The sequence below is a fragment of the Sarcophilus harrisii genome, chromosome 1 (assembly GCF_902635505.1).
Source record: "Sarcophilus harrisii chromosome 1, mSarHar1.11, whole genome shotgun sequence".
NCBI lineage: Eukaryota > Metazoa > Chordata > Mammalia > Dasyuromorphia > Dasyuridae > Sarcophilus > Sarcophilus harrisii.
The window spans coordinates 646,209,477-646,281,565 of NC_045426.1; the positions used below are offsets into that span (position 1 = coordinate 646,209,477).

At 36.1% G+C, this 72,089-nt stretch overlaps 1 protein-coding gene and 1 long non-coding RNA gene across 2 annotated transcripts; one reads left to right on the plus strand and one right to left on the minus strand.

Moving 5' to 3' along the window:
* Positions 1 to 22,823: 22,823 nt before the first annotated feature.
* Positions 22,824 to 25,336, minus strand: LOC116421385. Its single transcript, XR_004231730.1, has 3 exons — positions 25,261 to 25,336; positions 23,917 to 24,029; positions 22,824 to 23,088 (listed from the first exon to the last, which is right to left on the minus strand). It is a non-coding gene; the product is annotated as an uncharacterized LOC116421385 (long non-coding RNA).
* Positions 25,337 to 37,524: 12,188 nt separating this feature from the next.
* Positions 37,525 to 43,822, plus strand: LOC100916527 (zinc finger protein 501-like). Its single transcript, XM_031947469.1, has 2 exons — positions 37,525 to 37,779; positions 41,959 to 43,822. The coding sequence occupies exon 2, from the start codon at positions 42,018 to 42,020 to the stop codon at positions 43,374 to 43,376; it is 1,359 nt and encodes a 452-aa protein (XP_031803329.1). The 5' UTR covers positions 37,525 to 37,779; positions 41,959 to 42,017; the 3' UTR covers positions 43,377 to 43,822.
* The last annotated feature ends 28,267 nt before the right edge of the window (positions 43,823 to 72,089 follow it).

Below are 72,089 nucleotides of genomic sequence, written 5' to 3' on the forward strand. Positions count from 1 at the left end.
AACGAGTTGTGCTTTGCACAAAACACACCATTTTCTTAAATAACTTCCTTTTGGATATAAATTCTCATATGTTTGTGAAAAAAACATTGGCTTCATTGCCCTAAGAAGACAAGCATACCCATAAAAAAAAAAAAAAAAGGCTGATTAGACACCAAGGATAAGAGATGGACAGTTTAATTGGTACAGTGGTACTATTAAGATATTTTAAAATAAACAGAAAAAAAAGAAGAAAGACTTCAGCAAGATTATATTACTAATTATAAGTCTAATCATGTCATTTCTCATGGTCAAGAATCATCTGACTTCTTACTCCATTCTGAATAAAGTCCAAACTCCTCAGCTCAGTAATCAAAGCTCTCCTAGTTTTCCTGTTTAGGGCTAGGACCAAGCCTTAAAACCAAATCATTCTTTCATTGATTGCTAACAATAGTTACCTGACTAACTGCCACTTGGTCATTGTTTGGGACCTGACTGGCTCAGAATTAATGTAAATAGCAATTATTTCCGGTTTTTGCCAGAAATTCTGAGGGTCTATTCTCAGATTGATTTTGTTGACTAGATAAGAATCCTTTCTCTGCCTTTAATCACTGAGTGGACATTGCCTTCCTTAGTCAAGCTGAGACCTGTTAAAAACCTTAGTTTAAAAGGCCAAGATCTCCCACTGAATTCAAGGGGATGCTGTCATCCTGATCTATATCTTACCAGTGGACCTAGATGGCTCAAGAAGAACAAGTAAGGCTGGTAACTTTGCACAGCCCTCCCTCACTTAAATCCACCTTCTATATCATGGTATCATCTTCCTAACATCATGGTTCTCTTTGAGAATGAAGGACAAACAACAACACTATCTAATATTTTCCTCTACATATTAATTGTACCCCAGTCAAAGTAGATTACTTCAGTTCTCTCTAAACTTGTCCTGCCTTTTCTGTACATTTGCTCAAATTATTTTCCATACCTGAAATGCTATTCCAACATCTGTCTGATAAAAGTCTACTATGTACCTACTTCATTTATAGGCATCAGTGTCCACTGTGTTAGGCACTAGTGCCTAAAGATGGATTGTGGCTCTGATAATGAACAGCTTTATGGATATAGTAGGCAAGTCATTTAACTTCATTGAATCTTGGTGTCTTATTTTACCAAAAAGAGAATAATGCTACTTAATTTACTTATCCCATAGCTATAGAATAATACTACTTAATTTACTTATCCCATAGCTATAGAATAAGGAAAGTGCTTTTCAAATCTTCAAGCACTTTGTATATCCTAAAAAAGATGGTGGATGAGAGGAGAGGAATGCAGAGGAGAAAGAAAGCAAGCAAACTACAATAAAATCTTCAGCCTCAGAAATCTATACACAAATTCACTAAGTATGAATCATAAATAGGGCGAACTGGAGGTTCTATAATAGAAAGGAGGAAAATGTGACTTCAAAGATAGCATTAAGACTTAGAGGGATGGGATTTGTGATTGTAATGACTATGGGAGGGCTCTTTTCAAAAGAACAAAATAGATAAAAGTGGTGATGGAGTAGTTTTTGTATATTAAGAAGATATATTTACTTATAACTGATACAAAATGAAGTAAACAGAATTAGGAAAACAATTCCTAGAATGACAAAAATGTAAATGGAAAGACCTACACCTGATTTAATTCTTCCCAGTCTCCAAATCACCAGCTTTCTTACTGTTGACTCCTCCTCTAGGAAGTATGATGATTCTAGAGATGTTCAGACCCAGCTTAGGCCTGCCTGCCATGTCTTTTCTGGATTTTTGTCTTGAAGGTTATAGAACTGGAAGTGAGTCCAGAAAGTTCTATGAATCCACAGCAAATTAGACTTACTTATTCTCACAAGTATGTTTTACAGGGTCCAGACCTGAAGTTATCTGTTAACTGGAACAAGGAGAGGAGCTATGGATTCTGGACATGAGAACTGAAAAAAAGAGAGATACTGAAAAGTATCTGCCCATGAGAGAATGAGAACCTTTTTTTCATTAGTCATTAAGCATGTATTCATTGAACATCTCCTTGTTATATTTGTTGGGGTCAAGTTCAAAGAAAATAGTTTCTGTCCTGTAGTTTTGACTGTATGATCCATCTTTTCAGGATTCTCTCTTTAAGCAAAGAATTGGAAATGTGATGTGTGAGGCCATATTGTTCCTTTGGGCTCAGATTCAAAGGTTAGGGTTTCAGCAAATATCCCAATTTTCATTAAATACTTTATAATCTCTGCTACTTATAAAAGTATAATTTTTTTTATTTGTTGATATATTTTTAATGCAAAAATTACTCACATTTATTTGGGGCTTTAACAAAGCTCTGTCCACAAAGGCCCTATAACATAAGGAGTATAAGTATTATCCCCATTTTATAGATGAGGAAACTAAAGCTTTGAGAAGTAAAATGACTTGTCTATAGTAAGATGGCTAATAGTTGGAACCAAGGTTAAACCTAGATCTTCTAATTTCATGTCTAGTGATTTTTCTACTACATTATACTTTCACATATATACATATGCATACATATACATATACACACACATATATATACATTTATCTCCCCCACATATATAAACAAATACATATTCTCAAAGATAGAAGGAAACTCAGATTCTATTTCAACCCAACACGATCAAAAATATCTCTTGCCTTATGACCAACATATGATCAATTATACTTTTGTTTTAAAATTCAAAACAAGGGGGATCAACTACTTTCCAAGGTAGCTATTTCCATTTTGGGATAGCTAAAGTAATTAGGAACTTTTTCCTGACCACAAACCTAAATTTGCTTCCTGGCAAATTCATTACCACTAATTCTGCCTTCTAGACCATGTAGAATCATCTCTATTTCACACTTTGCACTCCAGATACTTTAAAAACTGCTATTACTTGCTAACTCTTCTTTTGTCCAAGGTAAGGTTCCCCAGTTCTTTCAACCATTTCACCTCTAACTATTCTGGTAATATTCCTCTGGATGTTTATCTAGTACCTTCTCTAAACCCTTTAATTTATCAATATCTTCCCTAAAATGTGGCACTCAGATCTTACCATAGTATTCCAAACACAATATGAAATATGGAGTCCATGGTGTTTTTTGGGCAGAAGAGGTATCATGGTTTTCAAGCAAGCTAATGGTTTTAAAATGATATTTTTTTGACTTGTTTTTCAGGATAGTTGTTAATGATAGGAAATATTTTATATTTTATTCCATCTTTTCGATCTAGGGATTTTGTTCTTGTATTTCTTATTATCTCATCGAACCTACTGATTTGTTTGGTCCATTCTCATTTTCAGAGACTTTGATATTTAGGTAGGGTTTAGCATCTTCTGTATGGAGCTATTTAGTCTCTTATGCATTCTTTCCTCTACAAGAATATATACCTCTAAAGGTATATAAATATAATCATATTTGTGTGTGTGTATATATATATGTATTTACATATATACATATGTGTGTGTGTGTGTGTGTGTGTGTGTGTTTGTATACATATACACACACAAAATCAGAGGGTCTATTTGTAGTCGTTGAATAGTTATTTTCTTCCAGGTTAGTGTCTTTGACTGGGTCTTGTAGTACAAAGAAAAAAGCCTTTAATCAGCTCTCTAGCCTTATTCTGCACCAGAAAATTGGTACTTAAGAGATATTGTGTTGCGATTGTCAGAAAGCTTTCAGCCAGAGTTCCAAATTGTTTAAACATCAAAGAATTCATGCTGCAGAGAAATTCTGTAACAAAGCAATCACTTCATGATTTTTTAAAAATTCAGTCTTCAAGATGGTGTGTTTGCTTTTCCTTTTTGATTATTATATTCCTGTCCTGGATGTCTCCCTAAATTGAGATGTAATATGAATTTTGCAATTTTTTATTGTTTAGATGATGAAACAAGGTTAAGAAACAAAGAACTTCCTCCAAATCAAGGAATTTATGAAAAAGTAGAATCTGAGTACACGACCTTAGAAATACTCAGAGGGGATATTCCTTGGTACCTCAAGTTCAGAGAAGTTTATAAATATGAGATCTTCTCCTTCAAGGATTTTTAGAGTTTCAGGGCCCCCTGTTATAATGAATGTTGGAAAACCTTCAGTGCTCATTCTTACCTTATTTGACATGAGAGAATTCATACTGGAGAGAAACCTTATGGAAGTACTGAATGTGGGAAAACTTTTAGTCAGAGGATAATCCTTACTGTACATGAGAAAATTCACACAAGAGCGCAACCTTATGAATCTGAAACCTGTAGAAAATCCTTAAGTGTGGAATTATCTTTTTTCAACATAATAAATTCATACTAGAGATAAACCTTATGAATGTAGCGAATGTGGCAAAATCTGACCAAGCTCTGAACTTATTATACATAAGAGAATTCACACTGGAGAGAAAGCTTATGAGTATAATGAATATGGAAAAGCTTTTAGTGCATGATTGTGTTGAGGGGTGAGAAATGAGGGTTGAGAGATCCCCTAACAGCAATGGGGTCCCCGTGGCCAGTTGCAGGCTTTGCGAAAGAATTCACAACCCCCATTGAATACAGGGACAAGGTTTGTGGCAAAAAGTGGGTTTATTACACTAAGAAAATAGCTTTCTTAGGCAAAATCTTGTTAGGATTATTTGCAAAGGTCTGGGCACACAGAATTTGATTTTATTGGGGGTTTTTTGCTGCCCTGAGCTAGGGACCTTTCAATAGAGGGTGGTGATTATGTCCCAGATCAAGATTTCCAATTGAATAGTAGGAGGAGATTACTTATCAGGGAGTTTCTCCCATAAACAGGACAGTTGGACCCCTCCCAAAAGCTGGGAGGGGTTTCGATGCCTTTCCAACTCTTCCCCTCCCAAAATCAGGGGGACAGTTTACATCAATTGTATGTTATTTAGCAATAAAGAATTCATACTAAAGGGAAATTCCATCAATATAAGATATGTGGAAAAGCCTGCTATATACACTCCTATATTATTTTACATTATAAAATATATACTGGAGAGAAACCCTATGAGTGTAATGAATTTGGTAAAGCCTTCAATATGTGTTAAGATCTGTTTCCACATCAGAGAATTCATACTGGAAAGAAATCCTATAAATGTAATGAATGTAGGAAAGCATTCAGTCAGCACTCTTATTCTCTATGTTCTCAGTGAGAGTGTGGGACAGCCTTTCACTAGCACTCTACCCTTATTCAGCATCAGAGAATGGTACTTGAGAGAAATTGTGTAGTGATTGTCAGAAAGCTTTCAGCCAGAGTTCCAACTTGCTTAAACATCAAAGAATTCATGCTGCAGAGAAATTCTGTAACAAAGCAATCATTTCATTTTTTAAAAATTCAGTCCTCAAGGTGATGTGTTTGTTTTTAAATGTCTTCCCTTACAATTTATTTACAGTAGATTGCCAGCATTTGGTTGTTGGGTGTCATGTCATGTTGATGAAGATCTCCTTCAGATGATTCAGATATTTCTCACCAATCATCATTCATATATATATATACACACGCATTTGTACGTATGTGTATCTACACACACACACACACACACACACACACACATATATTATATATAAACCTTCTTTGCTAGAACAGCAGAACCATATTTTAAAATGTGATGCTCTAGGACTAACAACAAACACTAAAATATAATCTGGCATCTTCATTCTCAAGTTTAAATCACAGGAAAGGCAAAATCATCAGTAATAATCACTTAGTGCAAAACTTTTTAAACTGTGGGTTGCAACGCCATATGGCCTTGCATAACTGAATATGAGGTCATGAAAAATTTGGTAACTGTAAGACTTCTGAACATGCAAATGCAAATTAAACATGTAATGAATCTGAAATGTTTCTGGCAGTGCTTATGTTGTATTGTATGACTTCACTGCGGCCTTGGTTCTGAACACACAACATATACACTTTACAGTATGCATGCATGAACATTGCTAGATTCTAGATGTGGTTACATAAAAATTTCTCAGGTAAAATGGAATCAAAAATGGAAAACGTTTAAGAAGCCATGACTTTGTGAGTTCTTGTTGTATACAAAACACTGAGTAGAAATAATCTTTGCCATTAAGCACCTACATGAAGACATGGCATACATATTAGAAAGTTGCATAAGAAAAATACAAATTGTTTCCCCTCTTAAACTGCTGGAACAAGATATTTACTTTTTTTAATCAAAGCTTTTTTATTTTTCAAAACATATTTATAGATAATTCTTCAACATTAACACTTGCAAAGCCTTGTGTTCCAATTCCCTCTCCCCACTTTCTCACTTCCTCCCCTAGATGACAAGTAGTCCAATACATGTTAAACATGGTAGAAATATATATATTAAATCCTATATATGCATACACATTTATACAATTATCTTGCTGCACAAGAAAAATCAAAGCAAACCAGGAAAAAAAAATGAGAAAGAAAATAAAATATAAGCAAACAGCAACAAAAAGAGTGAAAATGCTATGTTGTGACCCGAACTCAGTTCTCTCAGTCCTCTCTCTGGGTGTAGATGGCTCTCTTCATAACAAGACCATTGGAACAGGTCTGAATCATCTCATTGTTGAAAAGAACCACATCCATCAGAATTGATCATCATATAATCTTCTTGTTTCCATGTGCAATGATCTCCTTGTTGCTCATATCACTTAGTATCAATTCATGTCAGTCTCTCCAGGCCTCTCTGAAATCATCCTGCTGATTGTTTCTTATAGAAACCATACTAAGTCAGACCACTGTGGAAGGAAGAGAAAAGGAGAGTGTTTTACCAGATTCTCTCTAAGAGCCTCATTATTGCCCATTCCAAAAAAGAAGTAATAAAAAAAGTATGTAGCTGTGGGTTTTAAGGTTGAAAAAATATAAAAATCCTTCACCTTAGTTTTCTCAATTAAGATATATTTTAAGTTAGCTTTTTTTTTAAACATCTTACCTCCTTGATATATAGAGGTAACTTAAGATGCAGATAATGCAAGTTACTTCAACTTCATCTTTAAAAACTTTCAATTACCACTAATACTGGCTTATGTTATCAGCTAAAATTTGGGGGGATTGGATATACTGGGTTCATACTGGTTTCAGCCATTTAAGGAGTTTGACTGCATTATTCAGAAGTGTAATTTGGAGGCTGGAGCATGGAGAACTTGGAAGTAGAACTTCTGCCTCTTTCTATAGAGTATGAACAATCTCAGGAGTAAGTTTTTTGATTTGATATCATGAAATAAATGTTCCATGGAAAATCAGCATAGAGCTGCAAAATACCCAAGAGTAGATATGCATAAAGAAAGGATAAAACTTTACAAGCCCAGAATGCCCTTTAGTAAATAATGTAATGTTACAGTTATTCTCCCTCTAAGGCAGGGGCTATTAATCTTTTGAATCCCTCTAGTTGTCTAGTGAAAACTCTAGATACCTTCTCAGAATAACATTTCAAATGCACAAAACATATATAATTACAAAGAAAACCAAGTATAAATATTTTTATTAAAAGTCCCTAAGTTAAAATCTCCACATTTAGGGGAATAATTATTCTCATCAGACCCGTGGATGCTCATTTCTTTGATAAATCATTTTCTTTGCTATTTGTTGCTTCCATTGGTTCTGAGTCTGGCAGTTCAACCTAGTTTGGCTTGCTTTAGGCACTGAAGTTTTTAAACAGTCCTGTCCTTGCCTTCCTTACCTCATCTCCACCAACCTTGTCCAGGATGAGACAGTGGCAAGTTCCTTTATTAGTGGATTCCTGCATTTGTTATTCCAGGCTCATGATGGCCACATAAGCCAAGATCAAGGGCTATAAACAGCTTAGATACCTTTATCTGGAGAGTTGGACATGACTAAAATGATTCAACAACTTTGTAAAACATTGTATATTTCTGTTGAAATATAGACCTGTTGGTCTTTTCCATAGAGTTCTCTTGACTATTGATTTGTAGTATTACCTGGCATGTCACAGGCTTTCTGCTTTGTCCTATTGGCTTTCTTACCTATGAGAAAATTAGCTGTTTTCACAAAAGGCTATAGAAGAATAACTTCAGAATCTAGGTCTTATTGAGTAATGATAAAAATAAATAGCATGTATACAGCATGCAAAAGTTTACAAAGCAACTTATACATATTTGGTGTTCACAACATTCCTATGATATAGGAACTGTTATGCCTATTTTATATATATATATATATATATTTTTTTATTTAATAGCCTTTTATTTACAGGATATATACATGGGTAACTTTACAGCATTAACAATTGCCAAACCTCTTGTTCCAATTTTTCACCTCTTACCCCCCCACCCCCTCCCCTAAATGGCAGGATGACCAGTAGATGTTAAATATATTAAAATATAACTTAGATACACAATAAGTATACATGACCAAAACATTATTTTGCTGTACAAAAAGAATCAGACTCTGAATTATTGTACAATTAGCTTGTGAAGGAAATCAAAAATGCAGGTGTGCATAAATATAGGGATTGGGAATTCAATGTAATGGTTTTTAGTCATCTCCCAGAGTTCTTTTTCTGGGTATAGCTAGTTCAGTTCATTACTGCTCCATTAGAAATGATTTGGTTGATCTCATTGCTGAGGATGGCCTGATCCATCAGAACTGGTCATCATCTAGTATTGTTGTTGAAGTATATAATGATCTCCTGGTCCTGCTCATTTCACTCAGCATCAGTTCATGTAAGTCTCTCCAGGCCTTTCTGAAATCATCCTGTTGGTCATTTCTTACAGAACAGTAATATTCCATAATATTCATATACCACAATTTATTCAGCCATTCTCCAACTGATGGACATCCATTCAGTTTCCAGTTTCTAGCCACTACAAAAAGGGCTGCCACAAACATTCGTGCACATACAGGTCCCTTTCCCTTCTTTATAATTATGCCTATTTTATAGAGTAAAACTGAAACTGAGTGACTTTCTCAGGGTCACACGACTAATAAGTGTCTGAGGCAGAATTCTAGCTTGTATCTTCTTGACTCTAGATTAAGCATTCTATTCACTTCAATATTTCTTAATCAAGACAAAATAAATCTTATGGGGAAAAGTTAATATTTGTGAAATACTACCTAGCACTCAAAACACTATACCACATAACCTCTCAGGACATACTGAATTTTTGTTTGTCATATCTACAAAAAACTAAGTTTACATATTGCTGGGAACCACTCTTTAAATCCTTCACAAGATTCTGGGCAGAGTGTGTCCTGACATTTCTTGTTTGGGGTTATATCTTCATGCTGATATTTCCCTTTCTTTTGACAGACTCTGTTTTACCCATTTGTTGGATGACTTGCTATGTATCCTCTTTCTAATACCAGGCTACCTGATATCCATAGTTGAGTTTGTCAGAAATTAAGTTTCTGTGAAGAATAGGATGATTGGATTATAGAATATGTTAAGAAGAATAATATATAATAAGCCTAAAAAAGCAGGCTGGAACCAAACTTTGAAAGGCTTTAAATGCCAAACAAGGGAGTTTGTATTTGTTCCTAAAGCTAAAAGGGAACTACTGGAGTTTACTAAACAAGAAAGTAATATAGTTAGGCTTCAGTAATATCACTTTAGCAGCTATGTGGAAGATGAATTAGAAAGAGCAGAGAGACTATTAAAATAGTCTAGGGGAGACCAAAGGAGAACTGAAGATAATTATTGATCACAAAATAGATAATTTTGATTATATTAAGTTAAAAAGGTTTTGTAAAAACAAAACTAATGCAGACAAGATTAGAAGGGAAGCAATAAACTGGGAAAATATTTTTACATCCAAAGGATCTGATAAAGGCCACATTGTGAGCATATATAGTTAGACTGAGAGTATGGATGGAGTTTGCGCAGGTATCTGTAAGAAGGAGGTGGAGTGTACACACCTAATTGATAGAGGGTCAGGTGTGACAATGTATACATTCAACCTGAGAACTCAGGACCCCTGTACATTAGGATGTTTCTTTGGAGACAAAATGAGACCCTATCTCATGTGTCCTCAATTAAACTCTCATATGTTCTTTAAATTTTTTTCTTTTAAATATTATGAACTCGACTACCAAGAAAAAAGGGGTGTAGTAAATAAAATGATAAATATATACTATGTGCAGCTTTTCAAAAGTATATGTAAACATTTTCAGTTCCAAACTTGCCCTACTTGTCTCTGAATCCTGTTTCCAGCAAATATGTTGATGAGGAAATCCGCAATAATAGTCTTGAAATATCAGGTCTGGCCTCTTTCACTGGGCTGATTTGAAGAAAAGCACATTACAAATGGTGTAATGGAAAGAGAGATGAATTTAGAATCAAAGGACTTGGATATGAACCTTAGCTTTGTCACTATCTCTAAGATGAGTATATTGCTTGTCTTTCCCTGGTTAGATTATAAACTCCTTGAGGAGAAGTGTCCTTCCTTCCTTCCTTCCTTCCTTCCTTCCTTCCTTCCTTCCTTCCTTCCTTCCTTCCTTCCTTCCTTCCTCCCTTCCTTCCTCCCTTCCTTTCTTCTTTCCTCACTACTTTCTTTTCTTACTTCCTTCTTTTTCCCCTCTCTCCTTTCTTTCCTTCCTTTCTTTTTTAATTTGTATCCTTAATGTTTAGTACAATAGCCTGGCACACAGTAGTCACTTAATAAATTATTGACTATTTTTATATCAGTCTCATAACACTGAGATAGGTATTCTTATTGCCCCTCTTCTGTGGATGGGAAATGTCAAGTCAACAAGCATTTATTAAGTATCTTCTATGGAGCAGCTATGTGGCAAGTGGATAGAGCACTGCACTTGAAATAAGGAAAGTCTGAGTTCAATATTGTTGTTCATGTGATCTTGGACAAGTCACTTAATTTTTCAGCTTCAGTCTCCTCATTTGTAAAATGGGAATAGTAATATCATTTACCTCTTAGGTTGGTTGGGAATATAAAATTAAATAACATGTGGAAAGTGCTAGGGATGAAGGGCTAGGGACATCTATCACATGGGGGACAGGACTAGATGACCCCTAAAATTCAAATGCTAAAGAAAAAAGGACTGATGTAACTACCATTATTTTGGCTGGGGTTGTCACCAAACCTTTTTGTCCCTACGCAGACAGTAGAACCTAAGTCCCTTCTCCTGGGCTCGCAGGAGCCGGATAACAGCAAGCGCCATGTGGATTTCTATCCTTCAGGCGATAAAGAGCCAAAAGTCCCAGACCCTGGGTCGGGTACTTTCTCTAGTGCCTTTTGTCAGTGTCCGCTAGAGGGCGATGATTGAGCACAATCTACCGAGAACAAGAGGCAATGCGGTAATCTGGACCCAACTATCCTTCCAGACCCCTAACCTTCCTGGACTAGCTCACTTCAGGCCAAGCATCGGAACTGCCCCGAGACGGTTTTAAGGCATTGATGTTCCGCGAAGGGCAAGGATGAAGCTATGAGGCGGAAGGCAGGGAGGAGCCTGCTGCCCAGTAGGAGCCGGGGCCCAGGCTCTGTCCTCGGTCCTTCCCTTCTCCTCTAACCAACCCCTCCCTCCTTCTCCTCCCTGTGGCTGTGGCGGGGCTTCTGAAATACTGCTACAGAGCTCTTACTAAAACTGCGTGAAAGGACCTGCCCGGCGAACCACTACAGTAACGACACTGACAATTAGCATTTCAGTGTTCACAAAACATCTGCACGCCAGCCCAGTTTGTTGTTGCAAACTCTGTCTAGTAATTTCTTCCAAGGAGATTTGCTTCTTTGTGCTCAAGATTATTAAGGCTGGGAAGGCGGCCTTTCGCTGACGCAGCTGTCCTATGATTAAAACATAAGTGCCAAAGTCAACACAAAAGTCTCTAAGCACAAGAACTTCTAAAAAGCTGAAGAGGAACATAGGTGACTGTAAGAAATAAATTCTTCAAAGAGAAAAAGAAAAGAGCATAATGCTTTCAGAGGGGAGCTGTATGCATGAGAATTATCAAACAGTTCCCATGGGACTACGCTAAAATGTAAATCTTGTATAGACAAGCACTTTCCTATGGGTATTCATCTTGTGTGTTCATCACTTTCTAACGCTCATTGAGATGTTGATATCCAGTCAAATATGGTCTTTGAACTTTCTGTCATTTCACTCTATAAAACCAAGATGAAACCAAAATTGATTTCAAAGGAGGAAGTTTCTTTCTTTCTTTTTTCCCCCTAAGATTCCCAAAGTCTTTTATTATAGCTTTTTATTTACATAACATATGCATGAGTAAATTTTCAACACTGACTCTTGCAAAATCTTCTGTTCTAAATTTTCCCCTTCTTCCTCCCATCCCCTCCCCTAGAGTGCAGGTAGTCCAATTCATGTTAAATATGTTAAAGCATGTTAAATCCAATATATGTATACATATTTATATAGTTATCTTGCTGCACAAGAAAAATCGGATCTAGAAAGAAAGAAAAAACCTGAGAAGGAAAACAAAAATGCAAGCAAACAATAACAGAAAGAGTGAAAATGCTATATTGTGGTCCACACTCATTTCCTATAGTTCTCTCTCTGGGTATAGAAGACTCTCTTCATTACTGAACAATTGGAACTGGTTTGAATCATCTCATTGTTGAAGAGAGCCTCGTTGAAAGGAGGAAGTTTCTAAAGTTAAATCACAAGAAATCAATATACATTTATATAAAAAACCTGGGCAATCAGATTCAAAGAATGTGAAGATACATTGTAGAATCCAACAATACAAACTGAGGAAATTTATGCCCTAGGAAAAGTTTTTCCCGTCAAAATAATGCACAAGAAAGTGTCACAGGCCCTAGAGATTTAATTAAAAAACTATTAGAAATAATCCACAACTTTAGCAAAAGTACAGGATACAAAATAAATCCACATAAATCATCAGCATTTTTATATACCACTAAGAAAATCCAACAGCAAGAGATACAAAGAGAAATTCCACTTAAAATAACTGTTGATAGTATAAAATATTTGGGAATCTATCTGCCAAGGGAAAGTCAGAAACCATATAAGCAAAACTACAAAACACTTTTCACACAAATAAAGTCAGATCTAAACAATTGGAAAAATATCAAGGGCTTTTGGATAGGTCACGCTAATATAATAAAGATGACAATACTACCTAAACTAATGTATTTATTTAATGCTATACCAATCAAACTCCCAAGAAACTATTTTACCGAATAGAAAAAATAACAACAGAATTCATCTGGAAGAACAAAAGGTCAAAAATTTCAAGGGAATTAATTAAAAAAAAAAAAAAAAAGCAAATGAAGGTGCTTTAGCTGTACCAGATCTAAAACTATATTATAAAGCAGCAGTCATCAAAACCATTTGGTACTGAATAAGAAACAGAGTAGTTGATCAGTGGAATAGGTTAGGTTCACTGAACAAAATAATCAATGACTGTAGTAATCTAGTGTTTGACAAACCCAAAGACCTCAGCTTTTGGAATAAGAACTCACTATTTGACAAAAACTGCTGGGAAAATTGGAAACTAGCATGCCTGAAATAGCATTGACCTACACCTAACACAGTATACCAAGATAAGGTTGAAATGGATTCATGATCTAGACATAAAGAATGATATTATAAACAAATTAGAAGAACATAGGATAGTTTACTGTGATGACCACGTATTTTAAAATCAGCTGGAGTCAGGAATTCAGGTTAAGGGACAATCTTCAATCTTTATTCTCAGTAGAAGTGAAGAAGGTTTGGAGGTGAAGGGGGATCAGAGGTGAAGAGGGGTTCACATCACAATGTATGCAGCTGAGTCAAGAAGCCAGCCAGACCAGAAGCCAGCCAGCTTTCTTTTCCCGCCTCTCTTCCTGCCCCTCTGCCTCCACCCACCAAAATCATCATTTCCTATACAACACATCAGGACTTGCACAAAAAATGGGCGGGGGCCATTCTTTCTCCAAGCATATATATTAATAGAGTATGGTCCAATTACTATTTAGCCTCACGTGCTTGGGACCTCAGTGCATCAACTTGAGCTTCAGCCCATTACAGTTTACCTCTCAGATCTGAGGAGGAGGAAGGAATTTGTAACCAAAGAAGAATTAGAGATCATTATTGATCACAAAATAGATAATTTTTATTATATTAAGTTAAAAAGTTTTTGTACAAACAAAACTAATGCAGACAAGATTAGAAGGGAAGCAATAAATTGGGAAAACATTTTTACATCCAAAGATTCTGATAAAGGCCTCATTTCTAAAATGTATAGAGAATTCACTCAAATTTATAAGAATTCAAGCCATTCTTCAATTCATAAATGGTCAAAGGTTTATGAACAGACATCTTTTCAGATGAAGAAATTGAAACTATTTTTAGTCATATTTCTAGTCATGCTCCAAACCACTGTTGATCAGAGAAATGCAAATTAAGACAACTCTGAGATTCCACTATACCACTATACAACTATCAGATTGGTTAAGATGACAGGAAAAAGGAGAAAAAAAAGATGACAGGAAAAGATAATGATGAAAGAGGGGATGTGGAAAAACTGGGACACTAATACATTGTTGGTGGAACTGTGAATGGATCCAACTATTCTGGAGAGCAATTTGGAACTATGCTCAAAAAGTTATCAAATTGTGCATATCCTTTGACCCAAAAGTGTTTCTACTGGGATTATATCCCAAAGAAATCTTAAAAGGTGGGGAAAGGACTCACCTGTGCAAAATTATTTATGGCAGCCCTTTCTGTAATGGCTAGAAACTGGAAACTGAATGGATGTCCATCAATTGGAGAATGGCTGAATAAATTATGATATATGAATGTTAAGGAATTTTATTGTTCTGTAAGAAATGACCCACAGGATGATTTCAGAGAAGCTTGGAGAGACTTGAACTGATGCTGAGTGAAATGAGATCTCCAGAACTAGGAGATCATTATACACAACAAGGCTGTATGATGATCTATTCTGATGGACATGGTTCTTTTCAACAATGAGATGATTCAAACCAGTTCCAATTGTTCAGTGATGAAGAAAGCCATATACACCTAGAGAGGAACTGAGTGTGAACCACAACATAGCATTTTCACGCTTTCTGTTGATGTTTGCTTCCTTTTGTTTTCCTTCTCAGGTTTTTTTTTTCTTTCTAGATCCAATTTTTCTTGTGCAGCAAGATAACGGTATAAATATGTGTGTGTGTGTATATATATATATATTGGATTTAACACATATTTTAACATATTTAACATGTATTGGATTACTTGTCATCTAGAGGAAGGTGTGGGAGGAAGGAGGGAAAAATTTGGAAAAGAAAGTTTTGCAAGGATCAATGTTGAAAAATTACTCATGTAATGTGTTTTGTAAATAAAAATCTTAAATAAATAAATGAATGAATTAGGGCACACTAAAAAAAGTGTTACAAGGTTCAAAAAAAGAATTTCTTTTGGAGGCAGGGAGTTTCAATGTGAGCTTGAACCCTTTTAAACCCTTTTAAATATTAGAGAAAGAGACCACATCATTGTGACCCTTGTGGGCAGTGCTTATACCAATATTTACAACTGAGCAACCATCACAGAATTTCTTAAAAAATAATAATAATAACCATGTAATATTGCAGAAAAAGAAAAGGTCTTCAGTCAGAGTTTTAGTACTAAACTAATACCAGAAAATGACATTAGAAATATAACTCTGAAGTACATAGAAAGGCCTTCAACTAGATTGCAAACTTTACTTAACATTAGATGAATCATACTGGAGAGAAATTTGTATATGTTCTGGGCATGGCATGTGTGTGAAAGAGAGAGACAGAAACAAAAACAGAGACAGGGGTGAGGGGGAGAGAAAGAGACAGAGAGAGGGAAAGAAAGAGGGACAGAGAGGGAGAGACAGTCTGAGAGAGGGGTGGAGGAAAGGAGAGAGGGAAACAGAGAGACAGAGAGAGAAAGGGAGACAGAGAGTGTCATGGCAGGAGGATAATATAAGAAGATTGGAAAAGTATGTAGGGTAAGGTATGGAGAGCTTTGAATACTAAACAAAGGATTTTATATTTAATCCTGGAGGTGATAAGAGCCACTGGAGTTTATTGTATAGCAGAACCGCACTTTAAAAAGATCACTTTTAATAGTGAAGTGGAGATGGACTGGAGGAATAGTCAGAGCCATCAGTAGTCTATTGCATGGACCAGGCAGGAGGTGATGAGGGCCACCAGGGCAGTAGGTGTACAAGTGGGAAGAAAGGGATGAATTTGAGAGATACTGTGAGGGCAGAAGTGACAAAACTTAGTAGGAGATTGCATATGTGGAATGAATTTAAGAAAGGAATTGAATATGATACTAACATTGTATAGTAGAAAAAAGGGAATCATCATCATTTCACTACCTCTTGAGGGATTAACAATGTAGGAATTCCACCAATCATGTGGTAGCCTAATATCAGAAAGTCCCTAACCCCCATGGTAGATTGAATGGGCTCATCAATTGCTATGACAACTATTTCTTTTCTTGTATCAGAGACCCTACAGTTTTATATAAAAAAGACTGATTTCATAATCTTAAAAGTGTTTGGCTAATTCCTCTCTTTCCTCCTATTTGTGAAGTGCTTTGCTTTTTTATCCTAAGTTGCTACAGCATGCTGTTGTTTGGCTGTGTATTCTTAAGTGGGCCTGAAAAATTATAAAAGTAAAAATATTCCCCAGAAATCTGAATTTGCTATCAGTGAAATCATATTCCTTCATCATCAGAACCCACCTGATGGGTATATTTGTTATAAGATTTGGAGAAAATTCCTTGATAATTGCAAGTGTAATAACTGGGAAGATGGTGATGCCCTCAACAGTAATAGAGAATTTTGGAAGAAAGGAGGAGGGTTTTAGGGAAATGATGAGTTCTGTTTTGGACATATTAGTTTTGAGAGCCTACCAAGGCATTCAGCCTGAGATTCCCAAAAGGCAATTGGTGATATGAGAGTATAAGTTGAGAGAATGATTAGGGCTGGACAATTAAATCTGAGAATCATCAGCATAGACATGATAATTGCATCTATATAAACAAAGTAGTTTAGAGGAAGAAGAGAACAGGACTCAGGACTGATCCTTGGGGAAAACTCAGGATTAGTGAGTGTGACCTGGAGGATGGTCCAACAGAGAAATCTGAGATATAATAGTCAGACAAGTAGGTTGAAAACCAAGAGAGAGCAATCAGAAAAATCTAGGAGAGAATATTCAGCAGATCAATAGTGTCTAAAGCTATAGAAGATCAAAAAGCATGGGCACAGAGAAAAATGCCATTAAGATTTCACTGGTAACTCTAGAGATGGCAATTTATTTGAATAATAAGGTTGGAATACAGGTTGCAGTGTTTAGAAGAGAGGAAGAGAGGAAGAAATAGAGGCAAATAGATTTCTCAAGATTTTTAGCCACAAAGGAAAGATATAGGACTATAGCTAGTAGGAATTGTGGGACTGACAGGGTTTTTTTAAGGATGAAAAAGGGAGGGACATGCTTGTAGAGACATAGGGAAGGAACCAGTAGATAGGAAGAGATTGAAAATATGAGAATAAAGATATAGGATTAATTTCTGGAGAAAGATTGGAGGGGATGGGATCATGGATTCTGTAGAACGGTTTGCCTTGGCAAGAGGAAGGTGGGGAGGAAGGAACCGAATTGGGATGATTTTGTTTTTCTAGCAAAGACTGCCAAAGGCAGATGGGACCCAAAAGGAATGAACATTCCTTAATTGTTAGATGTGGGTGTGATCATCTGCACCAGAAAGCCAAACCATCTTTCCTAGCAGTTTGCCAATCATGACATTCTCCAGCCACCCAAAACTCCTTTCCTGCATCTCAATAAAGATGGATTTCCTCATCCTTTTGGAGAACTCAGCTTTTGCTGAGGTGGCTAGAGTAATGCACTTTGCAAAGTGCTTGTGAGTCACTGTTAATAAATTGTCATATTGCTTAGAAATCTTGCCTCAGTTTACCAGTCAAAATTTTTTTTTACTCACCACAAGGGAAAGAGACAGAAAGCACAGAGGACCTAAATTGTGGGAACTTGCATATTGGTTGGGGGCTCCTGAAACACATGAGAAAGAAATTTTATTATTAGTTATATACTTCCCAAAATGTGAAGAAAAAGCATGGGTCTGGGTTTAAAAGAAAAGAGCTTAAAATAGCATTTTGATTTCATGGCTGGCATATTGCTATGGTGATGAGGTCCTTTTCCCCCACTGTTTTCTTCTACACATACAGAAAAACAACCCTATAGGAGGAAGGGACAGCAAATGGATGGTTAATTAGCAAGCAAGTGGGAGAAGGCAAATGGTCTAGAATGCTGCCAATACCTATATCCCAAGGATAGGGTTCAGTGAAGAGAGTGAAATTCCTACTTCTACTCCCTGACAACTCAACAGTTGAACTTCTACTGAATTATACAAACAACCCCTCTCAAACACTTATAAAAATACAGCCCCAAATTGAAAGATGTGATCTCATCATGGGAGAGCACAGTGGAACTGTAACTATCCTAGTTCTTGATACCATGCCTCTATCCTTAAGAGTGCCTTAGGTTGCATTAGTATTTTAAATGGTTAATAATAGCTGAAATGCAGCACTTTAAAGTTTGTACAGTACATTAAAAATATTATCTCATTTTACCCTGCAAAAATCTTAAGAAATGGGTACTTTTATTATCCCCATTTAATGGATAAGGAAAGTGAGGCAGAAATGTTTAGTGGCTTGTCTAGGGTCACACACTAGCATGAGACAGAATTTAAACTCAGGTCCTTCTGACTCCAAGTCCAAGGCTTTATTTGCTGTGTCATCCAGCTATACCTGTTCCACTTAGCTAGTATCATAGTGTTGATTTCTATTAAGTTTAAAGTCCCCAGATCTTTCTCAGAGAACTGTTTAGCTCCTCAACCATCCTATATTTTTCAAACTAAATTTCTGAAATGAAATGTAAAATTCTACATTTCATTGAACATACAATTCTACATTTATCTCTATTAAATTTCAAGTTGATATAGCATAGAGCAAGAGACAAAAAGCAGATCTCAGTCAGGAAGATTTGAGTTCAAGTTTCACTTCTGATGTCCTAGCTGTGTATCATTCGGCAAATCACTTAATGTGCCAAGATATTATAAATAGGGGGTATTATGGACCTTTTTTTGTCATGCACCCCTTTGGCTGTATGAGGAAATCTATGGCCTCGTCTCAATATTTTTAAATATATAAAATACATAGAATTACAAAGGAAACCAATTGTATCAAAACAGTGATTCATGTTTTTGTTTGTTTTGGAAGTTGTAATTTAGTTGTTGATCTGCACTGATAAATTTCCGTGGAAGAAATTCCCTATACCATGAACTGGACATCCAAAATCATCTTACTATCTTACTTCATTTTAATTTGTCAATATCTTTTTGGTTCCTAACTCTGTCCAACAAGTAAGCTATATCAATCTGCATCATCTGCAAATTCAATAAACATGCCTTTATCTGAGTCACTGATTTTTTTTTTAAAAGTTAAACAATAAAGGCCAAGCAATTGCCTGAAGCTTTTCACCAGGAATCTCCCTCTAAACTGACATTGAGTCATGTGACTCTTCTTTGGTCCTGGCATTTAAACAGTTTTTTATTCACTTAAATGAATTACCATGTAGCCCATTTCTCCCCTTATCTATAAAGACATTAAACAAATAAGCAAACAATTAAGTTTTTTTCCTTATTTATCAGTCTAATAAAACCTCAAAAAGGAAAATTAGGATAATCTGGTATAGTTTGTTCTTGATGAAGTCATGCTGGTTACTAATGATCAACTCTTTTTTTTTTTTTAGTATGTTCATAAATAATTCAAATAATTTCTTCTTGAATTTAATGATGAATCAAAGTCAAGTTCACTGGTCTAAAGTTTATAGACTCTCTTCTCTTGAAAGCAAGGACTTTTTATTGGTTCTATAACATTTCTCCCAGATTCCATTATTTCTCTTTCAAGGATTATTGACAAATGTCACATTCATCAGTTCTTTTGGTACCTTGGAATTTAGTTCACCAATGCTAAATTTCTCAAAGGAAGCCAGGTATTCTATTTCCTTACTTACCTTGGGTTCCAGCTTCCTATTAACCACCTACCCCATCTCTTTTTTTAAGCTTTTTTCTTTCAATATAGTTAAAGAAACTTTCTTTTTTTGCCTTAGCATTTATTGCTAGCACCAACTTTTTTGCATTCTTAACAGTTTTTATGGGTTTATGGATTCTTTAATATTCATCTTCCCTTATGGACTCTTTCATCTTTTACATATGTCTTTTAAATTTAAGTTGCTGATAGGTTTCTTGTGTATTCAAACAGATCTCTTTGGATAACTTTTTTTCTTCCTCATTGAAATACATAATTTCATCCTGAATCCATCCATCTCCCAACTGACTCTCCAAAATGATTTGTCAACTCCATATTGTGACAGAAGGGTCATTCTCTCTTCCCCCATTCCATTTGACAGGGAAGTCATTCTCTTTGTTCCTTCTATGTGAGAAATGTGATTCAAATTTTAAAAAATGAATATTTTGACCTGATACTTCATGTTTTGGGTGTACAAGGGTGTGCCTTACTGTGCCTTGGCAGAAGCTGCACTTGATATTTCATTGAAGGCCTTGCTTTGGTGTTCTAGTGCCATGATCTACAAACCTCCACCCCCCAGATTTCACCCAGGACAGCAAACATAAATTAGAGTTAACTTGAGGGGGAAAAATCCAATCAGTGCTTTTAAGTGCAGAGCTATGAAACTTTGCAATAATGTTTTGTTCAATGTGGACTTTCTGATTAATAAAGGATAAGATTATTTCCATGGCTTTAACACATTCACTGGATATTTCTCTATGGTAAACTCCATGATTCTGAATAAAATATAAGCTTAGAAGAAAGGTGTTCATTCCTTCCATTTAATTTTTCTCCCATATTGATTCTCTTAATATTTATAAAATGAAAAGCTCTGACATAAAGCATTCCCATGCTGAATATGTACACAAGATCTCTGATGCACTGAAGAGAGATATTCTTTAGTAGCTTTGTTGTGTACATAGATGAACATGATTTATGAGGATCACAATTCTGAGTAAAGGCCTATATCCATAGAGAAAAGTGGGCTTGTGATTTAATTTTTGGGGGGGGGGGAGGGGACATGGGGTCAGTCAATAAGCGTTTGTTAAAATACTAAGCTCTTGGGATACAAAGGTTGTTAACCCCCTCCCTGCTTTAATTATTCTGTACTTTTTTATTTATGAATATAATATATTCTCCCAATATAATTTAAGTTCCTCATGTTTTCTGTTTTATCTATTCCTGGCACCCAGCACAGGATTTCAACAATAATAGATGCTTAATTAAAATTTCTTGAATTCCCTTCACTTTGAATTTTTGTTTTTGAATAAGAGATAAATATTTGTTCACTAAATGTTTTCCATTAGCATATATAAATTTTCTAAGTATATATTTTACAATGTTGAATAAAGTATGAGCTTGCATGAAAGGTTTTCCCATAGTTGTGACATTCATAGGGTTTTTCTCCAGTACGAATTCTATGATGTTGAATTAAATTTGCAAGTGCAACAAAAGCTCTCCCACATTCATTACATTCATAGGGCTTCTGTCCAGTCTGAATTCTCTGATGTTGTATAAAATTATAGTGCTGAGAGAAGGCTTTCCCACATTCATTACACTCATAGGGTTTCTCTCCAGTGTGAATTTTCTGGTGATTGATGAAGTTAGAACCTCTAATGAAGGTTTTCCCACATTCATTACATTCATAGGGTTTCTCTCCAGTGTGAATTCTCAAGTGTTGAATAAGAGAAGATCATGTACTTAAAGCTTTTCCACATTCCCTATATTTATTAGGTTTTTCTCCTGTGTGAATTTTTTGATGTTGAATGAAGTTAGCCTGCTGATAGAAGGCTTTGCCACATTCATTGTACTCATAGGGTTTCTTTCCAGTATGAATTTTCTGGTGTTGGTTAAGATTAGAGCTATGGTTGAGAGTTTTCCCATATTCTTTGCACTCATAGGGTTTTTCTTCTGTATGAATTCTCTGGTGCTGAAAAAGGGATGAGCTTAAAGAAAAAATTTTCCCACATTCATTACATTAATAGAACTTTTGTCCATTGTGAATACTCTGTTGTTCAATCAGGCCTGAGGTGTGTGTGAATATTTTTTCACATATGTTAGATTCATAGTATTTCTTTCCTACGTGGACTTTCTGGTCAGATCTCTTTTGGGAACTCTGTTTGTTTGTTTCATATTGATAAGGCTTTTCTTCTTTAAAAATACTCTGCTGTTTAATATGCTTTGAATTCATATTGAAGCCTCTTCCAGATTCACTAAATTTGGAGATTATTTGTCCCAGACTAATGTTCCTATGGGTCACTGTCTCTCACTTGACACTTTGTTCTCTGGAGAGTGATTTCTTGAGTCTTTTTCCAGAAGCATTCTTCTGAGATCTCATTAAATTCCCTTTGATTTTGGAGGCATTTTGAAATTTGAATGGCTAGATAATATTTCCTCTAAGTATTTCCAATATTGTCCTTGTTGATTCCTTTTCTTCAGAAATTTCTTTTGCTGAAGTCAATTTCTTTTTCTTTTTGCTGGTTTCATAATCTAAAACAAAAGATATTCATTCATTCTTTCATTTAACAAAAATTCACCGAAGGTCAATGTGTGTCAAAAATATTAGGGTAGACAAACATGTATGTGCAAATGAGGGCACGTATTCTCAAACAACTTATGTTTGGTAGGAAGTAAAAGATCACCAGCATATGACCTAATTTGACCATTCTTTGAAGAAGATAGACTCTTTGAAAGGAACTTAGCAAAGATCTTCATCATGAGCAAATCATTTACAGGGGAAATACAGCCTTGGGAATTTCTCAGGAAGAGGGAAGAATTTGGTAGCTCAGAGGAAGGGATCAAGGAGGAACCAGATGAAATGCACCTGGCTGACCAGGCTCCAGAGCAATCTAACAATATTCTAGTCAATATCTCAAAAGTTGTTTAAAGATAGCCTGAGGGTTGAGGAATAGACAATGGAGATTGATAAAGAGTTCCAGTCTTACAAATCACTCTATAAAAAACAGGATAGTCTGGGAATTGGTTATGCCAGATAATAGTCAGATGGGCTTCTTCCTGACAGAAGGAGAGCAAGGACACATCATCTGTAGTAAGCTGTAAAAAAAAAAAAAATTAGAGTTATGTACTAAATGAGTATGGGGGAGAAAAGGCAGAGGGAGAAAGAAGAAGATGAAAAGCAAGAATTCTTTCAAGAATTTCTTTAAGTTAAGTCTGGAGGAGCAAATGGTAGAAGTGGAGAGGTAAGAGGGTAGATAGGAAATCAAAGAGGCAAAAATATGTAGTTAGTGAAAAGGAAGAAATGGAGCTTCTGAACAATGACAGAAGGCCAAAAGTATTTCCTGGCTATACTGATAGGGCCTTCATGTGTTTCTATTGATATAAACAAAAATAAGTCAAATATAAAACAATCACTATATAATAAGTGACATATGAGTGGCACTAATTACAGGAATTTAATATGGGAAGAGATCATTTCTGTCTGGAGTGACAGTCAGAAATGTAGGCATGACAAGCTCTTGGCTAGTACTGGAATACATCTAAGAAATGGTAGGGGATAAAGAAAATTTTGGAGGGGCTCTGGGAAGATGAGAACTGTAATATGTTATTGACAGAGCTGTGAATTGTTCCAACTATTACAGACATTAATTTGGAATTATGTATGAAAAGACACTAGCAATTCATATACTCTGACCCAGCAATTATGGGAATTGACTGTGAATAAGTAGAGACTGAAAATGAAAGAAAGCAAGAGTTCCTAGGACAGGAGGTGCTAGGACAACCACACAATGAACTTGAAGAAGACAAGAACTATATCTTCTACTTGCTTTGAACTTTTTGAAAAACTTAGTACCCCAAAGAGCACACAGGAGCTCAGTAAATGCTTACTCAATCACTGAATGATGGAAAGGTTCTCTCACTTACCTGAACAGTTGCCTCTTGGAATTTTCTTCCCTCAGTTGCCTTCATGCCCAGGACCCATGGCTCTTCTCCTTGCTATAGCTGGGAGATCACATTAGGTTTGGACAATGGAAATCCTGATCATTGGAAAGGAGATGGGGAAAGTGTTTCTTCCTTTGGTACAAAGGGCTGTTCTAGTTTCAGTCCTAGACATGTTCAGGCAAGCAAGTTGGAAAAGTGACTATCTGGGAGAGTCCATAAAAGGCTCAAGGAAGAGCTATGCACCCTAGGATGGGGCCCTAGAATTATATTCCCCCAGGAAAAAGGGAGTCCAGGAAATTTGTGATCTTGGCATAGAACAACAATTATTTCATTAGCCTTTCCCCATTAATAAGATAGAACATTCCCACTTTAGGGGATGTCACCACTGGACCTTTCCTATATCTGGACAATAAAGAAATTGGATAATAGAGAAGATTCAAGCTCAGAAAAAACTTGAAGGAGCTACTCATTTTCTTCTCTACATGAACCTCATGGACCTGGGAAAAAGAAGCAAAAACATCCTGTTTCTACACTAAGATGAGATTAGGAATTTCTGATCCTTGAATTTGGAGCCCAAATCCAACAAGTTTCTTAAGACACTATAAGTTATTTATAGTATAGGAAAACAGGAAGAGCAGATCTGAGTCCTAAGAAAGACACCTTACCCAATGAGATCAAGTTCCTATAGGTCTCCAACATCACATCCCTGTAGAGACACCTCTGAGCAGGGCCCAGGCAGGTCCATTTCTGCTAAATGAGATATGCAGCTACATCCTCAAAAATCACCAATGCCTGAAACAAACCCTCCTGTTGTAGCCCCAGGGATTATCCCAGGGTAATATGAAGGCTATGGGCAAGTATGTATGTATGTGAGAACTCATTATATCAAATTATATCAAATATTAATGCTTGAATGCTGGTGTTTGTGAATTTAATATAAGCATATATTTATACTGAAAATATGGACATATTGAAAATAATATATTAAAAAATGAACACACTTGAGAAGTATAGGAGTATTAAAAATGGTCCTCCCTTTCCCAACAGTGGTTTGAGATTACTCTGTTCCAAACCCTCTTTTTTCAGGTACAACAACTCAGAAAGAATGTAGCTACAAATTCTTTGACTCGAGATTTACGAACATGGTGCAGCTGAGCTTTGCAGGGAAAAAAGATAGAGTCCATACAAAATAACTTATGGTCAGGTCTGACCCAAGTTCCTAGAAGAAACTGGGACTTAAGTTCACAGGAAGAAGAACTTAGGGAAGGAACTAAGCCTATGAGGGGGACTTTGAAGGATAAGAATGATGCAGGAAGGACAGCTCACCTGGGGCCTGGATGATAGGAGCTCAGCTCCCATTGCCTGGTCTTCTGGTTTCTCCTTAGAGGCCAAGGCAGAAACCTGGGCAGCAGATGGAATTGAGGAAGGAAAGGATCAAGAAGGAGACCCTATGTGACCCATCCTAACTTTCCAACTAATATCTGATACTAGAATTTCTTAGCCTTCTCTGAGTCCAACCAGAAACACAAGGACCACTCATTTCTGTTCCCCATTGTCACAATTTAGACATGTCTGTGTGCACATGTACATGTATCTCACTGTTTACCTTTTCAATAGTGACAATGCTATACACTATGCAGAATGTAGCAAGACAGCAGGGTAAATCAATATCTTTGGTCAAGGGTAGTACATGTGCTAATTGGAAAGCAAGAGGTACATATATCTTTTGGTCTTTACTGTTGTCTATTCACAAAATAAAAATCTTTCTCTTTTCTGCCAAGACCTACTTCCCTTTTTCTATTTTCAAGATTCATCATCATCCATTGTTAGGTTCTAGTTACCCCCTGCAACAATATATACGTATTCATTTATTGCTGTTTCTGTGTAAAGTTATGTTTAAATAAATACACTCAATGAAAAGATCCCCAGTGATTCGGCCCCTTTCCTACTTCCCCAACTTTATTCTTCATCATCCTCCCAAAAACATTTTCTCTCCAGGCAAAATATGATACCTAAGACTAAAGACTAAGACTAAAACTGGCTCATTTTTAAATGCTTTTTTAAATTTTTTGAAAGTTCTTCTTTCACTTTCACATCTATAGGCAGGCAAGTTTTCTGATAAAGGTCTTATTTCTTTTTTAATAATAGCTTTTTATTTTTCATAATACATGCAAAGATAGTTTTCAGCAATCACTCTTGCAAAATCTTATGTTCCAAATTTTTTTCTCTCCCTTCCTCTCATCTCTCTTCCCTAGATAGCAAGTAATCCAGTATAGGTTAAATGTGTAATTCTTCTAAATATATTTTCACACATTCATGCTGCAGAAGAAAAATCAGATCAAAAAGGAAAAAAAATTAGAGAAAAAAATAAGCAAGTAAACAACAACAAAAAAGGTGAAATTGCTATCCTATGATCTACATTCCGTCCTCATAATCCTCTCTCTGGATGCAGATGACTCTCTTCATCACAATTCTATTGAAATTGGCCTGAATAAACTCATTGTTGAAAAGAGCCAAGTCCATCACAATTGATTATTACATAATTTTCTTGTTGCTATATATAAAACATTCTTATGGTTCTACACGGCATCAGTTCATGTAAGTCTCTCCAGGCCTTTCTGGAATCATTTTGCTTATTGTTTCTTTTTTTAAAATTTTTAAATAGCTTTTTATTTACAAGTTATATGTATGGGTAATTTTACAGCATTAACAATTGCCAAACCTTTTGTTCCAATTTGTCCCCTTCTTCCCCCCACCTCCTCCCCTAGATGGCAGGATGACCAGTATATGTTAAATATATTAAAGTATAAATTAGATCCACAATAAGTATACATGACCAAACCTTTATTTTGCTGTACAAAAAGAATCGGACTCTGAAATATTGTACAATTAGCCTGAGAAGGAAATCCAAAATGCAGGCAGGCGAAAACATAGGGATTGGGAATTCAATGTAATGGTTCTTAGTCATCTCCCAGAGCTCTTTCACAGGGTGTAGCTGGTTCAGTTCATTATTGCTCCATTGGAACTGCTTTGATTCATCTCATTGCTGAAGATGGCCAGGTCCATCAGAATTTGTCATCATATAGTATTGTTGTTGAAGTATATAGCTCATTGTTTCTTATAGAACAATAATATTCCATTACATTCACATATCATAACTTATTCAACTATTTTCCAACTGATGGGCATCCACTCAATTTCCAGTTTCTTGTTACATTACATATCCTTTGATAAAGGTCTCATTTCTAAAAGATATAGAGAACTAAGTCAAATTTATAAGAATACAAGTGATTCCTCAATTGATAAATGGTCAAAGGATATGAATAGGCAGTTTTCAGATGAAAAAATTAAAACTATCTATAGTCATATAAAATTTGCTCTAAATCACTGTTGATTAAGTGAAATGAAATTAAAATAACTCTTGAGTATCATGTCATACCTCTCAGATTGATTAAGATAACAGAAAAGGAAAATGACAAATATTGGAGAAGATGTAAGAAAAATGAAACAAAAATGCTTTGTTGGTGGAGCTGTGAACTGATCTAACCATTCTAGAAGAAATATGTCTAAAGGGCTATTAAGCTGTATATCCTATCATTACCAGGTTTATATCCCAAAGAGATCATAAAAAAGGAAAGGGGCCCCATGTGAATACAAAAATATGTATAGCAATTCTTTGTGTTGGGGCAGAGAACTGGAAATTGAGGGGATACCCATCAATTAGGGAATGATGAGCAGACAGATTTCAGAAAAAATCTGGAAAGACTTACATAAAGTGATGATGAGTGAAGTGAGCAGAACTAGAAGTGCATTGCACATAGTAACAGCAACACTGTGTGATGATCAACTATAATAGACTTAGCTCTTCTCAGCAATACTGTGATCTAAGACAATTCCAAAAGACTTATGTTGGAAAATGCCATCCATATCCAGAGAAAGAGCTATGGAGTCTGAATGAAAATTGAAGTATATTATTTTAATTTTTTGTTTTCTCTTTCTTGTGTTTTTGTCTCTTTTGTTCTGATATTTCTTTCATGATAGGACAAATGTGTAAATATGTCTAATATGGTTGTACATGTATAACCTATATCAGATTGCTTGCTATCTGGGAGAAGGGGAAGGGTATAGAGGAAAGAGGAAAGAAGTGAGAAAAAATTTAGAATTCAAAATCTTATAAAAGTGGATGATGAAAATTATCTCTATCTATAATTGGAAAAAATACTATTAAGTGGGTAAAAAAAAGAAAAATGGATCAGAGAGTCTTTGCTTCCACATGTCCATGATTTTCATTCCTTATCAATTAGTTAGCCAGTCATAATTAGTTTTTACTTAGGGTTTCTGACTTCTTAATGTAATGGATCCCTTTGTTAATGAAGCTAATAGATTTTTTTCTCAGGATAATGTTTTAAATGCATAAAATGAAATGCATAAAATCACAAAGGAAATAAATGATAATAATAATATCTAGGATTTATATCTAAGTAAAATACATGTAAAACTCTTTACAAACTTTAAAGCATTATATACCTTCTAGCTATTATTATTAAAGCAATTATATTAAAATATTTTAAAAATAATTTTACAGACCCCAGGTTAAAAATGCCCGAGTCATGAATATTTACCAAGATGGTAGAATGATAGCAATTATAGCTAGCATTTATGGAATGTTTTAAGTTTGCAAAGCACTTTACAAATCTTTTTTTTTTCCTGGAAGATAGGTGCTGTTATTATCTCCATTTTATAAAAGACATAAGTGAATTGTTCAGAGTCATGAAGCTAGTATATAAATGAGGCTGGATTCAAACTCAGGTCTTCTGGGCACAAAATCAAGGGCTCTATCCACTGTACCATCTAGGTAAAAAAAGTTGAAATGACTTTTTCAAAAAACTGCAAATTTTGGGATAAACTCTCCCACTGATACATAGAATTCAGGAGAAAGTAGGCATTTAAAGCTTTTCACAATCTTGTCACTTCCTAACTTTTCAGACTTCTTATACTTTACTCCCCTCAATGAACCCTATGACATAATGACCTTGGACTATTTGCAGTTGCTTAAGCATGTCACTCAATTTGTTTTCATGTCTTTGCATTGACTATCCTTCATGCCTGTAATGCTTTGCCCCTTCACTTCTACCTCTTATTTTCCCTGGTTTCCTTCAAAACTCAAGTTCAAATCCCATTTTCTTCAAGAGACTTTTCCCTAGTAGCTAGTGCCTTCCCCTTTCTAATTACCATCATCTCTTCTGTATATATGTTGTATATATCTAGTAATTAACATGTTGTTTCCCCTGTTAGAATGTATGCTTCTTGAGGGAAATTATTGGTTTTGTTTTCCTTTATATTTCCAAGACTTATTACAGAATCTAACACATAGTAAATACTTTAAAATGCTTGTTGATTGATTGATTGCCAAATTCTTTCTTTTTAAATCCCTCTTTCTCTCCCACCCTGACCCCCATCTTTTCACCTGAAGGAAGTTAATCTATATTAAATTGTGCATCTTACTATTCAAAGGCATTTTTATATTTTGGATATGTATACTATGATATCAATAAATCACATGTTCATTTAGGAGTGAATTGTTAAATCCTATGACTATGGCATAATCAATTAGAATAGAGGAGTACAAAGAAAGTGTAGGGTCTCAGAGAAAAGATGGAGAGATTGCCTCATTTTGGGAACTTAATGGGCATATTCCAGAGTATATTCCTAGATCTCTATTGATTTGGAGGTCAATTATCATAAAATGTTGCTTTTTTGGGGGGAAAGGTGGTGGGAAGCAAAAGTGGGCTACTCATGGGAACTAAAATGTCATTTAGAGACCAAATGCAATTTAATTCCTTGATTGATTTTTTAAATTTAATCACATGATTAAAAATCATATGATATAATATGATACACTGCAATAGCATAAAGCAGGGGAATGAATGAGGTGTAAGATAATACAGCTTTAGTAATTTAATAGAACCCCTACCATGCACATTTCCTATACCAATTGCCATTGGTAAAGGCATCCCATTTTAAGATTTGCAAGGTTTATATACATATCTTACTCCTCATTTGAACTCATTTGAAGCTCACAACTGTCTTGAAAATTAATTATTAAAGATATTAGCCCCATTTTAGAGCTGAAAAAAATTGAGAATCAGATTAAATGACTTAACCATGGTCATGCAATTATTAAATGTCAGAGTTAAAACTCAATCTAAGTTCTCCTTGGTTTTGAGTTCAGTACTTTTTTCCATTATACCAGGGTGCCTCCAGTTTGGAAATGATAGGATAGAACCTGAATGAAATAGAAAGTTCAAGGAAAGGCTTTTTTAGAATTGGAGAGTCATGACTATGTTGATAGGTGAATGTGATTCCTGGGAGGAGGCTGAAAGTGAGAGTAAATGTGAAGATTCTTGGATGCCTGAGGGAGCAAGAAGAAATAATATCAGGATAACAGACAACAGGATTAAGAGCCAGGATGTTTTCTCTTCTGCGATCTGAGAAAGGGTGGAGAGAACGGGCAATGAAGCAAAGAAATTTCACAGTACCTGGCCCATAGAAAGTGTTTAACAAATGTTTGTTAAATGAAGGAGTGAAGCTTCATCGTTGTTCTTACCTTGTTCTCAGTGAAGCAGAGACTACTTCTCTGCTATAGGAATATAATGAGTAATGAACTAAGGTTTCAGGAGAGGAAAAAAGATCTGGATCCCACTATAAAGAATAGTACCACTTTATGAAGACTAATCAGATCACAGAATGTCAGATTAGGAAGGTAACTCAGCACCCATCTAATCTAATCCATACCTGAAAAAAGAGTCCCCTCTGAAAAATGCCTAACAATGATCATCAAGCCTTTATTTAAACACTTCTGGTGGGGGAAAACCGGATAACTGATGCATAGATGTGATCGTGTCATTCTTCTGCTCAAAACCTGTTAAAGATTCACTTTTGTCTACTGAGGAAAGTTCAAAATCCTTAATTTGCCATTCTACTGGTGTCCCAATACCTTTCCAGCTTTATACTCTCCTTTAGGTACCCTAAGATCCAGCCAAGCTACACCATCTACTGTTATTCATACATATTCAGTATTATCCTTAGAAGGGGTCCAATCCAAACTCCTCATTTCACAGGTAAGGAGACTGGTCAGTGGACCAGACATATTTAGAATACAACAGTCAGGTTAATATTTATAGATGGTCTCTAAGTTAAGTGATTCTTAGCACTCTCTCTTCCTTTCCTATCAATTTGCCATCTTCTTTCTAGAAAAAGGGGGGACCGCACGGATTGAGGGACCTTTTGTATTTTTATTAATTCACAGATTGCCATGGCCAAAGAATTCATCACCAAGCGCTCAGCCTCCTGGATTTGAGCCTCTGTACTTATTAGCAAGGCTGACTCAGAAAAACAGATTATGTCTCTTTGTAACCTATACAAAATGGCAGAACCTGCCAGAGTTTGCTTGGAGCACAGGGTCCCCTGGCACCAGAAAGAGGTACAGGAGAAAGTTTAGGCTCTAGAGAGAGGAAGCGCAAGCAAGAGAGTTAGGGGTCGAGGTAAAGAGAAGCAGCCACAGAGATGATCAATCCTCCCGGTAGCCTAGAGAGGAACGAGGCATTTCTCCCATCCGATTGGATAGAGTCGGGATTTCCTAGGTGGGCGGAGTAGATCTCTCCCCGCCCCACTGAGGCAAGAGCTGAGCTGTGGGTGAGTCCCGGGAGGGGTGGAAGTGAGAAGCATGGACATCAGCATCGGGTGGTGTCTGTGGGAGCACCTGGGAAGGGAGCGACAGACCCAGGTTGGAAGTCTCTTTGCTCTTTGGAGGCAGACCCAGAGAGCCAAGGCCTCCTTTCTGGCACCTAGGAGAAGGGGGAGGCGGACCGGGCACATCAGTCCTCTTGGAGCTGGCCCTAGTCCTGACCGTAGGGATGCTGGCGCCCCGCCCCCTAAGTGGGGTACATCCATACATCGGCAGTGCTGGGTCTTCCATGGTCCTTGACTCTCCTAGTGGGGTGGAGAATGAACCTAGAGGCAAGGTTCTCCATGTGGAAGCTCGAGAGCCATTTGACTTTTATGGGCCTCAGTTTCCTCATCTGTCAAATGGTAGGGGAATGGTAGATTGGGCATCCTCTAACATTCCTTCCAGTTCCATCTCCTATGATCTCCTCACCGCAGCCCTGCCTGCTCTTTCCTTGGGGTGTCTGACATTGTGGGTCTTAGTTTTCTCTTTGGTGGGACCTGGATTCTAGTCCTGGGTAGGATGGAGTTAGGACCAAAAGAGAGAATAAAAATACTAGGCCCAATCCTGCTTCCCCCCACTTTTCACAAGCCTCTTCCTTGTCCAGTGATGGTGGTGGGAGAATGAGGGAAGCCAGAATATTATGATTTTGAAAAAGCCAAAATGGAGTGAGTAATCAACATTACTAATGCTAAATTAAGTTTGAGGAACTTGAAGACTGAGAAGGGACACTGGATTTGTTTGCCTCTTAGCATTGGTCTTTCCAAACTGAGAAATCCCAGTTCATTTAATAGACTTGGAGTGGAAGATCACATGAAGCTCTTGGAGTCAGAAAGGCCTAGTTCATATCCTTCCCTAGACACTTATTAGCTGTGTGACCTAGGGAAAGCCTCAATTTCCTGATCTCCAAAATGGACTAATAACAGCAACTACAGCATGCAATTTGCAACCCATGAGATGTTATAAAAGTGTGAGCTATTGTTATTATTATCAGTATCTTTTCTTTTAGTTACAGCTCTAGCCCAATGTATATTTGAGTTTTTTTTTTTTTAAATAAACTGTGTTAGTACAAAAACCATCACTGCTTAAATGACATTCATGGTTTTTGATTAGTTTTATCTAAATAAAATAATCACCATATATATTCTGGCTATTCTTTTAGCAATATAAATCTGTTCAGATGCAATTAACTTATTCATCTTCAAAATTAATTGCCAATTAGCACATTATTTTTAAATTCCTGAGTCATCTAGTAGTACGATAGATAGCAAGCTGGTCTTATCAAGTTAGAAAGACCTGAGTTCAAATTCTGCCTTGGACATTTACTAGCTGTGTATCTCTGAATGAGTTCTCAGCCTTAGTTTCCTCATTATAATATGGGGTCAACATTGACATTTACTCCCAGGATGAGGATCGAATAAGTTAGTATGTAAAGCACTTGGCAAGCCTTAAAGTGCTATATAAATGTTAGCTGTTATAATGATGACAATGTTATTGTTTTTAAAAACTGACTCAACATTTTATAGATACTTAATATAATGTTCTGGTCTGAGCACAAACACTTTGGAGACAATGTTTTATTTTTTTTTTTAATTTTCTTATTCATAGTGAAACAAAGACAGTCCCTATGATTGTGATACAATTTTCCATTCTATTTTATTTGTAACAATTCTAAAAAGATTACATGAATTCAAACTGAAAAAAATGTTAAATATCTACTTTGCTCAAATTATTAAACTTACTCATCACTGGAGTTACAAAGGGAGATATTCTTCTGTTAATATAATATAATTCTGTTAATATATAATATAATGCAATATAATATAATTCTGTTAATTATAATGTCATAGATTGACTGGGCTCTTTTTGTTCTACCTTGCACTTCCATCTTTAATTCCCCAATGTTATTGAGTATCTCTAATGGAGGGAAAAGGTATTTCGTACCCCCTCTGAACTAGTCAGACACCCAAGTTTCCCTGTTTTCAGGAAGGGAAAGGAACAAGCATTTACTAAATTCATTTTATGTGCCAGACATTGTGCTATGTTGTACACATACTATCTTATTTAATAGCACTTTATATACTTTCATTCTGAGCTCCTATCCGGCTATTCTAACAAATGGGACACAGTCTGACATGTGCACAGTAGATGTGCTGTTGTATAGGTTTTATAGGTAATCAATGCTCACTTTGACAACTCTGTCCTTTCAATTAAAAGTAGGACCATTCTGAAATCCCTGAAGAATTGTAGAGTCAGAAGGGAAGCTTTCAGTAAGGGCTGTTCTTTTGTTTCTTTCTCTTTCTTCAGTACTGCCAGATCTCCAGTTTCCTGCCCTATCCTAAGAAAGAAACTTTGGAGATCAGACTATGATGAGACTATGGAAGCCCAATCACTCTCATCCAGGATCCAAGGTAAGCTCTTCTTCCTGAAAAATCTATCATTGCTATAGCCCCAGGGCGAACACAGATCTTTCTGTATGTTGGTTTGTTGTTAGTAACTTCCCTGTGTAAGTTTTTCCTTTTCCTGACCTAGATACCTGAATCTTAAATCCTGACTAAGAAATACAACCTCTAATTCTTTCTCCTCAATCTAGAATGTTAAGATAATCAGAGATAAAGGATTTCATGTAGATTGTAATCTGATTAACTGACCTGTCTCTCTTCCCTTCTACACTTCCCAACACTCACAAATGTTTGTGGATAAGGGGCCATGTGACCTTCTTTTTGAGTTATGATCCTTAGAGTTTTCTGTATTGTATGTATATTATTAATCCCTATTTGAGGTTCCCAAGGTTCTAAGAGATGTTTTCCTAACACCATATCCCTTGTTAGTTCTTTGGAGAAGTCTATTATATGATTGCTAGTGGTTTGCAGCTCTCCTTTTGAGAATCTTTCATGAATTGCTACTCATTTCTAATGAGCCAAGCATCAAAAAGGGCACCTAGACCTCTTCATGGCTATTTTTTTAGACAATGAAGAATACCAGTAGTCTGAGCCTTTAGTTCCTTGAGCCAATCAATTCTTGAGGATAGTTCCAATTCTTTTAAAGGATAAACTAGCCTATTATATATATATTCACTTACTATAATTTGTTCAACCATCATCCAATTCATGGGCAATTCTTTAATTTCCAGTTACTTGATTAAATAAAAAATGATCTTATAAATATTTCTGTATGTATGGAAAAATTACAACAAAATTATTAAAGGACATAATCCATAGATTTCATCAGACTGCCAAAAGAGTCCATGAACCCAAAAAGCTGAAAAACTCATAAAGGAGGCAATAGTTTTGGGCCCTCAAAAAGCTATTTAACCTATTTCAGGAGCTCTATAAGGTCTTTAAATTGTTCATTGGAATGGTGTATCATGATGCCAGTGGTTCCTAATCTAGCAGACCCATAGTTTTCTAGAGTTGTTGTAGGAACTCCTGTTCATATTATTAAATGACTTGGTATCCTAAGAAAGCATATATTATATAGACTAAATAAATATCTCATATGAAGTTTTATTATTTTCCAAGGGTATGCAAATTAAAATAAAAGTGTCTCTGAACCTGTAGAAACTTTTTGTCATTATTTATTTTCTTAATCAGCATATGGTAATAATATAACTAGTCATTTGAAGATTTGGGAAGTTTTTCATCATTAAAAAGCTAATCTCTTTCCTGTACCTAGGCATCTTCTTTATTCTCTTCTCTGAGTTTTCTTTCATCCCTATTTAAATGCTCTTCCCTTAAGTTTATACCAATAAAAGATTAAATTCCAATAGATAAATGAAAAAAGGATATGTAGGCAATAGAGAACCATGATACAACTACTATCGTTTGGGAGTCTATGAAATTTTTGATATTATAAAGGGATCTCCATAATTGAAAAGATTGAGAACCCCTGAGAACCCTGGACTCCTTGAGACATTGAGGAAACAGTAAAATGGAAAGCTCCCAAGACTTTGGTCTCAAGCCCTTTATAAAATAAAGGACCATAGGCAAGAGATTTTATCTCTCTGGGTCCCTCTTTTTGTAAAGTGAAGGGGCTGAATTAGAACTCTGACATTTATACATGTGAATTTTGTGAATTAAAGTAGCTGAAAAGACATATTATCTGATGGTTATCCTTCAAATAAAGGGCCTCAATTAATGATACAAAATCCATTTATTGAGGGCCCTACTTGAAACCTGGTTAGTTTGGTAGGACCTGCTTCAGAATTTCTACTCCACTGGCAAAGTCACTGGCATCCAAAAGCCACAGTCATCTCTCCACTACAAGGTATCAAAGTACAATCTTAAGGGTAATTTGCTCCGGAGTCATGTGATTATGAAAACCACTATCCTACATCTCAGACCTTTTTTTCCCTAATATATGTTAGATATTTTAAAAAATATGTTAAATCCAATATCTGTATACATACTTATACAATTATCATACTACATAAGAAAAAAAAATCACATCAAAAAAACAAAAATGAGAAAGAAAACAAAATGCAAGCAAAAAAAACAAAAAGAGTGAAAATGTGTTGTGATTCACACTCAGTTCCTATCAGTTTTTTCTCTGAGTGTAAATGGCTCTCTTCATCACAAGATCATTAGAACTGACCTCAATCATTTCATTATTGAAGAGAGCCATGTCCATCAAAATTGATCATCATATAATCTTGTTGCCATGTATAATGATCTCCTGGTTCTGATCATTTTACTTAGCAACAGTTCATGTAAGTCTCTCCAGACCTCTCAAAATCATCCTGCTGATCATTTCTCATAGAACAATAATATGCTATAACATTCATATAGCATAACTTATTCAGCCATTCTCCAACTCATGGGCTTCCACTCAGTCTCCAGTTTCTAGCCACTATAAAAAGGGCTGCCACAAACATTTTTGCACATGTGGGTCCCTTTCCCTCCTTTAGAATCTCTTTGGGATATAAGCCCAGTAGGCCACTAGATCAAAGGGTATGCACATTTTGATAGCTCTTTGGACATAGTTCCAAATTGCTCTCCAGAATAGTTGGATCCATTCACAGTTCCACCAACAATGTTTCAGTGTCCCAATTTTCCCACATCCCCTCCAATGTTCATCATTATCTTTTCCTGTCATCTTAGCCAATCTGAGAGGTGTGAGGTGGTACCTCAAAGTTGTCTTAATTTGTGTTTTTCTGATCAATAGTGATTTAGAGCAACTTTTTACATGACTAGAAATGCTTCCAATTTCTTCATCTGAGAATTGTCAGACGTTTTTCCTTAAGTCTCTTATCCTTCTACAAGATTTTCAACTTCTTTCCTCCCTCTAGAGCTAAGTAGTACAATTTTCAATGGGGCTGGAGAAGGAATATGTCATTTCAGGTGTCTATAGCATTTGAAGATGTTGCTGTGTACCTCACCCAGGAGGAGTGGGACTATCTGGGACCTGCTCATAGGGACCTCTACAGGGATGTGATGCTAGAAAATTACAGCAACTTGATCTCCTTGGGTAAGGCTTCTTTCATGGGACTCAAAACTGATATTGTTTTGTCTGAAGGGTTCAATTGGGTATGGCCTTAGAATTCAGGGACCAAAGATTTTCAATCCTATCTGTGCTCAAAAACAAGATGTTTCTGTTCTGTGCAAATCTTCATTTGAATGAACAGTGAACTCTCTCTGAATTCATATATTTCTGAACCTTAATCCCTGAGTTCTCTATATAAGTCCTGGCCTCATTGCCATTAACCCAGGATGTTTTCCAATGGTTCAATGAAGACATCACCAGAAATGGGATTTTCCTTATTTGTGAGGATGAACTCATGAAGTAACTGTTACTTGTGCGCATAGCTCATCACTTCCTTGACTAGCTTTCTCCCCAAAACCCCTCTGGAGCCTATAAGCATAGATTTTCCCTGGGATAGCATGAGATGGCATCTCTGGACATTGTCCTTCACTTTCCCCTGTAAACCAAGAGGCTAAGATGGAACTTAGGATAGCTTAGCATACCCAGCATTTGTCTCCAGGTCTAGTTTTCTTATCTACAAGCAGGATTTCCAGTATCTAAACCTGATGTGATCTCCCATTTGGAGCAAGGGAATGCACCATGGGTCCTGGATACACAGGCAGCTGAAGGGAAAGACACCCCAAGCAATGACTGTTCAGGTAAGTGAGTGAATGAGGACCTTTCATTCAGGTACTGAAAATGAATTTTTTAATCATTTTTGTGATTGGATACTGAGTAACATTGCCCGGACTGAGTTCAAAAGCAATATGAGATTGAGTTTACCCTTAGAGAGCTCACTGCTAGGACATCAGAAATAACTATAAACCAGTTAAAGTAAAATAACGAGTAGTTTGAGATTTACTAGCATCCAAGGACTGAAGCCATAAAGGTTGTGGAATGAAATATTCAGAGCAGATTTATGGAGACATTTAGATCTGGGCATTGAGAAATTGGGGAACCTAGATTGGGGGTTTCCATCTGTGCAGATTGCAATCATTTAATGACTTAGTAGATAACTCTTAGGAAATTGCAATTTAGGGTTAAATAACTATTAATTATCAATAGTAGGATTTTAACCCAGTCATTCCTGACTTTTCATGTATTCCTATTAAATTTCATCTGACATGGTCTGGTCTAATATTCTAGCTTGTCATGGACTTTTTGGTTCTTTACTATGTCATTTTCTGTGTTTGCTATTCTTCCTAGTTTTGTGTCATCTGAAAAGCTGATAACATTATCAGCTGATCCTTGATACAAATCATTGATATAAAGGTTGAACAGTGTGCAGTCTGCAGTAAAGTAAACAGATACTTTATCATGGACTTCCTTCCAAACTATTAATGACAATTATGGCTCTGATCATTCAAGCAGTTCTGAATCTATAACTGGTTCTATTTATTTCACAATTTTTTGTTTTATCCTTAGGAATAGCATAAAACCTTATCAAATTCCTTGACAAAGTAGATTAAATTATGTAACAATATCTGGATGTACTATTGTCAAGAAAGGAAAGGGAACTAGGCTAATGTGACATTTTATTAATTAATAGCATGGAGATTTTACATGATTATCATTTCATTGTCTAGATGTTCACTATTTGTTTTGAAATATGCTCTAGAATTTTGCCAGAAATTGAAGCCAAATTCTGGACCCCTGGTTTTTATAGTCTCCTTTTTTCTCCATAAGGGCAAGAGTTATCCTTCACTTTTCTCATTTTCCATGATATTTCTTTTTTTAAAAAATTATTGGAATCATATGATTTTGATTCACTTTCCAATAACCACCCTCTAAACAGAATGTTTATTAAATCTGTCACATCTGACTCTTAGTGATCTCATAGATTATAGCCTACTAGTAGTGTCCATGAAATTTTCTTGACAAAGATAATGGGGTGGTTTGCTATTTTCTTTTTCAATAAATTAAGGCAAAGTCACACAGCTAAGTAAGTATCTGGGGCCCAGTTTGAATTCAGGCTTTCCTGACTCTAAGCCCCATGCTGCAGTCACTGAACCAACCAGTTGCTTCCACTGTCTGTGATACCTTACCATAAAACATTTAATTTAAAATTTAAATTTAAAACATTTAAGAAGTTTATATTTTGCCATTGAGAATTTTAAAAGTATTTAAACTATGGAAGTATTTTTATTCCTACCCTTCATATTCTCCCTGACACTAAAAGTTTATTTTCATCAGTCTTCTCCCTCCCTCCCTTTTTGTTTGTTCCTTTCTCCAAACTTAGCCTATTTCCTGGCCATGATATTCACCATTCTTCATAGAGTCTTCTTTTTCTCTGTGCTATTTCTACCCAAGTAGGGCCATCATTCCTTCCCTTTGGATGATCTGCTTGCTATTCTTCGTCCTCTTTCTATTGTCTCTCCTTATTCTGACCACTAAATCTAAGTAGATAGACAAACATGGACAAACCATTTATTAAATGATTACTACATGGCAGGCAGTATACCAAGCACTGGAGATGTGCAAATACAAGATAGTTTCTGCCTTTAAGAAGCTTACATTGTAATAGGGGAAAAAATCATGCATAAAAGGTATTGGGAAAGTGGGACAGGGACAACGAAGTAATTTGGAAGGTGTCCTGAAAGTGATATGGAAGTCTGTGCCTTAGTAAAATACCAGAGCCAAGCATCCCAAAGGCAGAGTCCAAACTTCCAATGGAAGGAAGATGAGAGTTATAACAGGAGTGCTATTGCCTAGCTAAGAAGTGATATTGAAATCTTATTGCAGACAGGATAAATTGAAAGGTCATCCATCAAAATCCCAAATTCCAGGGATTTGAGTTAAAAGTTCTTCAGAGAAAGGAATGTGCAAAATGGCTGTATTCAGAAAGCATGGTGTGAAGATAGTCTACCATCCTCCTTACTCCTCTGGACTTCTTTAACTTGCCTTTTCCTTTTTCTTGCTATTCTCTGTCCCAAACAATGCATGTTCTACCGTGATCCTAAGAGAGTCATTCCATATGTGCTTTCCTGTTTTTATTTCAGGAGTATATAAAAAACAAATCTCACTTCCTTTTATTCAGTGATTCAGGCTATGAAACTAGGACTGAAAAGGAGATAGTGACTCCAAAACAGGAAGATTTTGATGGATTGAAATCCCAAGTGGTGGTATCAGAAAAACTTACAGCAAATGTTGCTCAGGGACACAATTTCAAAGAAGCTTTTGAAAGTGAGGAGATATTAGAGGGATGTCAGGGAAACTCCATAAACATAGAGCTACGGAAATTTCCTTCCCAGAAGATACATTTCAAACCACTTGCTGCAAGCCACAAGAAAACTCTTGCTGAGAGTAGATAACAAGGATGTAATACATTTTGGAAGAGAGACACTTCAAGCCCACAGCTTTTTAGACACCAGAAAGTCATAATGCAAGAGAGACCTCTTCCATGTGTACATTTAGTCAAACCTTCAAGCAACATTCCAAGCAAATTGTCCAACAAAGAGTCCATGTGGGAGAGAAACTTTTAAATGTATTTTGTGTGAAAAGGTGTTCAGAAAAAATTCAACCTTAGTAGAACATCAGAGGATACACAGTGGACAAAAACCCTATGAATGTAGTAAGTGTGGAAAATCCTTTTCTGCTCGTTCATCCCTGGTCCAACACCATAGAATCCATACAGGAGGGAAGCAATATGAATGTAATATGTGTTCCATTAAAACCACTGGAGACTTGTCTTAATCCTGGGTCAAACCCCCTTAATCTTTTTCCTTTTTTCCCAAGGACCCTTAGAATGGACTTATTTGGTATCTTCTGACTGCTAACTACTTTTTCTCCTTCTAAACCCTTTGTGGAATAGAATATGGTTTCACAAAATCTTTAATTCCTACCTGTCTCTTCTTGAAGCAAATATGAAGCCTTTTTGAGATTTTATAAGTTATCAATAATAGTAAGCACATGGGAAAAGTTGAGTATTTAATAATTAAGTAAAGTTTAAAATTGTAAGAAGTCTTTAAATTATTAAATAAGAGTTATTGGTGGTATTTATTAGACTTTAGAAAAAGCCAGACTTGGTCTTTCTTATCGTCTTCATCTTTCTCATCCTTCTCTTTTGGAATAGTTGTTCCTAGGTTCCTATCTTCTAGGTTCCATTTCCTTCCTCCTGACTACTGTTTTTCTTACCCTGGGTTCACCAAGAGTTCAAAAATTCATTTTTCCAAGGGAATTCTAAACTATTAGTCTCTACCTCAGTATCTTACATTAAATTTATTATTTTATTATTATTAATATATTTTATAATTATTTAATTTATATTAACACATTAAATTTATCATTGCTATATTTCCATTTTATTCCATGTACTCTTCTCAATCTCTGGAATCATTTTGTTCCCTGTGACTACCATTTCTACCATACTTAGCTTATTTTTGTGCGTCTCTCCTCTCATTTCTCAACTCCTTCCATCCTGAACTCTTTTCATTGTCTGAGATCACCTTTTCCTTTAAGGTTAATGGTTTATTCTCCTTGTTCTCTTCCCCTACTATAAGACCGATCCTCAAATATTTCAACATCATGTACTTCTAGGAAATAGTTTTTTCTATTTTATTTAAAAACTTTAATAATAGCTTTTTATTTTCAAAATCTATGGAAAAATAGTTTTTAACATTCACCCTTGCAAAGCCTTGTGTTCCATATTTTCTCCCTCCTTTCTTCCCTCTCCTTTCCCTAGGTAGCAAGTAATACAATATATGTTAAATATGTACAAATTCTTCTATACATGTTTAGGAAATAATTTTAATATAGATTTTCATCTTTCTAATTTAATAGTTTTCTTTGTCCCAAAATAAAAAACAGGTGATATTTACCTTATGATTTTATCATTTCAGATTGTGTCACCAGGATTCAGAACAAAGAACTATCTCTAAAGAATGAAATTTCAGAAGAAATGAAATCACAATGGCTGAAAGCAGAAAAAATCACAAGGACTGTTTCCAAGGGACTAAGGCTTGGAGAAACCTGGAAAAGAGAAGCTATACTGTGGAAAGAAAAAAGAAGCCATATCATAGAGAGATTGAAGAAATCTCTTTTCAAGGAGAATAATTTCAGGCCAATGTTAATCATCCAGGAGAAAATCTCCATAGTAGATGGAGGGCAGACATATGACAAGTGTGGAGGAAACTGCAATCTGAATTCAAACACTGTTTCATATAAAGGATTTCCTATAAGAAAGGAACTCCCTCAGTGTGATACATATGCTCAAAATTTCAAACATAATTCACATGTTGATGAATCTGGAAATTTCTTAAATTATAATTCAACCTTTAAGGTACATCAGAGAATTCATTCTGGAGGAAAATCTCATGAATGTAATGAATGTGGGAAAGCCTTCAAAGGGAGTACAGACCTTACTAGACATCAAAGATATCATACTGGAGAGAAGCCCTATGAGTGTAATGAATGTGGGAAAGCTTTCATTCAGAGCTCTAATCTTATTCAGCATCAGAGAATTCACACTGGAGAGAAACCCTATAAATGTAGTGAATGTGGAAAAGCTTTCATTCAGAGCTCTAACCTGATTCGACATTACAGAAAATGCCATGGAGAAAAACCTTATGAATGCAATGAGTGTGGGAAAGCTTTCAGTGAACGCTCAATCCTGATTGAACATCATAGAATTCATACTGGAGAAAAACCATATGTATGCAATGAGTGTGGAAAAGCCTTTGTCCAGAGCTCAAATCTTAGTCAACATCATAGAATTCACACTGGAGAAAAACCCTATCTATGTAATGAATGTGGCAAAGCCTTCAGGCAGAGTACTAACCTTATTCAACATCAGAGAACACATAATGGAGAGAAACCTTATGAATGTAGTGAATGTGGGAAAGCCTTCAGACAAAGCTCACATCTTCGTCAACATCAGAGAACACATAGTTTTCAACACCAGATAATACATAATAGAAGGAAACCATATGAATGTAATGAATGTGGAAGATCCTTCAGTCAAAATTCACATCTCATTCAACATTACAGAATTCACACTGGAGAAAAACCCTATAAATGTAGTGAATGTGGCAAAGCCTTTAATGCACGATCCACACTTATTCAACATCAGAGAATTCACACTGGAGAGAAACCATATGAATGTAGTGAATGTGGGAAAGCTTTCAGGCAAAGAACACAACTTATTGAACATCAACGAATGCATACTGGGGAAAAACCATATGAATGTAGTGAATGTGGAAAAACTTTTAATTATAGCTCCAATTTTATTCACCACAGGAGAATTCATTCAAAAACATAATCTTATGAGTGAGATTTTTTTTAATTCTTTTAAAAAATTGTTTAACTTACATTGTGCCTCTACTTCAATTGTACCCCAAAGGTTACCCCCCCAGGCCACAGTTTAACTCTCTGAGTCTGTATGTGGATGGGTCAGAATAATATTCAATTATTGTCAACTTTTAAACTCTATTTATGATTAGAGAGCGAACTAAAAGAGTAATTATAGAAGAATCCAGCAAATGCTCTTAAGCCAAGAGTAATTTATTGCACTCATAACTTAGTACATATGCCTTTTTTCTTTACCTGTGCTCTGCCTCGGTAATGGTGTGGAAATTTAGGAATGTGGACAGGGAATTGGGGCAAAAAGTTCTTGCATCCTTAAATTTAAGGATGTTGTCATTCAAGATGTGGCTTCCCTTTCCCCACTTTTTTTTTTTTAAAGGACCTAGAAGTCTAGATGGTCTGCAAGGAAACAGATAGAAGAGAGGGAAGGGAAAGGAGCAGCAGGCATAGAGTGATTATAAATCAACATTAGAACTGAATTAATCATCTTCCCCCATGGTTTTCTTTCCTAGCTTCCTCATTTCCATTAATTGCACCAACATTCCCCTGGTTACTTGGGTTCAAAATCTCAGGGTTGCTTTTTGATGCTTTTCTCTTTTTTTAATCAGTTAATGACATCTACTGAGTCATTATAAGGCACTCTATGGGAAAGAAAGACATATATCATGTAGTCCCTGCCATTGAGAATCTCAAAACACATAAATGTATGGGGCACAGGGAAAGTACATGACCATATTTTTATCAATTCTTCCAAACCCAGGGAGCAATCTTGTGTGCTGATCTGAAAAATATTAAGAGGAATTAAATAATGTGTAGGAATATCAGGATTTGAAGTAAGAAAGAATGTTTGGAATGAAGGAATGAATGAGGGTATGACTAGGGGAGTTGAAAGGGAAAGAATAATTAACCAACCTTTTCTTCAAGCCTAATTTTAGAGAAAGAATCAAATGTCCTCATTCTGGATTACTGCAGCAACTGGATTTTATTCTTGCATTTGAAATCAGAGACACCTAAATACAAATTTCCTTTTTGACATTTACTAGCTTTGTGGTTATAGGATTACTTAACCCTGATTACTTTTTTTCTCCTTTGAAAAAATGTATATAGCAATATATGTAGTATCTACCTCTTAGATTTGTTTTGAGACATAAATAACTATAAATGTCAGTTATTCCTCAATATGTATCCTCTGCTCCAAATAGACTGGTCAGTTTACTGTCCCCTTACCATATCTGTGCATTCCCTCTTGGCCACATTTTCTTAAACCCTTTACCAGTCTATTCAAAGTGTATCCTTTGTCAAGTTCTTATCACCTCCTGGCTAGTCTATTTTACTAGCTTCATTAGTTCTTCTTGCTATCTTTCTTTTCAATTTATCCTCCACATAAATACTAAAATCATCTTAAAGCAAATTAGAGTCTGATAGTGTCTCTATTACCTTTAGAATAAAATACAAATTCAACCTCATGTTGAAATCATGGTGAAATTCATAATCTAGCTGTAATTTCCCATTTCAGCTTTATTTCAAATTGTGCCTATTCATGTACCCTATAATTCCAACCTAACTGGACTCTTTCCTGTTCTTTAAACTTGGAATTTCATCTCTCACTTTCATTTTAGCACAAACTATCCCACCCAATTAAAACATATTCTCTCTTCAGTTCTTCCTATCAGAATTTTTAGCTTCTTTCAACACTCAGCTTAGCCATTATTTTCTTTGTTAAACTTTTCCTTAATTTATCCTGTCAATTGTTTCTCCCTCCTCAAATTATCTTGTATTTATTTATCTGTGTACAGATGATATCCCCCCAGTGGAATTTAAGCCCCTTGAAGACAAGAACAATTCTTGTCAATATGTCCCTAGCACTATACTTTGTATAAAGGGGGTGTTTATTAAATGTTTGTTGAATGAATCCATGTCTTTAAAGCCCAGCTCAAATCCCATCTTTCCATAATGCTTCACTAAATAATATAAACAACAAAAATTTTCCCTTCCTCTGAACTCCTGTGGTGTTACTATCAGGATGATTTATTTGGCTTAATTATGCCCTGCCTTGCAATATCCATTTTTCATTACTTAACTTCCCATATGTGTTTTTGAATATTTTATCTCTTTTATTGTATTGTAAATTCTTGAATAGCAAATCATGTGCCATATTTCTTGGTACAATGGAAAGAACACAGAACTCAGAGGTCAGAAAGAATTGGGTTTAAATTCTGAGTCTTCCACTTACTAGTTAAATGACCTCAATCTCTTTTGGCCTCAGTTTTCCCCTATTGAAAAAGAAAGACCCTATTTGTACTATCCACCATTGGGATGCCATGAGGAAAACATCATAAACTAATGTAAGCTCTCTAATACTTGTTGAATTAATCATGAATCAATTTGATAGGTATTTGTTGAATATCTACTATGAACCTGAGGTGTGTGTGTGTTTGTCTGCATGTGAATAAAAGATAAAATATGCCCTCCAAATGTTCTTAACATGTAAAATAAACAATAATAAGTAATATCTAGTGATTTGGTAGCTCATGGGACAATAAGAGCTAGACTTTGGAAAGAGTGCTTAGTGTATTAGAGTAGATAGAAGAATTTTAACTCTGATGGATCTCGAGAGAAGGGGCTACTATTGAGTAATTTTAAGAGCTTGAGTTCAAGATCCAGCATTTTCTAAGTTGTATATTCCGCATTTGAGGAGCTAATTTTCAGAGACTGCAGGAATAATCATTCTTTCCTATTTTCCACTATTTGGTAACATACTTTCTAAATAAATTGTTATTCTGCCAGAACATCAGAGAAATGAAAAAAGATGTTTTACATAGACACATAACTTACCAAAATTATTTTGAAAATTATAAGAACAACCATTTGGATACCTAATTGAAAGGTCAGAGCTAAGAAAACAGCTGCTATGATTCTGTCAGGTCTTTCAAGTTCCTTGACAGCTATTGGTAGTCACAAAGCTACCAGCATCCATAGATGTGTTTATGTGATAACAGCAATATGATATGGATATTTGTCTCTGTCCACCTTATTTTTAAAAAGGGAGGGGCATCCAAAATATTTGTGGCAGCCCTGTTTGTAGTGGCTAGAAACTGGAAAATGAATGGATGCCCATCAATTGGAGAATGGTTGGGTAAATTGTGGTATATGAATGTTATGGAATATTATTGTTCTGTAAGAAATGACCATCAGGATGAATACAGAGAGGTTAGAGAGACTTACATGAACTGATGCTAAGTGAAATGAGCAGAACCAGGAGATCATTATATACTTCAAAAACGATACTGTATGAAGATGTATTCTGATGGAAGTGGATTTCTTTGACAAAGAGACCTAATTCAGTTTTAATTGATCAATGATGGACAGAAGCAGCTACACCCAAAGAAAGAACACTGGGAAATGAATGTAAATTGTTTGCATTTTTGTTTCTCTTCCCGGGTTATTTTTACCTTCTGAATCCAATTCTTCCTGTGCAACAAGAGAATTGTTTGGTTCTGCACACATATATTGTATCTAGGATATACTGCGACATATTCAACATATATAGGACTGCTTGCCGTCTAGGGGAGGGGGTGGAGGGATCGAGGGGAAAAAATCAGAACAGAAGTGAGTGCAAGGGATAATGTTGTAAAAAAAAAAATTACCCTGGAATGGGTTCTATCAATAAAAATTAGTATAATAAATAAAAAAAAGAAAAGAAATAAATAAAAAGAAAAAAGGGAGGGGCATCTGTGACTTCATCAATTTAAGAAACTCTTGATGAGGAAATTTGTTTCTCAATGTATATGGGAACCTTCTCCACAAATGATATTCTTAAAGAATCACTTAGAGTGATGAGAGATTAAATGATTTCCCTGGAAACATACAGTTCCTAGATGTCAGAGATGGGACATGAACCTAGGTCTCCCTGATCCTTCCACAGTCACTTCTCTATCTTTATATCAGACTACCTTTTTCTTTTTCCCTTGTTTAGAGTAAAAATTCCATTTTTGATGTATGTTGGTGACACGTCCTCAATGTTTGCACTTTTCAGCGTTTCTAAGGCAATGGTTGACTAAGGCAGAAACAGACTTAGGAATGAAATTTGAAGCCTTTATTCAAGGTGTTGGGCTGCAGTCTGTAATACAATCATCACTGCTTCTTGATCTACCTTATATCCTTAGAGCTAAGAGGTTCACTTCTCTTCACTACTGTGACTCTTTGAGAGTTTGGACTAGGGACCTTGTGGCCCAGGAATACAAAGGTAACAAAAACAAAAGTACTGAACCCACAAAGGGTACTGCACTTATATATTTATATGTTTATATCTACATATATGTAATACATGTATATACGTATGTATATGTATGTATATATATATATATATATATATATATATAATGTTATGTGGGGTCAGACATTCCTTTCTATTTTAAATCTACAAAAGGTATATTGTTAATGCAGCTACTTTTAGATTTCTTTATCTCTTGACAGCTTCTGAAACTATATAAGTTCAGCCAAAAAGAAAAGTAAAGCTGTTATTTAATATTTCACATATTGTATTTGTGAAATGAACTCAAATAGATGTATGACAAGGAATCAGAGTAGGCGTCCATTGTACTTCATGAAAACCATTGAACAAACTGTGGCATGTGAATGGAATGGAATATTATTATTCCTTAAGAAATGTTGAATATGAGAAATCCAGAGAATCATGATAAAACTTATATGAATTGATGCACTGAAGTAAGTGGAACTAGAATACAAATAACTATGATAATGTAAATTAAAACAAAACAAAGTCACACTGATTAATTGTAATGTCAAATTCAATCCAGTATAATAGAAATATCAAAATATGCGTACTATCACTTTTTGTGATAGCAAAAAACCTGGAAGCAAAATGATGCCAATCAATTGGGGAATAGTTAAATAAATTGTGATGTGTGGATTTAATGTCTTAAGAAATAACACAGGGGCTATGTGGTGTGGTGGAAAGAGCACCAACCCTGAAGTCAAGGACCTGAGTTCAAATGTGATCTCAGACACATCCTAGCTGTGTGACCCTGGGCAAGTCATTTAATTGCAATTGCCTCAGGGGGAAAAAGAGAAAGGAAGGAAAGAAGGAAGGAAGGAAGGGAGAAAGGAAGGAGGAAAGGAAAGAACAAAGGAACGAAGGAAGGAAGAAAAGAAGGAAGGAAGGAAGGAAGGAAGGAAGGAAGGAAGGAGGGAAGGAAGGAAGGAAGGAGGGCAGAAAGGAAGAAAGAAAAGAAGAAAGGAAGGTGGGAGGGAAGGAGGGAAGAAAGGAAGAAAGAAAGAAAAATAACAGCAGAGTTTGGAAGTCATAGGAAATGATGCAGAGCAAATTAAGCAGAAACAGAAGAACAATATACATTGTAATATAAAAAAATACAAAGGCATTTGGAATTTATATTAATTGCTTTGATATACTGAGTGTATGTATTCATGCATGTGTGTGAGAGAGAGTCAGATTTTTAGTTTAGGAAGATCCAGAAAGATTAATCAGCAAGTTATTGCAGTAATCCATGCACGAGGTGGTAGCCTTCCCTAAGGTAATGGCAGTGTCAAAAGGAAGAAGGGTGTATATACAAGAGATTTTACAAAGATAAAATTCATAGAACTTGTCAACTGATTGAATATGGAAGGAAAGAGAGGAGTTGAGAATGACAACTAGATTATGAGACAGAGTAACTGAGAAAATGGCTGTCATAGTAACAGAAAAATTAATAAGGGGGGCGGGGGAGGAAGGGGGTTGAGAAAAAGATGAGTTCTATTTTGGACACATTGAGTTTAAAATGTGTATAAAACATCCAGTTTGAGAAGTCCATAGGTAAATGAGGAAGTGAAGCTGGAGATTAGGGCAGAATAAGTAAATCTAGGAATAAGTACAGGAATCATAATTGAATTCATGGTAGCTGATGAAATAATCAAAACAGCAAAAAAGAGAACCCAGTCCAGATCCTTGGGTGACAACTACAATTAATGGGTATAATCCGTGTGAAAATTCAGTCTGGTAAAAAAAAAATACTTGAGGTTAGGTAGGAGGAGAACCTGATGAGATTAGTATCAGAAAAACCCTAGAATCAAAGAAAACAGGATGACAAAAGTGTCAAGAGCTGCAGAGAGGCCAAGAAGGATTCAGTGAATGCAAGAAGATGGATGAATGGAAAGGTACGAGGTTTGAGATGAAAGCAGATTTGTTACTTAAGATTAGAGGGGAAGGAGTTGGCAACATTAGAATGAGACATTTCAGGGGTGAAGAAAGGGTAAAGGGGTTGAGTATAATAAAGGAAAAGGAGAGAATAGAGTTTGATTAATGACAGCTTGGGATATAAAATCACTGGGATGGCAAGGGGAAGGCAGCTTATCCATCTTTTCTGACTCATGACCTTGCTAAGAATGATGATGCAGTTTTGAATCATCATTACTATTATTAATAAACAATATTTGTGTCTTTTAGAACTAATATGTTATGAGTTGCATGAGATGATGAGTAGTTTTGAATCATTACTTTTATTTAATAAACAATATTTGTGTCTTTTAGAACTAATATGTTATGAGTTGCATGAGAACAGATGTGTTTTATGTAAACATTGTACCTCTCTCCCTGCATCTAGCACAGTGCTCTGCATACCACTAGTGCTTAACTAATATTTCTTAAACTGAAGCCTTATATATTCCCTTGGTATTGGTGCCCTCATGTTATACCTATGCTGACAGCCCTATCCCATCATAACAGTCAGGACAAGTATTATTGTTCCCACAAAAAGGTGGAAGATTTGATTCCTTCCCCTCTTCCCACCCTCATCCTCCAACTCAGTTGACTTAATCAAAGGATACATTCATAAGTGAGGTGTGAAACAAAGTATTACAAAGTATTTTAAGTTTATTGAAACCGAAGGGGAAACAATGATAGAATGACTGAACTGAAAATTGGCCAAGTCTGGAGGTGGGGTGTCAGGAGGTGATGAAATAATTAAGTCCTGATGAGAGTTAGCCAGTTCCAGTCAGTCCAGGTTTGGATCAAGTGGAAAATGGAATCTCTGCATAAATATTAAAAGTTATGGAATTTCACACTGGAATACTTGCCATAAAAGATATATCTCATTTGACAATTCAGTAGTGAGTTTCCTAGAGTCCGATATACATTCGAAAGAGTGGAAGGCATACACTCCAGACATATATGAATATGCATGTTTAACAATCACTAAAATCTGGAAGCAGCTTCAAATAGTGGAATCTCTGGCAACAAAGAAGAAAATCTGGTTATGGACTCAAGAGAAACTGAGACCGGGTAATCAAGAGTAGAGCTGCATAGAGGAAGAGACACTGGGAGCCTAACTGAACAACACACCCACTAGAAATGCTATGCTGAAGGAGAGCTTATGTGAGGATTCCACTGGAGAAAAAGGACTTCTAGATCCAGTAGTTATAGAATTGAAAGTTGTCTTGGTCACATATGTGCCTCATTGACATCATATTCTAAGTTTATGTCTACTTTTTCCACAGGTGCCATGTGGATTTATGGGAGAGTAAATCCCAATTTATGGATGGAATTTTTTTTTAGATACTATTTTTTACTATGCCATCCTAACAAATGTTTCGTCTAAGAAATAATGATGTCTACTGACTGGCTGTTAAAAGGAAGGACATTGGTGAGGACTTGTGAATTATAATAGTAGGAATGGGTACCCCACTAGAAACCTAAGAGTAGTTAGCCACTGAAATCCCAATCTACAAATTTAGGAATGCCAACACTCCTGCATTTGGAGAGGTAGCTCAAAGGGTTGCAACATATATATTGGACAGAATAGTGAATTGACTTGAACAGAATCACATATATAGGTTTGGCTGTCGTGTTACAATGCTATTGAGATTTGCAATATTGAAATTTGTCCCCTAAAATCTCCAGATCATTTTTATGTGAACTATCTTCTAGCCATATCTCTTTGATTCTGTTCTTGTAAAGTTAAATTTTTCATCTTAAATTTGAACTTATGAAAAATTTTATCTACCTCCAGAGAAAGAAAACTGATGAATTTTGAATGTAGATAGAAGCATTTTTTCTCTCTCTCTTTTTAAAAACATGATTAATATGGAAATGTTTTGTATAACTAAACTGATAGCATGTTTGCCTTCTCAATGGTTGGGAGAGGGCAGTGGAGGGGGAGAAGAGAGAATTTGAAACTCAACATTTTTTAAATGGATGTTAAATTTCATTTGATTAGACTTGACCCATCATTTTAGTCTATTGAAATCCATTTGTATCTTCCCTCTAGCAATCAATGTTAACTAGCATGTGCCTGGAGTTGGTGCCAGAGAGAGAGATTAGAACAAAGCATGTCCTCTTTCATAGAAGAAAAAGAAGACCATCTCTCTTCTCCAAGCTCTTGATTAAGCATTGTATCAGCATTCTCTCCAACAATGGAAAAATTTTATGCAAAATATCCCAAGCTTGACTAGAAAACTAGATTATACATTTAAGAAAAAGCAAGGCAAGTTGTATGTGATTCACATCTTGTGCAATTCTCTTTCTATTTTTTTTACATGTGAAAATGATTATCTTTGCTGGAATTTGTCAAGCCCATAATAACAAAAATTTAAAAATAATTATACTATAGAAATTTTTCAGGAATCAAAGTCAAACTCATACTCATTTCCCTATGTTGAAACTTGAGACAATATTTCTCTGAAATAGTATTTCATTCATTCTTATAGTTTCTCAGAGGTTACTGACAACCCCTTAGGAATCACATGCAAAGGCGATAATAAATATATAAGTAATTATAACTTAGGATGTGATTAGGATGAATTTGCCCATAAAATGGAAAGTGATAACAGATTAAAATTTTGAATTCAATGATATGTTACATTCAGTAAAGGCTCTAAAAATGAAAGATATAAAGATAAAAGGCTGGAATAGAATTTATTTTATTAAAAAAGCAGAGGTAGTAATTATGATCTCAAAGTTAAAGCTAAAATAAATTTAATCAAAAGAGTAAACTGGGAAACTGCATACAATATTGTTCAATATTATTTTAAATCATTTAAAATAACTAGACAGTGTAAAATACTTAAGATTATATCTGCCAAAACAAAAGACTTAGGTAAGCAAAGCCTACCTAATATAATTTTTAATGACAATTTTACTAATTTATTTATTCAATGTCATTCCCTTTGATTTGCTAAAAAATATGCTTACTGAGTTAGGAAAAAATAACAGGAGATGAAGCCAAGATGGCAGAGTAAAGGCAGGAACTTCCCAACCTCTCCACCAAACTACTCCAAATTCCATTAAGTAACAACTATAGGTAAATTTTAGAGCATCAGAATACCCCAAAAGGTGAAGGGTAATGAGCCAGAACTCTGGAGAAATATTGCTGAGGCAAGAATTCTTACAACAAGGTGTTAACTCAGTGGAATTAATAATACAATGGTTATCTAGTTTAGCATGGTGATTAATTGTTCTCTAGTTCAGTATGATTGATTTAATCTTACAACAAATAATGGTTCCCTAGTGATATAATGATTGGCTTATACTCAGTATGATGAATGGATTTAATTGTAATAGAGTATTTAAGAGGTCAGAATCAGACTTTGAGGAGGACTTGTGAAGAAACTTGAAGACAGAGACTCTCAGGGTGGCTGGCCTGTCATCCTTCACTTCTCACTGAGACCAAGGCCTGCCTGAAGGTCTCCCAGAAAGCTAACCTGGCCCCAGGTGAAGGAGATAGACTGTGAAGGAGATAATAAAGACTTTGGACTTTATTCCTGACTATTCTTGCAATTATTATTCTACTGGAACCAAGGCCCATTCGAAGGACTTCCAGAGAGCTAGCCTGGACATTACAGAGGAGTAAAACACTTTCCAGCCAAAGACAATTCAAAGAGTCAGCAGGAAAGATCTATGGCATCAGGGTGGAATTCCACCTGTTCCAGAACAGGTAGCACCAGTATAGCCCCAAAACAGCTGGCAGTGCCAACAAAACAAGAATTGTCATAGGGGGTTTCGGAATCAGCAGTAGTACTGGTGGTCTCTAGACCTCTCATCCCCGAGACACCAAAGATGATTTGCAAGGTCAGCAGGAAAAGTTTTTCAGTAGGGTGAGAGGATTTTGGGAAATCAGCAAATCAAGAGTGGGTATAGGCAGTGGTGTTAGTGGCAGCTTCCAAGAGGCCTTTGGTCACAGGAAATCTCTTTACTAGCACTGAGGAAGGACCCTTGCTTTAACACACTAGATCTTACATCTAAAATGAGGTGGAGACAATCCTAACAATTCCAGGCTAGAAAACTGGGCTTGTGGTCAGGACTCTAGAAAAATCTCTGAAAAACCCTTGAAACTTGGGACAGTGTACCCTCTGCCCTGAAAATAGAGCCCAATTTTAATAAAGAGTTAAAAGCAGAATAATAGGCTAGGAAAATGAGCAGACAACAGAAAAAATTCTGACCATAAAAAGTTACTAAGGTGACAAAGAATATCAAAACATACACTCAGAAGTAGATAACAGTCAAAGTTCCTACATCCAAAGCCTCCAAGAAAAATAAGAATTGGTCTTAGGTTATAGAAAGAGATTTTGAAAAATCAAGTGAGAGAGATAAAGGAAAAATTAAGAGAATTGAGACTGGTGTGAAAGAAAATATAAACAGCTAATGAGGAGAAGAATGTCTAAAAAAGCACAATTGGACAAATGAGAAAAGAGATACAAAAATTTACTGAGGAAAATAATTCCTTAAAACTTAGAACTGAGCAAATGAAAGCTAATGACTTATGAAAAATCGATCCAATAAAGCAAAAGCAAAAAAAAAAAAAAAAAGGAAGAAAGGAAAAAATAGGAAAAAAAAATTGTGAAATATCTCATTGGAGAAACAACTGACCTGAAAATAGATCCAGGGGAGATAATTTAAAAATTATTGGTCTACCTGAAAGTTATGACCAAAAAAGAGCCTGGACATCATCTTTCAAGAAATTATCAAAAAATAATAATAACAAAGTTTATTTAGAAGAACAAAAGGTCAGGAACTACAAAGAAACCAGGGTTAAAAGATGCAAAGGAAGCAGATTTAGCAATATCAGATCTTAAATTATATTGTAATGTGAGAGTATTGTTGAAGTATAAAATGGATAATTTTGATTATTTTAAATAAAAATTTTCTTGTATAAATAAAACATGTGATGACGGCATATTTTAAAATCAGCCAGAGTCAGGAATTCAGGTTAAGGGAAAATCTTCAATCTTTATTCTTTTTGAAATGAAGGGGATTGCAATAGCAATGTGAGCAGCTGTGACTAGAAGCCAGCCAGCAGTCTCTTTCTGCTCCTCTCTGCCCCTCTGCCTCCACCCACCAAAATCGTCATTTCTTATATAATACATCAGGATTTGCACATAGAGTGGGTGGGGGGCATTCTTTCTCCAAGTATATATATTAATAGAGTATAGTCCAATTACTATTTAGCCTCATGGGCTTGGGACTTCAGTGCATCAACTCGAGCTTCAGCCCATTACAAAAACCTAGGCAGTCAAGAATAGAAGGAATGCAGAAAATTAGAAGGGGGAAACTTTCACAGACAATCTCTCAGATAGGGTGTGATTGGGTTAGAATATTGCTGTGGTGTAAAATGATAAAGTGATTGATTTAGAAAAACATGAAAGATTCAGACTTATGAATAAAGATATGCTTCAGAAAAACAACAATTAAATATAAGCATGATATTCATATATATATATATATACACACACATACATATGTATGTGTGTATATGTGTACATATATGTATGTTTATAGATATTTATGAATATGTATATATAATCCAGGTTTAATTGTAGCCTTCTTTAGGAAAAGGGGAAAATAAAGTTAAAAGTACACAGTGAAGAACAAAAGAAAACCCACAAGGTAGCAAAGAAAAACTAGGCAGGTTTGAAAACAAAGGGTAATATTTATTATATAGGTTTTCTTGACATGGAAAATTATTGAAATGAAAATTTATATTGAATCCTCTCTTAAAGGTTTTCTTAACATGGAAATTTGTTGAAATGGAAATTTATATTGAATCCTCTCTTATGTTCTTCTGTATACATGAAAATGTTTTTTTTTTCTTTTCTCATTTTGTATTCAAGTTTAAAATCAATAAAAGGAAAATTTACCACCACCACCACCCCCCAAAAAACAAGTTTGCAAAATTTAGGGTTTGCTAATGGAGAGGGAAGATTTGTATGCCTAAATATAACCACAGAATTAGATCCAATTGGAATATTTCCACCAATAAAGTAAGTTAAATTACTTTGGGAAGCCTTGGATCCATTTTGACTTCATATCTCAGCAATGTCTGAGGCTTTGACTTAATATTAATAGTCCATGAGACAGGCTTCAGCCAACCAAATAACTTCCTAATCAGGAGAGGTGGCCCTGAAACCCAAATAATAAAGACAAATAAAAGGAAATTTAAAAATTCCTATGACATCACTGATGAACACATCTGTCAAAGAAGAGTTTTCTAAATTGTATCCCATGGGGGAGGTTGCATAAGATCCTCATTGGTACAGGAGGGCACAAAGCAGTGGGCAAAATTATTGTGTATTTTCAAGGATATTTCTGCTTCACAATTATATCCACTTTTTTCAATGAAAACAAAACCAAGAAATCAGAGTCAATAAAAGTAAAACCAGTATAGCAGATTTACTCTAGCTGATAGTGTGAGCAGTGCAGTAGTAATTTAATAGAGTGTATTCAAAGTATGTTAAATCTGAGCTACTGCCTGTAAAATATCAATCCCAGTGTAATCTGCCACAGACACCATCAACTCATAAAAAGTACCATGGTATTAGACTATGTTATGTCTTAAGAAAATTTTAGTATAGCCACCTTTTGCTTGAGACAGCATATCATATCACTAGCTCAAGCTTGCAGAATTTAGCCGAGACACCAAATTTTAACTCAGATGATTAGCTGGTAAATGATAAGATAATTCCTAAATCAATTTTTATTACTTTTCTTTATTTAAGATAAGCACATCAAATAGCTAACTCGGGTCAATAGTTAGACTATAAATTCCAGTTTCATTCCTAGTGTTTACTAGCTATAATTTTACCTGATGCAGATCTTTCCCCTATGCTATCTGTGAATATTTCTCTCTGTTCTCCCTTACCCATTGATCTGACTACCACAACAAAGAATAAAAAACAAGGGGAAAAACAAAGGGGAACAGAGTGAGGGGGAAAGGAGAGACTATCAGCAAAATTAACCAAAAAGTCAGCTCAGACTGATTTCATAAATGCAGTATTGCCTTTCTTTATATCCTCGAACATTTCCTGGCATGTAGCAAGCACTTACTAAATGCTTACTGACCAGTTGACTGACTAGTTTATTGATGCCTAAGATTATGGAAATATGCAAAGGAGGGAGGGAGGGAAATCTCAGCCCAAACATGCATCCAGTACTGCTTTCCCAATCACTGCACCTTTGCTGTCCTGACTTTAACTATCATCTATTGATGGTACTGAACTCCTATCTCTGCAAATTAATTCCTTCCTTTTTTAAAGCAACTTCAGGAGATATATCCTTCCTTGCCTCCCCTAGGACTTGGAGGTTGTTTCCCCAGTTTCAAAGAAGATAAGTAATTTGTCCAATGTCACACAACATATTTATGTCCTATTGCAAATCACTTCTTCCAATCTCAATCAAGTAGGTCAAACTGAAATCCAGCTTGATTTTTAGCTAATGCATATTTTCTTCACAATAGTAATTTGGAAGAGGCAGCTAGGTGGTACAGTAGATAGAGCATTGGCCCTGGAGGCAGGAGGACTTGAGTTCAAATATGGGCACAGTCACTTAACTCTTACTAGCTGTGTGATCCTGGGCAAGTCACTTAACCCCAATTACCTTTAAAAAACACACACACACAACAAACCTAAAACTAATAATAATTTGGAAAGTCTAGAAATTATCAAGAAAGACTCTATCCCTAGACTCCACCCCAAGGAATATGAGTATGTTTGGTGGACAAAGCAGGAAACTGAACAGCAAAGAAGTGGAATTGATTTACATAAAATCATACAAGTTTTGGAGCAAACTGCAACTTAAGTCACCAGGACTCCTAGACCATTGTTCATTACATTGTTGTATTCAGAAGCTGTTTGCCAACAGTTATTAATTTTTGGTAACCTAATGATAACCTCAGGGTTTTGGTTTGTTTGTTTGTTTTTGTTTTGTTTTTAGACTTTTTTATCTGGTAAGTATGATTAATTCACTAGCCTTATCACAAGATTTCAATTAATGCTTCCTTTTTTCTGCAAACTTCCCACCACAAATGGCCTGCTCCCAGTACATACACACACACACACACACACACACACACACACACACACCCCTACTCCTCCACTCTGGCCCCATCTTCCTTGTGATCTGCTAAAGATCAGGAATAATTGCTGCAAATACTTCCCACAGACCACAATGTAGGGCTCTTGAATCACAGAGAGCAGAATGGTGGGGGAAAGGTGGGGAGGTAAGAGTTAGCACTGCTGGCTTTGCTCCAGATCTACAATCATTTAGTCCATTGTTGGGGAAAGGAGAAACACTCAGTTACCTTTGAAAATATATGTTTGGTGGGCAGAACCTTAGACTGGGATCCAGGATATTTGGGTTCTGACCACATCACTATCTTAGTATCAGACAAAGCCAAGTTAAATTATTGGAATATCAAAAGGGTTTGGGTTGAATGGCTATTGATACTGTGATAAGAAAATTTTTGTCCCAACTTTCTAACCATGATTTACTTAAGAAAAGTGGATTAATACCTAGTGCCTAAAGAATCAAGCTGATATCATTCACTTTAGGTGTAAATAATGTTCAGTTTACAAATCCCAGTAAATTCTGGTGTTTACTGACTAGTTTGCTATTTTATCTGATATAGATTTGTGTGTGTGTGTGTAGTAGAAATAGAGTGAAGAACTTCCAAGAATGTTTAAATTCCTCTTCTATATTTTAGTTTCTCTAGGTCTCTGTGACCTGCATAAGTATGTTGAGTAGTAGCCAATATGTACTTAGATTTCAGATAAAAGTATTTAACCTAGAATGATGACATTTATCGATGTTCAAGTTATCAATGTTTAGACAAATAGTTGCCTGATGTATGTTTCCTCCTGGAACTAGGGAATCTGCTGTTTTTGGCACTAATAACATCCAATTAAGGGGTGGGGGCGGAGGGCACCTATCTCTTAATGTTCTCCAACTCATGATGTAATCCTTTGTAATTAAAACCTATAAAAACTGTATACCTTATCCCCTTCTTTAGCCCTTCTAACGTGAGCTCTCTCTCCCTCCTTGTGGAATTGCTCATTCTCATGACAATTAATTAAATAAACAACTTTTCTGCTTTTTACTTCGAGAGGTCTCTGAGTAGTCATTTTTGGATAGGATTTTCTATCCCTCACAGATATATATCTTCCCTTCTGCTTTCTATAAAATCCCATCATGCCCATTTTATCTATATAAGTAAAACCTACATAAGGTTACCAAACTCCTCTTCAGATTCTGCTACTTTTTGTATATATTTAAGTCTAACCATATGATAAACTGGTTTTTCCATGCTTGTCAATTCTTATATGATTGACAGCAATATCTATCAGCAAATCCTTGGAAAATGTATGTATTAATAGATATGAAAGAAAGAAATGAAAAAGAGTGTCAGTAAGACATCTAAAATACACAAAAGAAAACAAAAGGAAATTTAGAAGAGGGTACAATAGAACAATGTTGTTTCTACTTTATTAAATATAATACATATTTGGAAAAAAGGGAGACGTTCATGATTTTATATACAACCCTCCTTTCTATTATTTGTATACTGAATGTTCATGAAGATCTTTCTTTTTTTAAAGAGTGTTTAAAGAGGTCTATAAGTTCAGAGCTTAGTGATATATTCTTAAGTATATAGTGTCAATCCTGACCTGAAAGCTTCTTAGGACAGGCTTATGCCCTCTGAATATACAAGGGAGACCTTAGTAAAATGTCTCTTTAGAATATGAGAATGAACTATATGATTGTATGACACTATATGTGTGCTCTTTGTGTCTGAAGATATCCCAGGTCAAACAATGGACAGTCCCAAGTTTTGGGACTCAATGGATCTGAGTTTGAATCCCAGCCATTCTCTATAATTTTAGGAAAGTTATTTGACCTCATTAAGCCTCTGTTTCCTCATCTATAAAATAAAGGTTTGGGACTAGATGATCTTCCAGGCCTCTTTCAGCTCTAAATTTATGGTGCTGTCATGCTAACAATTATTACTATCCGAAACAGTATATTGCCTTGAGAATTAGTGAGTTCTCCCTGAAAGAGTAGATGTTGTTGAATCATTTTTCAGTCATGTCTTACTCTCTGTGACCCAGATTTTCTTGGCAAAGGTACTAGAGTTTTTGCCATTTCCTTCTCCAGTTCATTTTACAGATGAGGAAATTGAGGTAAACAGAGTTAAGTGACTTGTCAGAGTCACACAGCTAATAAGTACTTGTCTGAGGTCAGACTTTAACTCACAAAGAGGAGTCTTCCTGATTCCAAATCCAGTGTCCTCTGTCCACTTCATCCCCAAGGCTGCCTTAAAGACTAGATGACCATTTCTCAAAGATGTAGATGGAATTCATGATTTGTTGAAGGGTTGGATTATGTAGTGTTCTCTTCTTTTCTAAAATATGATCGTTATCTGGGAGCAGATTTCCTGGGGGGCTTCTTTCTGGAGGTAGCCTTAGTTTCCGTTCAGTTCAATAATCACCTCAAATGCAGCCAAGTGTTAAAAGTTCAAATCCTTTATTGTCTCCTTCAAAATAGCCTGGCTAGCTTTCTTAGAGGCCTCTCTGCTTGGTTCCAAGAGCTCTTGCAGCTTGACCTTTGCCTCTGGCAACTTCAGTCTCCAGCTCTCTCTGAATCTTGGTTCTCAATCTCCTGACTGAATTCTGACTCTGTCAATCTCAGATCCTTTTCAACTCCAATTTTATGATTCTGTGGCAGGTCTGAGCTAGAAGTATACAGAGATTGATTCTGACTCTAATTCCTTTTGGGGAAGGTCTGGATCCTAAATAATAAGATCTTCCATCTATAACATTTACAAAACATTTTTTACCACAAGAACTCTGTGAGGTAAGCAGTAAAGTGTTACTTCTATATTATACTATAAGATGTAAAAATTCAAGTTCAGAGAAGCTAGATACTTAGGTCACACAGTTAGTGATGAGCAAAACACTGATTTAAATTCAACTCCTTATAGATTCAGGGCCAATGTTCTTCCCACTATCTACTCTGAGGGATGACCTCAATTATATATGTCCTTGAGACAGATTTTTGTCCTCTGAAGGGAGGAAGATCTATTAAAATTAACATTTAAAAGGAAATAAGATCTATTTAAAAGAAGATCTAGGAGAGTTTTGTGAACTACAAGCTTCATGTAAGTCAATACTGTGACATGGCAGTCAAGAACACTTATGTGACTTTTGTTATTGTTCAATAATTTCAGTTGTGTGTGACTCTTTATGGCCCCATTTTGGATTTTCTTAGCAAAGCTACTGGAGGGGTTTGCCATTTCCTTTTGGACTCATTTTTCAGATGAGGAAACTAAGGCAAACAGGATTAAGTGACTTGCCCACAATTATACAATTAGGTAAGTTTCTGAGGCCCCATTTGAACTCAGGAAAATGAGCCTTCTTTTTCCAAACTCAGTGCTCTACGTATCACCTACCTGCCTCATGACCTTAGACTTTATTAAGAGAGACATAATAGGGGCAGCTAGGTGAATAGGCAGGTAGGGCACCAGCCCTGAAGTCAGGAGAACCTGAGTCCAAATCTGACCTCAGACACTTGACACTTCCTGGCTGTGTTATATTGGACAAGTCACTTAAGCCCAATTGCCTCAGCAACAACAACAACAACAATGAGAGACATGAAAACTCTTCAAGGATTTGAAAGGTTATGAAAGACTTGTTTTATTGGTTCTTGGCTCAAGAAAGAGGAAAATCTAGAAACAATTAGTCTTAATATAAAGAAAAATTTTCTTATAATTAGAGCTTTCCAAACAGGGAATGGACTATCTCAAGAGATAGTGAGTGGTTCCACTTTACATCCAAAAGCTGGATGACTACTGGTCAGGGGTGCTGTAGGGGTCATTCTTGTTCTGGTTAGGGTTGGATCAAATGATCTTTGAGACTCTTTCCAAGTAGAGAGGTTGTGACTCTGTGATACTCATAGCTTTGAATGTTTATTCATCAGTGTGCCCACAGTAATTACTAAAGTGGGCTTGCTATCTTTACACAAGGAGATAAATATAACCTGAGATATAACTATTACTGAGATGCCTAGCCTGGCACCTAGGGTGGGACTCCGGAAGGTGGCTATGGAAGAATATGCTTTATGCAAAAGGAACACATTATAATAAAATAGCAATGTAGTAACATTAAATTATATGTATACATATCTATGTATGTATGTAAATATATATTTTTTCACATATGTAAATTCAAGAATCTGAGCTGGAATATATGATCCAGTCTAGAGGCAAGATAAGGACTTGCCAACTACTTAAATATCTGCTGGAAACAGAGCTCCCCAGCTTTTAGTAACTGATAAATTCTTCACTGATTTGCTGATAATTGTTGATTCTGGATCACATCCCCAGTAGAGGCTATTCCAAACCTTCTTTTCTCTCCTCAGGCTTTCCATATCACCGCTCCCCTTCCCAACACATGCACAACTGAAGACCTTACCTCATCTGTTACTGAGTAAAAAGGCTCAAAATGTCTCAAGCTATCTCTTCTCTATTATTCTACATCTCTCACAGTTTTTGAACTTCATCTCTCATTCTTTTCTTCCTTATTTTAGTCTCTGGGGTAGCAAGATGGATCAAGTCAGGAGAACCTGAGTTCAAATCCAGTCTCAAACACCTAACTTTAATTGTATGATCCCCAATTGCCTCACAAAAAAAGAGTTCCTTATTTTAATCTCTAATGAGGTGGTGGTTCTTCTCCATGTTCCCTTGAACATGGATCTCATCCCTTCCCATATTCTAAAGATCTCCCCCACTCTAATGTCCTCTGTTTCTCTAATCTTCAATTTTTCTCTATTTTTCTTCCCTGATTCCCACAAATATCCAACATTAAAAAACCCCACCAAAGCTCTCATTAGACCTTACCATCCCTTTTAGCTATCTTATATCTCTCCTGACTTTCTGAGAGGTAAGCCTCTAGAAAAAGATGGGTACTCTCATTACCTTTTCTTCTGATGCCCTCCCTCTTCAATTCTTTGCAAACTGGTTTCTGTTTTTATCATGAATTGAAACAGCTATTTCTAAAGTTACCGGCATACTCTTAATTACCAAATATGAAGGCCTTTTCTCAAGACTCACTCCCTCTTGACATCTGCAGCATTTAACATTATTAGCCATTTTCACTCCTGGGTACTCTCTGCCTTTCTTGGTTTTTATGACATTGTTTTCTCCTATCTCCTGCATGAAGCAGCTAAGTGGTCCAATGGATAGAGTACTAAATCTGGAGTTAGGAAGATCTGAATTCAAGTCTAGCCTCAAAAATCTACTTGTTGTGTGATCCTGTTCTCTTCAACTTTGGCTCACTCTCTTCAACTGCAAAATGAGGATAATAATAGCACCTGCCTCACAAGATTGCAAGGAGGATCAAATAAGTTGACATTTGTAAATTGCTTAGCATAGTATCTGGCACATAGCAGGTACTTAATAAATGCTTGATTTTTCCCACTACATGTCTCCTTTTCTTTACATGGTCATTGCCAATATTATGTCCAGTAATTCTAGGCATATGCCAAGGTTCCATCTGAACCCTCTTCTCTCTCCAATTATTTTCTCTCTCGGTGACTTCACAGCTCCCATGGATTTAATTATCACTTCTATATGGATGATCCCCACATGCATATTTATTCATTTTCAATCCTGAATTTCAGTCTCACATTACCAACTGGACATATTAAATTGAATTTCCCATGAGCATCACAAACTTATTATGCAAGAAGAAATCTTTCCCCTCAAATCTACCCCTTTTTCAAATTTCCCTATTTTGGGAATCTTCCAGTTACCCATATTTATAACCTCAACATCACTCACAATCGCTCACTTTCATCCCCTATATCCAATCTGTTGTCAAGTCTTATCATTTTTTACCAACATAAAATCTTTTACAAGCTTCTTTTTTCTGTCACATAGCCATCACCCTCGCCACATTTCACCTGTATAATTGAAATTCCTCTTAATGGACTTTTTTCTTCATTTCCCTCCCCATTCCAGTCTATCCTCCACACATCTGCCAAAGCACGATTCATCAACTCAATAAACTGAAATAAACTCAATATTAACCATAGAATCAAATATAAATGCCTCTTTTTGATATTTTAAGCCTTTTACAACTTGACCCAATCTACCTTTCCAGCTTCATTACATATTATTCAGTCTATAGTTCCACCTAAATAATCTTCTGGATGTTTCTCATACATGACATTCCATCTCTTGTGTCCATCCATGCTTTTGCTAGTTTCCATGCTGCAATGTATCCTCTCCTCACCTTTGCCTCTTAGAATTTCTAATTTTTTTTAAGTCTCAGCTCAAGCTCTAACTTTTCCTGATTTCTAGCTTCCAGTTTTCTTCTCCTACCCCTCAAAATGTTGTATGTGTGTATATATGTGTGTGTACATATAGGTATATAGACATAAATGTGTGTTTACACACACACACACACACACACACACACTAAACTTCCAGCACTCTGGGAAACTTTTTGAGACTCTCAATTGCAGAGAGGATACTAACTTGTATTTAGAGAGGAAGTTCCTCTCTGGCAACTTCCTGCACATGTCTAGTCTATCCCTTCTATTTTGTACACACCAATACACGGACATATTGTGTCTCTTAATAGAATGTAAACTTCTTCAGGATGATAGGACTGTTTAATTTCTGCATTTGGATTATCAGTGCCTAGCACAATGTCTGATGTGGAGTAACCACTTCATAAATGCTTGTGGGGTGTTTGATTCAAAAGGCAGAAGAGGTCACTGTGATTCTGGGAAGCATCAACCCCTTTTCCATTGATTGATGGGTCCCCTCAGAAAAGTAAGGCTTGGCTAAAGATACTGAATCCTCCCTGCCCAAAATTCTACATATGAGCCCGCACCAATGTTTTTATTTTTGTCAGAAAAGTGACATAATGAGTCAATAGTCAATTGTCAATTAACATTTATTAAGTACCCATTATGTGCCTAATACTATGCTAAAGTATTGGGGATATAAATACACATAAAAAGAAAGAGAGTAGGGCTGGGAGAAAGTAGTTGGTTAAAAATGGAGAGAAGATTGTGTTTGGTCTCTTCCTTAATTAGAAGCCCAGAGAGCCCATATCTCTGCCCTTCAAAAAGAGGGAGAAATCAGACAAGCAGAAGAATATAAGTAGCAAGACTGAATCAATTTTGCAGGATACTGAGATTTTCAAATGAGAAGTTTTCAAGGAAGGAAAGCATGATGGATGGAGAAGTCAAAAAAAATCCAAAAGTAGTGCAAACGGTGGGGCATTGGGTAGTCTAAAGGGAAGATATTTAATGAATTAGTACAGTAGAAAAGTACTAATAGAACACTTCCATTGTAAACCTGGAGCACATTTTCCTACAAATACATTCACCTAGCAAATTCATATGGTAGAATATACTACACAAGAACATATGTGATGTGGTGAAAAGACAGCTGATTCTTTTTTTAAATCATATTTTGATGAGTAAGGGAGGATTGTTTGATGAAGTGGCAAGGAAAGAAAGCATTGATCATGCCATCTTGGAATTTATTATAAATAAGGAAGAGAATACCAGAAATAATAAGATAGGTAATATAGACCTTGCAATAAGAATGAGAAACAAAAAACAGATCTGCTTACAGATGGGAATCACAAAATGAAGCAAGAGAAATAGCTTTATCCCTCTTTGAGGCAGACTCTTTTCTGCTGGGACTTAACAACTTGAAAACTTCAAGTCTAAATAATAACTCATTTGAGGCCACCTGAGCTGCAGGCCTTAATGAAAGGTCAATATCTTCTTGAAGTTATCCTTTCTACATCCAGGGAAACAGTGCCTCTGCAATCTGGAAAATCGATGCAAAAATTTTTGGTCCTTCAGTCATCTCAGAGAAGTTTGAATTATTATGGTATTAGAAGATAAACTATGTTGATATTACACAATACTCTACATATATTTTATGCATTTCCAAGTTTCTAAAATTTTTCTGTATCATCTATTAGCCTTCTCGGGTCATCTGCAGCTTCCACAAAACTCCCCCCAAAATTCCCTTTTTATTTCTTGTGCTGACCTGTTATATATCAAAACCATGATAGGAAAAGTCTTGAGGTAGAAGGGATAGCTTTTCCTTCTGACTCCTTGCTCACTCCCTTTCCTTCTGCTGTTGCTGCTACTTTCTAAATCTTCAGCCCCCACAATTTCTGCTTCAGTTCTCTATTCTTAGTCTCTCTCTTAATAGTGCAATCCTTCTAACAAGCTGTTTTCCACTAGACCAATTGTTCATATGTAGCGGGGACATGGAACATCCTTGGATTTGCCCTTTCTGATGGGTTGTATGGAGCATGTCCAGTACATGTTCTCTCCCTGCTTCCAGGAACTGCATGGAAGCTTTGAGACTAATTTCTGGCTATTTAATCACTCATTGCTGAAAGGACTTGGCATTTTTATGTTTTATGATGTGTTTTGAGTAGTCCCTTGAGCATTCCCACTGCCCTTTGAAAGCAACAAAGGAGTAGGATATTAATCTCTTAAAAGAAGATATAGTTTCTCTCTACATTTTTGTGACACCTCTCTCCTGATTCTCCAGTCCTTCTCAGGTTCCTTTTCCAGGGCTTCATCCTAGTCATGTCCACTAAAGGTGAGTGTCCCACGGGACATTCTCCTGGGTTATCTCTTCTTCCTCTATACTATTTCATTTGGGGATCTCATCAGCTACTATGGATTCAATTATCATCTCTATTCTAATGATTATCAAGCCTACTTATCTGGCCCTAACCTCTCTACTGACCTCCAGTCTCACATCTAATTAAATTGCTAATTAAATATTTCAAACTAGATGGCCTACAGATAACTTAAACTTAACATATCCAAAACTGAACTCATTTTTCAAAAAAAAAAATCCAACCAAAAAACTTTCTCCTACTTCCAGCTTCCTTCTATCAAGGGCACCACCCTTCCCCCACTCACTCTAGCTACCAAGTTATATCATTTTCAATCTCTCACACTCCCTCTCCATATCTACTTATTTTAAACTTTATAATAACTCCCAAATTTGATCCTTTTTCTCTTCTGACCCTGCCACCACACTGGTGAAGACCCCTATCACCTCATGCCCAGACCATTGCAATAACCTTCTTTTTAAAATTATACATTTTTATTTATAAAACATATGCATGAATAATTTTTCAACATTGACCCTTGCAAAACCTTCTGTTCCAAATTTTCCCCTCCTTCCTCCCACCCCCTCCCCTAGATGGCAGGTAGTCCAATACATGTTAAATATGTTAAATCTAATATATGTATGCATATTTATTACAGTTATCTTGCTGTACAAGAAAAATTGGATCTAGAAAGAAAGAAAAAAACCTGAGAAGGAAAACAAAAATGCAAGCAAGCAATAACAGAAAGAGTGGAAATGCTATGTTGTGATCTGTGGGTGTTCTTTTTCCAAAACACAGCCAGGTGATAAAAGAGTTCAGATCTTTTATTGTGTCCTTCAATATAGCCCGGTTAGCTCAAAGGCCTATCTCTCTGCTTGGGTCTAAGAACTCCGCCTGAATGTCTCCAAATCCAAAGGTTTGTCCTTCCGACTCCAGCCAGCACCAAGGTAGAAGATGCAATGCAATCTCTCTTGCCTCGAAGATAGGGCTTGTGGGCTTCCTCCCAGAGTGCTCTGTCTCCGACCCCAGTCAATGTTCCGGAGAAATTCTTTCCAGAGTGCTCCTCTCCAACTCCAGTCAATGTTCCCAAGAAAAACTCTCTCCAGCTCTAAGAGCTTCCTGTATATATATGATCTCCCAAAGGTTAACTCCTCCTTCTGGAGAGAGAGGGATTCTGGGTTATCTCCCAGAGTGCTCTCTGGCCCTAAGGGAGGTGAGAATTCGGATATCTCATACTAAGCCATACTAAGCCCTGAAATCTCTCAAACATGTTAACTCCATTGAGTACTTAGATACTTATGAGCTCTCTAAAGGTATAAACACAAGCATCGTTTCTATCAGTTGTACTTAGTACCTTGTTTCAAGTTCTGGCCCAAAATATCTCCTTCTAAGATCAAATCAATCCTATTGAATCATGCTAAATTAGATAATTATTGTCTCTATCAACTCCAATGGCTTAACAGTTTATAAAGATTCCAACAGTGATCCATACACATTTCCCATAGTTCTCTCTCTATCAGAGATATCTATATAGATATAGATATAGATAACTATAGATGTATATATCTATATCTATATCTTCTTTGATACTTAGTGTTTTTCTATGTAGAATAAACAACCTGACTCATTATTCTTGTTTGTACATTGGGTACCTTTCACCCCTTTTAAGAAGAAATCCTAGACTTGTAATTCCAGGGTTGGTCCTATGAGTATAAGAATGGGGAATCTCCTAATTAGGGTGCAAGCTTTCCCAAGGCCAAACTCAGTCCACAAACTACAATGGCTGGTGTAGGACAAAGAAGAGTGTGTGCTTCAGATTCTGTAGACTCAATTAAACAATATTTCCAAGTAAGACATACAAATAAGATGGAATTGGGCCCAAATAAATGCCTCAAGACCATGAGAAAAAAGTAAAGACTCTACTAGGTCTCTGGAGCTTCCAGTGAAGAAGTAAGTCTGTGTTGCCTCCTGTCCCCAGTGAGCCTCAGGTCTATTTATCCTGTATCTACTTTGTATGTACAAAGTACATGTCTGGTTGCTTGTTGCTTAGAGTAGATAATTCAATTAGAGTGTAAGTTCCTCATGAACATGGTCTTTTGCCTTTCTTTGTATACCCAGCATTTAACATGGTGCTTAGTATATAGTGGGGCTTAATAAATTCAGGTCTCATGGAGAGAAAGCACATTCCTGTCCTATTGCTATAGTCAAGGGAGTGCTGGAGCCACTTCCAACAAGCTCTTGACAGCTGATTCTTACATTTTTAGTATGAGCATTTACGTATTGAAATTCTAGAAGCTTGATTTTATTATTGTTATTTTCTTTATTTTATTATTCCTAAATTTAAGAAAATGATAGAGAAAATATTAATAAGGCAGATTAAGTTTTAAGATGTGCTATAGATACAATCTTTTTGGGGGGTGAGAGATGGGGGGAAGAGTTAGACTCTAATTATAGTTCTCCTCCTCACTCTTAGTCTATCCCAAATATTCTAAAGTGATCAAGGAATAGAGCTCAAAATGAGATTGATGGTTGCTCAGAAGGACCTGAGTTAAAATCTAGCCCGAGACCTTTATTAGCTGTGTGACCCTGGGCAAGTCATTTAACCCCATTTGCCTCTATAAAAACAAAAAACAAAGTGGAATTGGTGGTACTCTGTTCTGGTCATCTGGAACATCATATTCCAATTGTCCCACATTCTAGGAAGGATAATGACATCACAGAGAGTGTCCACAAGAAGATGACCAAAAAAAAAAAAAAAGAGGAACAAGAGAACGGACTAAGAATTTATCAAGCATCTACTATATGCCAGGCACTATGTGCTAAGCACTTTATTCATGAGAAAAAGATATTAGACTTACTCTGTTAGCCTCAGAAGACAGAACCAGGATCAATGCTGGGGATGAAATTGAAGAGAGGCTGACTTTGTTAATATAAGGAAAACCAGAAAAGAAAACCTTTCTAGCAATCAGGAAACATCCCAGGATGAAATGGAAGACAGTGAGTCATTCTTGTCACTAGTGGTCTTCTAGCAGAAACTAATTGAGGCAGGGGACAAGAGATGTGGGAGGTATTATAGAGGGATTTTATATTTCAGATAGGGATTGAGCTGGATGTCCTTCTTTAAATCCCCCAATTTTCTGATTCCATGAAGCTCTAACTTCCCTCCTACTTCTCTCCCAAGCTTGGAAGCCCCATGCTCAGATCCTGTCCCTTCAATGCTTTTCTTAGTCAAGAACTCAGGAGTATCAAGACTTAAGATATGGATGAAGAAATGAGATGAACCAACAGAGGGATTAGCTCTGTAGGTTTGGACAACTGTCAGGACTGAGTTCCTGTTCCTATTTAAGAGGCAGAGAGAACAGGACTTTACCTGGACACTAGTTGGAAGCTTTGAGGACCAGTCAGAAAGAGTGAAGAAAATTCAGTTCTCCTCTTTCTCTAAGTAGCACATACTCTGACATGTTAATAGGAGTGAGAGAAACAGCTAGGTGGCACAATGCATAGAGTAACAGGCCTGGAGTCAGGAAGACTCTTCTTTCTAAGTTCAAATGTGCCTTAGACACTTACCAGCTGTGTGATCCTGGGAAAGTTACTTAATTATCTTTGTCTCAGTTTCCTCATCTATCAACTGATCTGGAAAAGTAAATAGCAATCCATTCCAGTATCTCTGCCAAGAAAACCTCAAATGGGTCATGAAGAGTCAGATATGACTTTTAAAAATGATTCAACAACAACAACAAATAACAATAATAATAATGGGGTAGAAGATTAATCTTGGGAGAATTTGAAAGGAATGTAAGGTGTAAGATAAAATAAATAGGCTCAGGAGAGTTAGGTCTGATCATAGGAGCCAATGCTGAGAGAGTGTGCAAATTTGAACATATTGTATCACATTGAGCTACATTGTGCTATCATAATCTATCATACAATATTACATACCTTGAGCTACATTATACTGTGTTGCATTACATGATATTTCATTGTAGCAGAAGGTCTTTACAGAGTGACACATTCTTTATAACTGTTTGATCACTCTGAAACAATTATCAGGGTGGTACTAATTTATCTCAACATGAGCCCTGGTGTAGGAACATGGGCTATTTGACCAGGAATGGAAAGTAGGGGGTTTCTAGTTGTCACCCTTCAACTAAAATAGAGATCATATCTCCTGGGGAAGAACTCATCTCGTCATTAAAATTATCACCAATTCTTGGGGAGGGGGGAGGCAGAGATGAAAGAGTTCACACTGATCCACTTCTGAAATTCTCAAAGAGCTCATCAAATCTCCCACTGAAATATTTGGAAGCTCTCAACTCTTGACTTTCCGAGGCCTGGAGAGACTTACACGAACTGATGCTGAGTGAAATGAGCAGGACCAGGAGATCATTATATACTTCAACAACAATACTATATGATGACCAGTTCTGATGGACCTGGCCAGCCTCAGCAATGAGATCAACCAAATCATTTCCAATGGAGCAGTAATGAACTGAACCAGCTACGCCCAGAGAAAGAACTCTGGGTGATGACTAAAAACCATTACATTGAACTCCCAATCCCTATATTTATGCACACCTGCATTTTTTATTTCCTTCACAAGCTAATTGTACAATATTTCAGAGTCTGATTCTTTTTGTACAGCAAAGTAACAGTTTGATCATGTATACTTATTGTGTATCTAATTTATATTTTAATATATTTAATATCTACTGGTCATCCTGCCATCTGGGGGAGGGGGTGGGGGGTAAGAGGTGAAAAATTGGAACAAGAGGTTTGGCAATTGTTAATGCTGTAAAGTTACCCATACATATAACCTGTAAATAAAAGGCTATTAAATAAAAAAAAAAAACTCTTGACTTTCCGGTGGGGCCACACCAACTACATCATCTTCCTAATCTTGGGAGAATCCCCTTAGAGAGAACCTATATCCCAAGGCCTTTCTATGGCAGGAGTTATTATATGGATAGTTTCCATGCCTTCATCAATACTCTTTCAAAGGCAAAGGACATACTGATTCTTTCAGTCTTCCCAAAGTTCTTTGGATAGGACTTACAATGACACCCCTCCCCTTCCCTAAATATTTCTAGAGGAAGATGACCCCCTCCTTTTATCTTTTAGTTAAAGTTCTTAGGGAGAGAAGTGTTCCTACTGGTACTCTACCCCCAAATTTCTCTTGACATTCTTAGCTTTAGAGGAGATAAAGATTTTGAGGGAAGAGTTTTGAGGGGCAATATTGACTTTTACTTCTGCCTTGCTTCGGATGATGCTGGAGCTAATAATCTTCCTTTTCACCCTCCCAGTAACAGTCACTGCTGAGGAACATGCTGATTGACACCTGTGTAATAAATTCTGCCTGTTATTGGTTCAATCCTACCCCTCAAATGTGTGACCTTCACATGTCTGACTCAACTCTCAGGACAGGTTCCAATCCATGGCCTTCATCTCTGATCCCTGTAACTTACCTCTAAATACTGATCTCAATGCTGACATCATCAATCCTTTCTTTTTTCCCCCCATCTCCCTCTCAGTTTCAGGAATCACCCTGTGAGGACTAAAACTTATATGCAATGGAGAATCCAGTACCTGCACCCTCGTAGTCTGATCAATCACTTATATGAGTGTGAATTAGCTCACTAACTGGATAATTCACATTTTAAGTGACCTTTAAAGTTTCTTCCAACTCTCAGAATGTGTGAAATGCATCTTGGAGAAATGCTTAAGGAAA

Bases quoted from the DNA above. Each gene is read 5' to 3' on its own strand.
- LOC100916527 (XM_031947469.1), top strand. From the start codon at position 42,018: ATGAAATCACAATGGCTGAAAGCAGAAAAAATCACAAGGACTGTTTCC.